The sequence below is a fragment of the Pelecanus crispus genome, chromosome 2, assembly GCF_030463565.1.
Source record: "Pelecanus crispus isolate bPelCri1 chromosome 2, bPelCri1.pri, whole genome shotgun sequence".
NCBI lineage: Eukaryota > Metazoa > Chordata > Aves > Pelecaniformes > Pelecanidae > Pelecanus > Pelecanus crispus.
In genome coordinates, this window is record NC_134644.1 from 37,421,491 (window position 1) to 37,483,063 (window position 61,573).

Below are 61,573 nucleotides of genomic sequence, written 5' to 3' on the forward strand. Positions count from 1 at the left end.
GTCAAAGGCCTTTTGGAAATTGATTTATATTACTAACTGTAACTGCCTTGCTGCCATGCTTGGTGACTCTTTCAAGGAACTTAACTAGATTTGAAAAGCGTGACTTCCCTTTATGAAAGCATGTTGAAGCTTTCCCATGATCTATTTTGTCCAATCATCCTGTTTTTTATGGAAACATCTTCTAATTTGTTTAGTATCAACATCAGACTTACTGGTTTGCAGTTTCTTGATCCTTCCTTGGAACACAGTTCAAAAATTCATGTCATGATTATTGTATGCTATGAACAAGATTGCATGCTGCTTCCTTCACTATACTGTTGAGTGAGTCATGGGTATGTAAGAGAAATAAGCTATTTCTAGAGCTCCCTACTTCATTTGCTGCAAAACCTGGATGGTACAGAAAGAATTAGGTACAAAAGGAAGAGAAAAGACTGTTTGATGGTTAAGATAGTTAAATGCTGCCCTGGAGAACTAACCTACCCTTCACTCTGTCAGAATTGGAGTTCATTTAAAATAAAAAAAAAGTCTGAAGCAGCTTTAACTTGTATTTTTTTTATTTTCTAAGTGCCTCTTGTGAGGCTTTCAGTCTCATTTGCAGAAACAATGAGCAGGTTTGGCTTCTGCGTACAGGCAAAAAGCAGCTAGCTACTTACTTTTTAAAAGTACATCTGATGTGATTCAGTTTGGAAGCCTAAAATTAGGACATACTTTTTGGCCTTTAATTTTGTGCTTCCATTCCCCATCTGGAGGCAGGCAACAAAGACAACTGAGGCCAAAGTAGTATTATTTTGACTGTTTTTTATTTAACTGATATCGCAGTTAGGACCACTCTAGAAGACCTTCTAGGAAAATTTGAAGACCAAAATGTGGATAGAATATTCTTTCTAAGGCTTGGGGAGGCTATATATTTCAGAGAGAATCTCTGAACAGGAAACAGAAAATTAAGTAAATACTCAAGAAATAAGTGCTAATCTTTCTGCCTCATTTGGTGCAAGGAGGCATGTTCCAAATTCTGTAAGAAGGGACCTGTAAGGAAGAAAGGAAAAATAAAATGTCACTTGTAGTTACAGAAAATGTAATTTGCATCCTTTCTCCAGTTCAGTAAATGTGCAAACAAGCCACCTTGACTTGACTCTTTTAAAGTTTCATGGACACTATTGCGTAACTGTTTTAGAGGCTGATTCTGTGTTTTACAAATGAATTGTGGCACTTTATCACAGCGTCATCTTACCTTTGTAACCTACCTCGGCGTACAAGTATCAAATGTGGTATACAAGTGATCAGTGCAGTAGTTTATTTGAATGTATCATTTAGCACTGAAAATACCGAACATTTCTTTTACACATTTTTAGAGAAGATACATTGGGGAGGGACTGGCTTACGGAGTACAGGTGCATGCATGGTTACACTATTACGTTTGACTGTCTGTTCCCTCCCTTTTCTCTCTTCTCCTTTCATTCCTTTCTTTTTCTTCCCTTCCACTTTTTACCCCTTTTAGTTATAACTAAACTTTTCAGGGTTCAAAGTGTGGAAGTGTATTGGGTTTGCATGGCAAGGTGTTGGGAGCCGGGGGGCTACAGGGGTGTATTCTTGGCTTCTGTGAGAAGCTGCTAGAAACTTCCCCTGTGTGTGATAGAGCCAATGCCAGCTGGCTTCAAGACAGACCTGCCGCTGGCCAAGGCCAAGCCCATCAGCAACAGTGGTAGCGCCTCTGGGATAAAATATTTAAGAAGGGGAAAAAAAATCCTGCACAACTGCAGCTGGAGAGAGGAGTGAGAATATGTGAGAGGAGCAACTCTGCGGACACCAAGGTCAGTGAAGAAGGAGGGGGAGGAGGTGCCACAGGCACCGGAGCAGAGATTCCCCTGCAGCCCCTGGTGAAGACCATGGTGAGGCAGGCTGTGCCCCTGCAGCCCATGGAGGCCCACGGTGGAGCAGATATCCACCTGCAGCCTGGGGAGGACCCCATGCTGGAGTAGGTGGATGTCTGAAGGAGGCTGTGACCCCATGGGAAGCCCACACTGGAGCAGGCTCCTTGCAGGACCTGTGGCCCTGTGGAGAGGAGCCCAGGCTGGAGCAGGTTTGCTGGCAGGGCTTGTGACCCTGCAGGGGACCCATGCTGGAGCAGGCTGCTCCTGAAGGACTGCATCCTGTGGAAGGGACCCATGCTGGAGCAGTTTGTGAAGAACTGCAGCCCGTGGGAAGGACCCACATTGGAGAAGTTCATGGAGGACTGTCTCCCGTGGGAGGGACCCCACGCTGGAGCAGAGGAAGAGTGTGAGGAGTCTGAGGAGGAAGGAGTGGCAGAGGCAACGTGTGATGAACTGACCACAACCCCCATTCCCCGTCACCCTGTGCTGCTCCAGGGGAGGAGGTAGAGAAAATTGGGAGTGAAGTTGAGCCCAGGAAGAAGGGAGGGGTGGGGCGATGGTATTTTAAGATTTGGTTTTATTTCTCATTATCCTGCTCTGATTTGACTGTTAATAAATTAACTTATTTTCCGCAAGCTGAGTCTGTTTTGCCTGTGACGGTAATTGGTGAGTGATCTCTCCCTGTCCTTACCTCAACCCATGAGCTTTGTGTTACGTTTTCTCTCCCCTGTCCAGTTGAGAAGGGGAGCGATAGAGGGCTTTGGTGGGCACCTGGCATCCAGTCAGGGTCAACCCACCACAGGAAGATACTAAGTTCTTACGAGTTTCACAGTATTGATGGCTGGCCATCAGGCCAGTATGTATTGAAGAGCCAGCTGGCAGATGCAGTGCACAGAAAAGGCTATATAGCAAGTCTTGCCAGACAGTAGCTGGAGAGCAGAAGAGAGTGGTAAGAGAGGTTACCTTGAGGGAAGAGGGAGGAGCTGAAAGTATCGCACCATTGGAGTGGTTAAACATGCAGAAGAATCACTTCTGCTGCTTATGGAAGAACTTGTTCAGTTATTTTCACCTTCCCAAGATTTAGAATCTTTCCTCAGCACAAGAAGGACATGGAACTGTTGGAGCAAGTCCAGAGGAGGGCCACAAAAATGATCCGAGGGCTGGAGCACCTCTCCTACGAGGACAGGCTGAGGGAGTTGGGGTTGTTCAGCCTGGAGAAGAGAAGGCTGCGGGGAGACCTTATTGTGGCCTTCCAGTACTTGAAGGGGGCCTACAGGAAAGATGGGGAGAATCCTTTTAATAAGGCCTGTTGTGACAGGACAAGGAATAACGGATTTAAACTAAAGAAGAATAGATTTAGACTAGACATAAGAAAAATTTTTTACCATGAGGGTGGTGAAACACTGGAACAGGTTGCCCAGAGGGGTAGTGGAGGCCCCATCCCTGGCAACATTCAAGGTCAGGTTGGACGGGGCTCTGAGCAACCTGATCTGGTTAAAGCTGTCCCTGCTCACTGCAGGGGGGTTGGGCTAGATGACCTCTAAAGGTCCCTTCCAACCCAAAGCATTCTGTGATTCTATGAATTATGCAAGGCATTCATCCTAAATAGCAGATTCTGCTGGCAATAAAATACTTAATCTGAAAAGCAGCCAATATTTTTTTCTAATAGTTAGCTTTATAATGGCTAATCATACCTTTAAAATGTTTCCTTTAGAAAAGTGATCTTAAGTTGCCTTCTAGACAGATCTAATTTATAGGGTTATTCATGCCTCCTTACCAGCCCCCCTGATTTCTTTAAGATCTTAAATGATTTCCTCACTTTTCCAGAACAGCCTTTAAAAATCTCTTTTCAGATGTACATTAGGAGCCTGTTAGTCAATTTATTAAGTTCTAATTTTTAAACAGTGATATCAGAGAAGACTAGCACATATTTAGTGCATAAAAGAGGAACAGAAATATTTTAAATACTTCTGAGGCCTGAAGTGTTAGGAAAGGAGTCCTAAATTGAAGACCATAGAGTTGTTCTGCTCTTGTGTATACCCCCCAGCCCCCAATTTGTAGTTTAATTGTTCTATTCAGTCACAGTTGGGGAACTAATTACCATATAGGGCAGGCAATGCTTCATAACTTGTATGGATTGTGCTGAGAATTTTTTTTAGGAAAAGCAAATGTTGAATTTTGAGCTCTGAAGTTGCAGGAGCACAGGCTATCATTTTTTCTGATGCCATAAGAAAGAAACAAGTGAAGTTCATGCAACTGTATTGCTCAGCTCCCTCAACCATCTTACTGAAATAAGAAAGTAACTGTGAGCAACATAAAATGTTAGACAGTAGTCTGACAGTGGATATGGACACATGGTCCCTGTTGCCAAGTGGCTTTATTTAAGTGTTCTTCAGGACTGCCTGCCATCACCTGGCTGGCTGGAAACAGTCTCGTAAAACTGGTATAGATTCTTGAGTTTCAGAAGTGCGAGTTAGGTATGGGAAGGTAAATTAACTGTGGCTTGTCTTAAGAAAACCAATAAACTGCTTTTCTTAAAGGAACCATTTTACAATTGTGGGCAGCAATGTACAGTCCCTGATAGTCCTTCTGTGACTCAGCCATCATGTAAAGAGCAGGAAAAAGATTTTGTGATTGAGAGATGGTTAAGTGGTAGTTAAAAGAATTAATGCTTATCCGTGAAACTGAGTGAATAAATAGGATCAGAATGTGGATGATGGGATCAGATTTAAGAACTGAAGAATCTTACAGAGCATGTGAATTTGCAAAGGATGGCACAGACTGTTTGCTTAGTAGTCTTTTTTTGACTGTGGATCAGATTATAATCCATAAATTATGTGATGATTAAGGGCAGGGACCTGTACAAGCATGGTTATGTGTAAGGCTCCATGAGAAATCTAGTAGTTTGTGGCCAGAAAGTTTGGGAACAATTTGTTCTAGCATGTGACCAAAAGAGAAAACCGTAAGTACTCTACTGGTGCATCTACCTGGTTTTGTCAGTGGTAATGTGTAAAAATGTTGGTTTCATTTTGTAAATGCAGAAAGATCCGAAAATGTGGCTTGCAAACATTGGGAAACAGATCTGTTCTCCTGGTTTCTGGACTGGATGTGCCTTGGGTAATGAAGAATTAGAAATTGCTACCATCAGACAGCTGCTTGATTTAAATAAATGATTGTTTTTACAATTTAATTTGATTTGGTTTCTGTCCACAGTATCAGAGCAGCCACAATAAGCAGCTGTCTTTACAGTCTTAATGGCAGGGGCAGAATCGGTGAATTAGTACCTCCTTCTAACCTCAAGTTGAAATATCAGCAGGGTCATTGCGTAATGGGCAGATTAAAATGACTGTACAGGTTTGTGACACTTTAAGGGCTTGCATGTTGAGCTTAGCACTAAACTAATATAGTTGCACAACTTTTGGGTTAGAGGTGACTTACAGAAGGGTGGAGTAGACTGCATAGCAAAACTTAAATTTGCTTAAATGTCACGTGGTCACCAGCTCTACTTTCTAGTAGTTTGCTGTGCTCCTCTGGCATGTGCATTTCACTATCAATGATAGTCCCTGCGATGTCCTGTCCTTGGTGTCTTCTCTTCGGCTACTTCTTTGACACCAGTCAGTGATCTAACTTAAGACCATATCTCATTAGGTCACTGTCTGAAACAAAGCTATGTTGTTTGAGGCCTCATAGGCATCTCCTCTACTTGCTTCTTTTCCTCATCTTGTATGTGTCAGTGAGACTCTGCTACAGGATGCTTTATCTTGAACTACAATATGTGGTGGTTATAGGGTGTCCCTTTTCCTCTTCAAGACAGAAAGTCTCCGCTGTCTAATTTCAAAAGTTTGATCTTGTTTTACCTATATGTATTGTCTTATAAATACTTTCTTTAAATCTTAAAGTATCTTTTATGAGAAAATCAAGTCTAAATTGCATTGTCTTCCAAAGATGATTATATTTATTTGGATCTCTTCCTTTTGGTTTGTACTTACATATGTGAACTGGTGAAAACACCATTAACTATAAGGTCTGAGCTCTTGTCTTCCAAAAAGTGAATTCTGTCAACTTGGATTCATTTGGTGCTAGGATTCTGCCTTGGGTTTATGCAAGCAGAAAGCACTCATTCTGCAGATTGCTAGAAATCCTTGCATACCTGTAATTAACTTTAATTTATGATTACTTCCAAATTACTGTGGAGGAAAATTTTATTACATTAGACACAAGTATCTGATGATGAGTTATCTTCTTTTTTTTTGCAGTGGGATGTTTGTTTACTTTAAACATTTGCTCAGATACTGTCTCATTAGGTGAAAGACTATTTTAGGTACTCCTTTTTCCATCTTCTTCCCTGCAGGTTCACATGTTCCTCCCAAATTCATTACATTTCTCCTATACTTCCTTAAGAAGAAGCATTTGTATTTACAAAAGAGAGCATATTTGCCAAGACAGTAGGCTTATCAGGCCATGTGAGTACTTGTATTTCATACAAACATGAAAGTGAATTTTTGCTCCATTCCGTGTGAAGTAAGAGTTTTAAGATCTGGTCCCAAAAGGGCAATTTCAGTAGTTATTGAGCGCTAAATCCTTTTGCAAATGGTTATTTCATGATTTTAAAGAGGCTTTTTCTGTTTCTTTACAGTCACTCTTGGAAGCACATGATATTGTGGCTTCAAAATGTTACGATTCCCCTCCTTCTAGTCCAGAAGTCAATAATTCTTCAGTGAACAACCAGATTGTTCCAGTAGATGCTATTCGTATTCTTGGAATTCACAAAAGAGCAGGAGAACCACTGGTAAGTAATTGAAGATGAGTGTGTCTTTAATTTAAAGTGCGAGTGAAAGCATTTGCATGTGCCTAATTTCTTGCATTATGTTTTAATTTTTTCTATTATTATATTGTGTAATTTAATGGGTGATAGGATCAGTATTGAGAGGTTGAAATAAGAATATATTTGTGTGTTCTCCATCCTGTTCTCTTTAAGAAATTATGGGATAGTGAATAGGCAGTCACTAGCCTGAATGACTTGCTAGCATAACTAACTAACACAACATCTGTTTGGTTATGATCTGATACAAAATGACAGGATTGCATGCAATCAAGAACAATACAGTCATTGTTCAGTCATATGAAAACGTTGTCTGAAAGCACTTTTGTGTCACCTGACACTTACCTGTGTATTAGGAACTCTTACACTGTAGTAACTATTACTGTCTCTCTTCATTGGGGTAGAAAGAATGTTCCATAGCTGTATATTTTTGCTTGAGATAATGGTAAAATGAAATTGAAATTCAAAGAATGGTAAACTAGGTGTCACATACCTCTTTCAGGGTGTTACATTTAGAGTTGAGAACAATGATCTGGTAATAGCACGGATTCTTCACGGCGGAATGATAGATCGACAAGGTCTTCTGCATGTAGGTGACATTATTAAAGAGGTGAATGGCCATGAGGTTGGGAACAATCCAAAAGAATTGCAGGAACTGCTGAAAAATATTAGTGGCAGTGTCACTCTGAAGATTCTCCCCAGCTACAGAGATGCTGTTATTCCTCAACAGGTCAGTAGCACATTTGTAACAATTCTGTCAAAAGAACTTCTGCTTGATACCGTATCACATAATCTTATTTTAAGATTTTGGATTAGACATATTTTGATTATTTTGTGTATTTAATGCTAGCAGGAAGGCTAAAATGTAGATACCTGTATTCACCTGTAAGTACATTCTGGAAATTGGTTTATTCAGTAGATTAATACCACGCCTGATATGCCTGCCTAAAAAATTCTAATTAGTATCTGAGGTTGATAAGCATTTGTATACTACGTATAAAGCATGTTGCTTTGACATCCAGTGACCTCTGATGACCTAGCCACAATCACACTAAACTGCGGTGAACTGCATGTGTTTGTAACACGATCAGTGTCCAAGCAATCTGTTTCATAGGATTCAGAAACTTTTTCAGTTCAACAGATGAGCTTGAACTCGCTGACTTATGTAGGAACTTGGATGGTGGCTATTCCTTATCCTTTGGTTGGTGCTGTAGGCTGTCGATTTCTCCACTGCAGAAATAACTTGTTGCTCTAAATCAGTGCATTTGAAATATCTTGTAAGACACTCCTTCAGGTAGTGGGTCTTAATGCCTGTGACTGTAATAGACTATGCTTACACTGAGTACATGCGGAGGGAATGTGCTGTATTTGAGGCAGGTGCACTGCTGCCTTTGCTCCCCAACCTGATAGAAAAGAGTCAAAGATATTTCCAGTCTACTGATGCAACGTACTGTTTCTTCCCCTGCATCAAGTTTGATTCTTAAGCAGTCGTGTATCTTGTTCGTTTTAGAACATTGCATTCATGGCAAAATTAATTCTTGAGATTCCACAAGCCTTGAACACAGTGATCGCATTCTGAGAATTTTTTATATTTTTAAGTAATTTGAAGTCAGAATACTAATTGAGTTGTATATACTGAAATGCAAAAATGAGTGTTTTGTAATACATTGTCCAAATAGAACAGTTGGCTTTTTATTTTTATCATGAAGCGCCTTCAGCCAAGGTTTGCACTGCTGATTATTTCTACTCTCTCAGCTGCTATATGTCAGTTTTTTCCATAGATTGTATTTTACTTGCCAAATGTAACTTGTCAAACTTTTCCTGTCAAACTTTTTATGCTGTAGGTATAAAGACATTACTTTTTTATAATATAATGTATTTTATAATGTTTAAGCTTTTTATAATGTTTAAGCTTTGTAAATTTTTACACATTTCAGGTTTTTGTGAAGTGTCATTTTGATTATAATCCATATAACGACAACCTCATCCCATGCAAAGAAGCAGGTCTGAAATTTTCTAAAGGAGAAATTCTTCAGATTGTAAACCGGGAAGATCCAAATTGGTGGCAGGTTGGTAAAAAGATTTAAAAAGAAAAAAACCCAAACGAAAAGCTTCACTGGTTGCCTTAATAATAAACTCTTTAAATTATGATCTACTTCCATTTAACAGTAGACATAAGAAAAACTATTTACACTGCAATCCAATCTCAAGCTAATATCAAAGTATTAACAATTGAAATATTAGAGAAAATGGAATGGTGTAAGTTGCATATGTAACACTCATTTTGCTGTTACTACTATTTATTTGTCTTTGTTCTTGTATCATAAGCTTAGACATTACAAAACCAGTTTAAGTGGAGAATTTTTAGCAGAAGGTCTTAGGTTGACTATGTTAACTGTGGTAAGCCTTCCCTGACAGTGACTGGGGAAGAAGTGGACCCCTTCCTGAGTGCCCAGAGTTGAGGAGAGAAAGGGAAATTAACCCTGTGTATTTGAAGAGGGGTGAGAATAGCTATTTGGAGAAGCCTTTGTAAGCTTTACAAAGCTTATATCTTTTATTTCCACAGTGGTGGTCAATGTCTGTGAGCTGTAACATGCATGTTCATAATCAAAGTGTTTGGCACTATTTCAAATATTAACAGTTCATCCTGCTTTAAGGTTGTATTTCTACATTCAGTCCTTCAGTAGGAATGTAATCCAGTGCTTATGCTATTTTTTCAAGACAGTATACACACAATTAAACATCATCAGTGCCTTTTAAAGTGGGATGAGTGAGCCTTTAAGACGCTTTTCTCAACCGAGATACTCAACATGGCAAGTGGCAGTGGCGATCTAGGCAAAGAGTTGAGCATTGTTAATTTCTCTTTCCACCCCTAAATTGCTCACCCTTTAACAAGCAATAGTGAGCCAAATGTTACTTGAGAGCAATATATGTATAACTTCTTTAAAAGCAACAAAAATACTTGAATATACATCAACAACTGTTGCTGAATTCTGTTGCTTGTCAGTGACTGTAATAACAGAAAGAGAATAAAAAAAGTGTGAGGGAAGGCAGAAAATTTATTACTGCCAAGTTAATTAGTTTCAGAAGTTAGACACTCCAAAACTCTGGAGTAGTTTGACATTTAGCTTACATGCTGTCTTCTGTATTGCTTTTCAAATTCTCCAGCTTGTAAGTTGTGGGATTCCAGGAGAGATAAATCTTAAATCTTAAACACCCAATCAGTGGCAAAAATGAAATGCATTAAACCAGCATAGTGTGTTGCAAGTATTGCTATGCAGATCATGCCACTGGGAAAAAAAGTTAGTTTTTCCTTGTGCTTTCTAGAAATGCTAGACTGCTACTGAAAACTTGCTAACTGCAAAAAATCAGTTAGTCGTAGGTAGAAGCATACAAGTTGAAAAGCAAACAGTTCCTGTTAGCAAGAGACGGGTCAACCAGTTATGGAGAAGAAAAGTGTAACGTTTTGTAACTGTGTGTTTCTGTGTGTTAAACTTGCTGAGAATTGAGCTTGCCATGAAATTATTTTATAGAGAATATTAGCCAAACTTTCATTACCAGGAATACGTAAGTTACTAAGACTTTAAATCTGTAGTTACTTAGTGCAAAAAACTTGAAGGCATGATTAGGCATGTGTTAATGGCATTCACCGTTTGCGAAATGAGAGTTAATAAGCTGCACTGGAACCTGTTTGGAGCAGCTCAAGAATACAATGTAAGTGTACTTGTGTACTAGAAAGTCTTGAGTTTTGTCACTTGAGAATTCAATGTCTGGAGCCATACAATTCCATTTAGGATTTTGATGCCAAAAGTTTATGGCTGTAGGAACTTACTAACTTAATGGGAACCAGTAATGAAACTTCTGTGTATTTTATTTAAGTTTCTTGAATGGCAAGGCACTTTTACTGTGAGACACAATTTTAATAGCCGCATCTGAATTTGAATTTCCAAGTCTCAGTAGTAAATGTATCGATACTCACCATTGAGAAACTGGTAGTGTGAAAGTCAGTCAATACCATGTCGATAAGAAAAATGCTTCTCACAAGTTACCTATGATTTTTATTTTTTATTTTTCCAGGCTAGTCATGTCAAAGAAGGAGGAAGTGCAGGGCTTATTCCTAGCCAGTTCCTGGAAGAGAAGAGAAAGGCCTTTGTTAGGAGGGACTGGGACAACTCAGGTGAGATTTAATTAATTTCAGGAATAGATTTTGCTCTGACTCCATTTGTTTTGCTTTTCCTGCCTTCATAGATGCTAGAAAACTGCTGTGTGAGAATACACAGAATACTGTGAAATGCCAATTATTATATTTTGGCTTTGACTGAAGGACAAAGGCTGAAGTCTATCTTTAGTCTTCATAGATACATGAATCAGTTTTTCCACCTGCTGAGGAAAAGCTAAATGAGGTGGGAAAGATATAAGAATTAGCTTTTTTTTAAAAAATTATGTTTTTATAGTATGCACTGAAAGTTAATAATTTAAACATATTTGATGGATTTTTCTGCTGCTTTATACAAAACTTTCTAGGAAAATTAATTTTTTCTCTATGTTCGGTTCTTACTATACCATTTGATGTGTATGAAAATAGATGTGATCTGCCCTAAAATATATATAAAATTCTAAAATGGTCCTTGTAAATTTAATTAATCTAAACTCACATATGTTCAATTAAATAAGCTTTGGAAAAACACATTTAACAAAAATGATGAGTTTGTCTCAATTTTTATTTCTAGGGCCTTTCTGCGGAACAATAAGCAGCAAAAAAAAGAAAAAGATGATGTATCTCACTACAAGAAATGCAGGTACCTCTCAATATTACATACGAATCAAAGTTCTCTAGGCTTCTAAACTTGCAGAGTCTAGTGTATCCAAGGCTGAAAGATTTGCAGTAAAATATTTGATTATAAATTTGATAGATCAGGTAGTTTTTGTGGTTTAAAAGCAATAGTGACCAGTGGAGGTATGGTGGTGCTGAGTACATCTTTTGGTAGGTGGAAGTCAGAGAAGAACTTTGTGTTAAAAGAGAAAAAAAAGTGAAAGCTTTGTTGCCAGCAGGTTGAGGGATGTGATCCTTGCCCTCTACTCAGCACTGGTGGGGCCACACCTGAAGCGTACTGGGCTCCTCCTCAGTGCAAGAGAGATACGGACATACGAAGGTGATGAAGCGGCTGGAGCACCTCACATTTGAAGAAAGGCTGAGAGAGCTGGGACTGTTCAGCCTGGAGAAGAGAAGGCTCAGGGGGGATCTTATCAATGTGTATAAACCCCTGAAGGGAGGGTGCAAAGAGGACAGAGCCAGGCTCTTTTCATAGGAGCCCAGTGACAGGACAGGAGGCAACAAGCAACACCACAGGAGGTTCCCTCTGAACATCAGGGAACACTTTTTCTACTGTGAGGGTGACTGAGCGCTGGTGCAGTTTGCCCAGAGAGGTTGTGGGGTCTCCTTCCGTGAAGATATTCAACAGCTGTCTGCACGTGCTCCTGAGCAACCATCTCCAGGTGGCCCTGCTTGAGCAGCGGGCTAGACTAGATGATCTCCAGACCTCAACCATTCTGTGATTCAGTGAAAACTCACTAATTTTTAATCACCATTTGCCCATTCTGATCAATCCCAAATTTTCTGCTTGGAAGTAAAGGTAATAATCTGACTTTATGCTGTCCATGAAGGGGTAACTATTTTATTCCCATACCCATTTAAAGCAAGAAAGCTTGTATCAGACTTAATGCCCCTTGACTACTATTTATATTCACATGTGGTCTATTGATATATAGCAGGACTGCTTATTTTTTTTTCTTACAGTACTGACTGTGTATTAACTATTTGTTGTACACTTCTCAATGTAGAATTTGATCGTCATGAAATCCAGATCTATGAGGAAGTAGCCAAAATGCCTCCTTTTCAGAGGAAAACGCTGGTCTTAATTGGGGCCCAAGGAGTGGGGCGAAGAAGTTTGAAGAACAGGTTTATAGTACTGAATCCTACTAGGTTTGGAACTACAGTGCCATGTAAGTTGTCAGCATTCCTATTGTAATATCATCCTCTGAGTCTCTGATTATCTAGAAAATACCTGATGTTTATCCCAGTGATTCAGGGTAGGAGTAATTTTGTCACAGTACAAAAATTGTATAGAGTGGGAAAACAAAAGGTTCTTTATCTTCTCAGGCAACTGGACTAACATATGATGATAGTGAAAATATTTGTAACTAGCAGTTAAATGTTACTAGTGCTGCAGAAAACCAATTTTTGTATGTGCAGTATTGCAGTCTGTTAGGTTGCTTCAGAGTCAGTCACCATCAGTTACTGAGGGGATTCTAGAATTTCCTAGTAGTATTTTGTAATGAATGGCCAGTGGAGTTTCTCAGGTCTGCTGTTTATGTTTCCCTCTGTAGAAGCACCGTAGGCATTATAAATTGTTACTTCAGTATTAGAAATGTAGGGAAAAGCAATAAACCTCCAATAAAACGGAAGTGTTTGTGATCTCCAAGATTTGTATGATAATCCAATGTTTTAATACATCTAGCCTCAAGCCTGTGATCTTTCTTTTTTCCTCCCTATCAACTTCAGAAAAAACCCTCCTCCCTTACTGAAGCATTGTTCTCTTGCCTTCCTTCCAGATAGTTTTTATTTTTTTATTTTTTTAACTGCCCCCTCCTGTTTGACTGCTGACCAGAGACGTCCACCCTAGCTACATTCTTCTCCTCACCAAGTGGTGATATGGCACCAAGTGGTGATACAAGTGTTACCAAAGGGATCCATTCACTGTTATGTTTAATATATTCTAGAGTTCAAATCTAATTAAATGCAAGCAGTGGGCAGGTAATATGGTGACAGAACAGCAAAGTCAGTAATAATCTGATATTTTATTTTATTTTATTTTATTTTGTTTTGTTTTATTTTATTTTATTTTATTTTCGCTTCTTTGCTTAAATAATGTCTGTACTGCACAGTGTAGCCAATACCCAAGATGGCTGCTAATGTTTTACTCAAATATTGGCTTTAATCTCTCTGCAGTGAATTTACCTTGCTTTAAAGGGTAAGTTGTCCTGGAAAGCAGCATTAGCTGGCTTCCGCTAAGATTCTGCTACGGTGGCTGAGCTGCTACTGATATTTAAGTTAACTTTCTTTATAGCTAGCGCAGGTAATTCTACCCTGAATAACAGGACAAATACAGTGAGCAAAGTATGTGCTAAGGTTTGAGAGGCAGGGCAGATTTTGATGTGTGCTCAGTTATTTTCAGAAGTACATTCGGCATTTGAGAGTTAAATTTCCATTTGATTTCCAAGTCACTTAAGTAATCATTTTATTAAGTCAGTAATTAAAAAGATGACATGAATGAGTATTGTATATGATGTGAAGGAGCAATACAAAGGAAATAAGCAAATGGGTGGGTAAGCAACATTAGAAAAGAATAGCAATAAAGGGAACAGGAGGGCCTGTGCTCAGTTTTGGAACTTACTTACATTAGAATAATGAATTAATCTGTAGGTGGAACAATTATAATTATATATTAATGTGTATTATATTCTCCCTAACTTGATAGGCAGTCCAGTCTCATATTTGCATTCCAAATATAAATAGAAAACATTCCATTTATATTTTAAATTTTTGTTTAGTCACTTCACGAAAGCCAAGGGATGATGAAAAGGATGGGCAAGCGTACAGATTTGTGTCACGAGCTGAAATGGAGATGGATATTAAAGCTGGCAGATATTTAGAGCATGGAGAATATGAAGGAAATCTTTATGGCACCAAAATTGATTCCATCCTTGAAGTTGTTCAGACAGGAAGGACCTGCATCTTGGATGTGAATCCACAGGTATATCATTTATAATGTTACACTACAAGTGTAGGAGTATGATGTTGAAAGAGGTATGCCTTTAAATTTGAAGGCTTCCTATCTGGTTTAGAGGTTACAATATCAACTGGATTCTTGCATTTGTAGCACTTAATTGGAATGAGTTAGAAAGGTGGAAAAAAACAACTTAGATTCTGCATGGAAGAGGAGTCTTGCAGAGTAGTAAATACTCTTCTTAGCCAAGGAGAGAATGATGTTAATCATTTCAAAAGGCAGTGCAGGAGTTTCTAAAATAGAAATAAAAATCTTCACTTCTGTGTTTCTGCCTGTTGTAACAGACTAGTTTTGCAGTGCCCCTTAAGCAATGGGGACATGTGGCAAGTCATTCTCAAACTTGGGGTTTTTGTTTTTTTTTTTTTTTTTTTCTTTTTCTTTGCTTCTAGGCCCTGAAAATACTGAGGACTTCAGAATTCATGCCCTATGTAGTGTTTATTGCTGCTCCAGAGCTGGAGACTTTGCGTGCTATGCACAAGGCTGTGGTAGATGCTGGAATTACAACCAAACTTCTCACTGTAAGCAGATTATTTTGTACTTAGTTTGCTTTGAACAGGATGTTCTTAGATTTTTTTTTTTTAACCTTTCATTTTAGATGGAATTTGTTCTGAAAGTAATGTCTCTAAGAAGTTAGGCAAGACTTTTGCTGATTACTTAGTAGAAGTGAATCAAATACTATGTATAAGGTAGATTGCTTCTTTCCTAATAATAGACCTCTTACAGAGCAGTGTTGATTACAAAAATTACTTGTAATGTGTTCTTTGGGAAGTGTCTGCTTTGATTATTTGCAGCAAATGGTAGATATCTGATAGTGGGAATTGTTCTTTTATGTAAATGTCTTTCCTTCACTTTCCCCATCTCTCCCCCCAAAAGTTTTGTTCAGGTTTGTCTTATAATACAGGTGTGCTTTAAAAATGGAATCTGTAATCCTTGGGAAAGATATTGCAGCCTGCTGAAAAAAATGCCCAGCCAACCACAGAATGCAACTAGGCCTTGTTTCCACTGCTACAGCAGCACATGCTGCACTGAGAATGGCTGGGAGCTGCCAGAATAAGAAGTGTTGAATAGCTTCTCTTCCCCTTAAGTTCCTTGGATTTGTCACGTAAAGCGAAGTGGCACATTTTATTCATTACTTCTTTCCCCTTTTCTGAGACACAGTGTGTAGCAGAGGGAAATGAGACATGCTTCTTCCAGTGCAGCAAATTATAAATATTCTGTATGGGCATGAACTTTCCCAGCTGCAGGACCAAAGCAAAAAAAGCCAGATTGAGCAGTTAAGAAAACTGTCCTCTGTGCTCAGCAGTACAACTTCCCATCTGGGAAAAGCCGTGGCTTGCTGACAACTCACGACGATAGTGCTGCAGCTTAGATAGTAGCAGTATGTTATATAATGCTGACGGGGCATTCAGAGCAATAAAATGGGAGATGGGTTAATTTCCACTAAATGAATATGGGGTTTTTAGTCTTTCTTTTTTTTCTTCTTCTTTTCCTTTTCCAAATTGTGAGATCTCATTCTCTTAACATGAGAGACTGTCCAGTCCTAGTCATGGATTCTGGTTATTATAGATTGTAGTGTCTCTCTGGATGCTCTGCCTTTCGTCCTCCCTGCCCCAAATGAACCCTGAATTTTGTGATGCATAGACAAGAAGAAAGGTTAAAACTGCCCAGACAAGTATAAAAATATTTTTCTGCACTTCCTAATATTTGGTTCCCTAAGGGAACCTCTGTTTTACTTGTCATTATGAATATACATTTATATATCTTTACAGATTCTAAATTGTATCTGTGCACATGTATATAAAGAGTATGATTTCCCATTTCATATTCTTGTACTTCCTGAAAAAAATGAAAAACAAATGTCATTTAAAGTATTATGCTCTGCTTGCTAGTGGGTCTGTCTACATTATTTCTAGCATCCCAAGCCATTCCATTGCAAAAATTCTGGCTCTTGTAGTGCTACATTTGCTTGTCTCCTTCATTTACTGTGAAGGAAAGGCTATTCACAAACTTACCTTTTCATTTTGGCTTTTGTATTTAATTACAACTGTATCAGGACTTGAAAATATTAAAATAAATATTGTCAAGGGGACAAATCTTGTAACTGCTAACCAAAAAATTGTTTTTGTGCAAAAGTGCAGAGGACTTCTCTAAGAATGTAGGACTAATGGAACATAAAAAATGCTCAGTGGCAGCACTTCATGAAGGCTTCATAATGTAGGAATACAAATTTCCTGCATATTTTGCAGCTCATGTCAGAAGTAAAATAATGCAGCAGTAGTTTACAAATGAGGAACTGATGTCAGGTGAGCAAGGCTGAAATGGAGCCTCTAAAAGCAGTAAGGTATTCTAGAACTTTATTCTACTAGAAATGCATCTTTCATTGTCTTTCATTTCATATTAATGTGAATTCTTGGATTTGTTGGTACTTTCTGTGAAAATAAAAAAAGAGCATAAATATACTTACGTAACTGATTGACTCAGCCATTCCTAAAGCATTAATTTTATTCTGATTGGATTGTCAGTTGCACATACAAAATGATTAATTGCCTGTTCTGCATCCCAGCCCAGGTTCATGTGCTTCTCTTGTCTTTCTTAAAAACTGCAAATTTGCAAACATTTGGTTGCCATATTTAACATTATTGGCACAGCTCATAACATTTTCAGCCCTTTCAATGCATTTTAGCTTAAGTTCTCTGTGGATTTACTATAAATGAAAACTTTAATTATTTTTAAAATATACTCAGTATATAGCTTTAGATAGTCAGCTGCAGTATGTAATGAAGGGCTACTCCTTCTGTATTTAAAAGGATTTGTCAAGTCTTATGTTCTTAGTAATCTTTAAAATCTCTTTAACAGGACACCGATTTGAAGAAAACAGTGGATGAAAGTGCACGGATCCAGAGAGCATACAACCACTATTTTGATCTGACCATCATAAATGACAACCTAGACAAAGCCTTCGAGAAGCTACAGACAGCTATTGAGAGACTGAGACTGGAACCACAGTGGGTCCCAATTAGCTGGGTATATTGAGATTTCTCAAGAAGAGCTTAAGTAACAAATAAAATCAACTGCAGCAAATATGCTAATGTGACGTTGTGTAGATACCGACGATAACCTACGGCACCTGTGCATTTTTACTCTGTGTATATTCAAAAGTACACTATTCTGAATTTTTATAGAAATGTTGAAGGGAAAGTGTACTTAAATATGTAATTTATTTTAATTTTTCTAACTTTTTACAGATAACCTTTCTATTCATATCACATGAAGGAAATGCGTTTAAGCATTTTTATATGTTTTGATTTCGTACCTTTGCCTTTTTCATCTGAGAAACTTTCAGTCATTCACTTCAACATTTACATCTTGGTCTTACATTTTCACTGTGATTAAAAAAAGGATACTTGAAACAATTTTTGTAAAACTTGTTAACGTCAGTGTTTAACTGGTCAAAAGTCTATAGCTCTTATTAGGAAAGAACACTAATTTCTTTGGGGTTTTTTTCTTCCTTAAAAAACCAGTAATTTCATGGGAGCAGAATTTTAAATATTAAAAGCAGCAACCAACACACAGCTCCATTGCTCCAGCTTCTTTCGGCTTAACGTTGGTGCATTCTTGATGTTTCACAAATTCTTGATGTCTTTTGATTTAGACAACTGTTGTGTCTGTTTCCTTATATGTGTCTCTTAAAATAATGTAAAGCAAAACCTTGCAAGCTGCTTATTAGGCTGTTCTTGGGAGCCAACCCGTTAGCCCATTATGGTTGAAGTACTGACGTTAGAAAGCTTGTACGCAAGGTAATTCAGTGCAATTTGAATAACGGTGAAGTAGCCTGAGAGAGAATCTGATAATGTGGAGCCTTGCAGAGTGACGCTTAATGTTTAGGACTATTTATTCACACTTGTGAAAACACATTGGTTTAAAAAAAAAAACACGGGGGGGGGCAGGGCATTTTCTTTTCTTAGGACACTGTTCGGTATTTGTATAGTGATCTGTGGCTTAATTTCCTGTGATATCTAGCTGGGTTCTATATTATCTTTTTGAATATTTGTGTGTGATCAACTGCTGTATTTTTATGAGTGTGTTGTAATGGAATTTCTGTGCTTTTTGTTATATTGTTTTTAATTGCATTTTCCGTTAGATAGCTTGTGAATTGGAAGCTCACTGCTAAAAAGCAATGTTGTTTATACCTTTTTGTTTTACAACGTATTTCCTTTTGTTTAGTGACAGTTCTCCCCTTAGTAGGCTCATTGATATAATTTGTATTAGGTTCAAGTTCATCAATCAAAACTTACGCTGATGTAAATTTATGCTTAACAAGAACAAAACAAAAATATAGCTTGTCGCTAAGACTAGCTCTTTTTGTGACCATATTTTATATTACAATGTCAGCTGTTGTATATAGTAACATTCACCATCACTTAGCAGGTTGGGTGTCTAAGCTGAAGTCATCTATCTGTTTAATTTCTCTTCCATCTGGTGACAGGCACCTGGCTGCTGAATTCATCTTCAACACCAAAGTGTGACACAGAATGCTATCAAAAGGCAAATTCCTCAGAACTATTTCTGAAGGAAAAGAGGTTTAGACATTGTAAAACAGTATTGCTTCCTGGGGCTCTTAAAGACTTTTATGTGCGCAAAGAAAAGAAAAATGGAGTTGATGCAGCATAGGAAAAGTGTAAGTCTCAAAAAACCCTCAAAACACCAGTATACTACAGATGATTTAAAAAGCCTATAAAGTTGGTTGTTGTGGGGGGGAAGGGGTGGGGGGGCTTAAGAGCCCAGTGTATGTGGAAAACATCAGTCGAAACTGTATAGCACAGGTAATCTTTGTGGCTCTCAGTACTGAGATTTCAGTCTTTTAGAGGGAATCTGAAATTCTCTAAGGAAGATTTGTACCACTGCTTTGTTTCATTGTTACACTTTTCAGGATGTGTTTTCTCTGGTTTTGTTTTCAGTTTGGCGGAGCTTTTAAATGTGGCACCAGCATGAGCCTTTTATTTTCCTTTCCCAGGAGACATGTTCTGTGATCCTATCGCTCAGAGGCTGCTTTGAGAAACGGATCGAGTGTTGTACGTAGCAGCAATGATAGCAGAGCCATTGCTTGGCTCTTTTAATGATTTGCTATTGACACTATATGCTGAACATGACTAAATTGTGTTTGTATACTGTGTAATAGGAGACGTACATATGCTGTAAATAAGATGTGCTATCTGGACAGATATGATGCCTTTTCATTATGAGTTAGAAAATACTCTGTTTGTGATGCCAAAAGTGGGCTGAGCTCACTCTTCCCCAGTGAACGGAATGAAAAGATTCTTTGGTTTCCACACCATAGTACTTTATATTGCAAATATAACTTCTTTTCATCTTTTTTTTTTTTTTCCCCCATAAATTTACTTAACCAAATGAAACGCCTGAAACACGGGCACCATGGTTTAGTCAGGAAAATCCCTCTGCTCCTTCTCTTTCCATCCCAGAGAGAATACTGTCAAGAGCCTCCCTTGTTAGCAATCTCCAAATAGCCATGGATTTGCTAAAGCCTAAAGCTTTAGCTTTCGCTACAGGGTCACATAGTGTTTTTAAATCAAGCAGGTAGCACGGTGGAGCCTAGCGGCTGACCATTTGGTGGTGTTAACGTAGATGCTAGTGGCAAGTACAATTCTGAAGCAGTAAGAGAAGATGGCTTCCTTAGGTTGCATGCAAAGATCGTATCAAAGTGTCTGCGGATTGTAATTGGATTTCCACATGCAGGTTCTAAGGGGGGGGTGGGGGTGGGGGAACCAAACCCAAACACCACACTCCTTGCGTCTGTTCATTAAATCTTGAAAACTGAGAGTTCAGATTGGCATGTATATAATGTTGGGGGTGGGGGGGCAAGGGATTGGTTTGGTTTTGTGGTGGTGGGTTTTGTTTTGTTGTTTAGCAAAGTCAGATTTTCATCAGACATTCTGCTCAGTTTGTCACTACCTGGTAGGATGACTAGAATGACAGTCACTTTTTTTTTAAAAAGAGCATTCTTGGCAGTTCTTAGAATGATGGTGCTGTTTCGGCCATAGACACAGCGGTGATAGTCTCTACCTGTCAGGGTGTGCCAGAGCAGATGTTCGATAGAGACCCGTACATTGTGCAATCAGGGGAGAGACACTATGAAAGGCTTGTATTGAGCAAGTGAAAATATGTAACAGCTGTTTGAAGTATTTTGGGGGAGTTAAAATAACTAGGATTTCATGCATCTCATTCTGTACTGAGCATTCATTTTCCAGATACTAACAGGAAAACTTTTTACGTTGACTGTTAATGATAACAATGGGTGTGTCTGAGCAAGGTGAAGATGCTGCTAAATGTTTAAGATATGTGGTATGTATCACAAGATAAATATTTAAGTAGTTTAGAAAAGTAAATTATCAAATAGTTGTCTGTGTATATGTATGTATGTGGATGGTAAAACAAAAAAAATGCTCACGTCTGCTATCACATTACTAAGCTACCATGACTTAATCCAGAAATGTACCTGCATGTGAGACTTCAGAACTGGTACACTTCTCTACCTGGTTTATTGTGTTTACTAATGTATATTTTTCTAAATATACAGATATTTCAATCTAAAAATTCTATATTTATCTGTAATTTCTATCTGTTTTGGACAGTGCATGAGGTGCTGTAAAATTCTGTACATATAGAGACTTATAGAAGAAACACTGTAGTTGCCCTGTGAATGAGAAGTTATACATAAAAGTACAGTCAATATGCCAAGACCTATAAGTTATTTCCTTAAATGCACCAAAAATTCCCTTGTGTGTGCACCAATCTCAACTTTAATGTAAATACTTTGGTGCACATGTACCCAAGTGATTACCTTGCTGTCTCTAAATGTTACACTAGCAGGTCTACTTTAGGTTCTACATCATGTGACCAGATGCAGTCAATTAAAGTTTAGTGGGATAATTCTAATGGGATATGTCATCTTGCATAGATTTATAAAGGTCTTTGAAAATATTCTGCAAATATAAAATGAAGGTAAAATTGGAGCGGAATCACAGACTGACATAGGCAAGGGAAATCAAATTCCTAACCAATGCAGTATCCTGCGCTTGTGCTGCCTTCTCAGATCAGTGCGGCTCTGTGTACGTAGCCCTACAAAGCTTTGTGGAGCTGGACAGCAGACCAGCTCATGGCTTTCCGTGTTTATATAAACTGCCACATCTGTGGATAGGCTCAAAACATGGCGCTTCTTTCCCAATCCTCTGTACAATTCTCACTCATTGCGTCTTCTAAAATCATACCTAAATGACTTGCAGTACAAATTGCCTGCAGCTCAGTGTTCAGGAAGTCATCTGGGTTTTGTTTGTTTTGAAGAGGGTGATTCAGATAAGAACTACGAAACTCTCGTAAACACAGAAAATTCCTGGCTAGGTACCCTTTGGAGCCAAGCTTGCCTCTCTGCTATGCTTAGGGACCAGCGGAGAAGCATCAAGCAGAGCACCACTCCAGAAATCAGGAGATGTGGGTTATTCCCTGTCTTTACACGTGAGCTATTAGGGTAAACATGAACAAATTCAAACTTTCTTTACCTGTTCCTTGGTTTCCCATCCAGTCTTCATCGATCTTGCTTCTTCATTCAGACGGAACATCGAGGCAGATGCTGTTTCTCAACACATCTATAGTGCCTACTGCAGTAGATCGATTCCCTGTCACTCATCGTGCCTGTAGGTACAGCTTTAAGACAAACTGCAGGTGGAGGTCTGTTGCATCCATTGTGCAAATGTATATGGACTGTTTGCTTCATGCAGGGTTTCCTGCCTCACCTAAATTTGGAAGAGTTAAAGTACCGTATTGTTATTGCCAAACTTCATGATACTACTTTTGCAAAAGTGGTGAGAGATCAATTTATTGATGTCTTGGTAGTGGTTATTGGATACAAAGATGTAGTCTGCTAGACCTCTTGCCTTAAATACCCCTCCAGCTGTCAGTCCCTATGCAAAACCTCTCCTGGGCCACTAAAGATTTCTGTAGCTAAAGGCACTTGCATTTGCTGTCACTGGTGGACTGTCATTACAGAAGGTGGTGAAGTGAAGTCCTGGCCCAATTTTTTTTTTTTTTTTCCCCCTGGGTTCCTTTTTTTAGCCTACCCTGCTTGGTTTTCATGTCTTTTTAACAAGGTTACCGATGGGAATTGGCTGGGATTCTCAACTTGTGTCTTGTAGAGGAACTAGTGGTCAATATAAACACCGGTAAAGACTGGTATAACTTACTGTTTTCAGTCCCAAGACAGATAGTTTAAAAAAAAAAAAAGAAGTGAAAACACTTGTAAAATAACCAATTCTCAGAGGCAGCTTTAGCTTCCAAATATATTAAAATTGTCCTCGTGTGTGCACACAAACACACATATAAATATATAAATAAAACTTAGGGGTAAGTACCGCAAGTACTTCAGACAGTATCTACTAATTTACCTGACTTCTTCATGGTGGGATACTATTCCCCAAACAGTCACATGTGAAACCGCTGAATTCTCAGTTCACTTGCTGGTACTGCAGCTGGAATTTACCTGTACTGGCTTAAAAGCAAACTCCAGCTTGGTGAAGGCTGTTAAGCAGTTTCACCTGCAAATAACACTTTTTTTTTTAAGCAGGGTCTCAGCAATATTTCTCTTTTATAGAATAAATTACACTTAAAGTAAATGTGAATTTTGTTTGCAATACTTTTAACCCTTTCTCATGCTAGTTGGGTATGGAGTTCCTGCTGCTGTCCAGGCAGTGGTTGGATGTGGAATACTTACTGACCGACCTGCCAGTTTACATAGTTAAAGTAGTCCTGGAAACACTTTATCCCATTTAGCCTTTTCCTTTTAATGTCATTAGCTCCGTGCTAATGCTTGTCCATGCAAGTTTGGCTGTCCTCACCGCTGATCCAAGTATTACTCCATACGTAGCCAACGTTTACCTAGAATACAGTAAAACCTCTTCCAAAAACCCACGTAAGTTCTCTGTTATTGACCTCGTACACAGAATCACAGTGTAGAGCAAAACGAACGGCACGGCTTTGTACAGTTCTAGGGGTAGCAGCAAAATCGTTGGCTGCAAAAGAAATTTTTTTGGACTGATTTTTGTTGGTTTAGGTCTTGCACACAACTATATATGGAGATAACTGTTGAAATGTATTTTTCCCCCTTTAAAAAGGCACGTTGAGCATTCCTTCTCCTCTCCCACTCCCTCCTCATATATTGCCTGGGTGCAGCATTTGTGTACTGTGGTGGAAGAAGGCAAGGCCGCTTCCTTAGCTTTTAAAATACAAGAAAGTTTGCCGCTCTCCCACTTCAGCCTGGGCTAAGAACTGTAAAATCTTGATATTACAAGTCTGTCACTGTGCATTTCCTTACCTTGCTTGTTCTCACAACTGGCTTTGCCTGTTGGAAGCTCTTGTGGTTTTTGGGTTTTGGGTTTTTTTTTTTTTTTTTTTTCCCCTTGTACAGCATATTAAATGGGACCGGATCTGACATTTGTAAAACTTTAAAAACTGCTCTCCTGTAAAAAAATACTCTTTCTTTAGCTGAAAACATCCTACCAAAAAAACCCCCAACTTAACTATTAGCTAAACTTTCTCACGTAAACCTGAAGATGATTTAGTACCTAATTGTCGTTTGAATACAATACTGTAGAGCAGGCCTAGGAAAAGGGACTTGTTAGCATTCTGATTTCATACTGATACAGTCAGCTAACACATAGGACATTTTTAAATTGTGACTTGTTTTCTAAAACCCCCATTGTCTTTTTCACAGCTAATATTTTCACAATAAAGACAGCCAAACGTAAAAATGTTAATGTACAAATTGTGAAATTCTGTTAATTCCCAACAAAATATTTTTGTATATAATAAAGATTTAATATTGAAAAAAATGTCATCAGCTTTTTTCTGGGTTTTTTGGGTCATACTCTGAATTTAGCCAAATAAGGAAGCTATCAAGCAGCAATCTGGGCACATCTGCCTTTTATCTATACCTAATCCTTTACTGCTGCACATTGGCTCCACATTAATACACTAAGTATTTCCTGCTAGTACACCATGCATTAGTGTGCTAGTACCAAACATGACCCTGACCACCTCGTCGGCACAGCTTGGGCTTTGCCTGCTGTGCGCAGCTGCGGTTCGGTAAGCGTAGCAGGCTTGGCGGGCACCCATGCGCTGCTGGTACAGTGCCTTCGGGCTGAACTTAGCGCTTGCAGTTCAGAAAAGCAGCGTTTCAGCTGGTCTTGTTCAGCTTGATGGTCTTGAATGCGCTGACTCCCTAGTCAATGTACAGCGCTCTGGGGGCCTCTTCAACCATCCTATAAATGTCATTGCTGAATTTGGGCTCCTTATTTTCTGAGCACTGCAGCATTAAGGGAGTCATTCTCCTGGGCCCACGCTGTAGTTATCCAGTGTACAAAAGCCCAAGGGACTCAGGACTGCAGCTTGACTTAGGTGAGCACTGGCTACTGCCGGCAAGGCTGAGCCCGCTGCCCTCTGGGGACAGCGCACGCGCTTTGAAAAGAGGCTGCTGACCTTGCTTTCCCAGTCCCAATCTGATTCTGAATTGCAAAGGTGTCGTTCCCCCCTCTTCCTCCTGGGGAACGCAGAAGTACAGCAAAGCGAAGCAATGTTCTGGGGAGGGAAGTCAGGGAGTGAAATCAAACCTTTTATGAGACAAGCTCCAACCTTTGCTGAAGAACCCTACAGCCCTTTTACCACCTCCATTTGCTAGGGGAGACCCCACCTAACCTTGCAAAAGCATTTTCTGTATGAGGCCAGCCTATCACCAGAAATTGCTGTTTTACCTAAGATGCAGTGGATGCACATCCAGCTCTTCTAAAGTCGATTCTGAATTCATTTGGATCAGCGCAGCTTAGGCTGGGTCCCTGCAGAGGCTATCCTCATTTAGCTTAGGGAGGGGCAGGACAAGAGTTATTTGGTGAGAGACATACTGCTTCTGCTGTTCCCTTGGATCTTTGCATCCCCAGTCTGAGCTATTTTTAATATTAATGTGCACAAGGATCCTGCTTTCAAGAGTGTGGAAGAAGGAACTGGAGGGAGAATGATGAACATATAAACTGCCTTTGTGTTTCTTCCTTTCCCTGGCTGTGCTGCTCACTCGGTTCTAGAAAGGCCATCCTAGGCTACCTGCCGGTCTAGGGGTGGTCACAGAAGTGCCACCAAAGGGAGGAAAGCTAGGAACCCCCCCGCCAAAGAGCACATAAAAGGACAAAGCCACGACCAACGTGCAACAAATGGCTGCTGCAGACAAACTGATCAATCCCGAAAGTATGACAGCAGATGAGGTGAGGAGCCAGAGACCCAAGCAACCTTAATGACTGGCAGGAAGCGGCAGGAAGCCTGGGCTCCCCGGGGCACACCACTGTTTGCCCAAGCGTCTCTTGTGTTGTGAGAGCCCGAGGCTGCCCTGGCTCCTGCCTCTGTCCCCCTGAGCAGAGGCCCTGCTGCTGCTGCTCCCATGACCCCTCCTTTCCGGGCGTCTGCCCCCTCCCCTGCTCCCACCTCAAGCGCGGGGCACGGGCGCTAGGCCTGCACGGGAGGCGGGGCGTCGCACATAAACGCAGCCCGCAATGGCGGTGCCTCGTGCAACATTTCCCGGAGTTCCCATCTGTCCGAGGGTTACGAGCAGCCGGCCTCTGCGTTACAGAGCACCGTGCCTTCATCATCCTCGGCTGTAGTTACTGGCAGTCAAGCTGTGAAGCTGCTAGGGCTCCCCAGTACCATCAGCACTGCGAGCCCCTCAGGTGCCCTCACCTTGGCTTTGTCAGCAACCTTCATACTCCTCAGCCTGAGCCTGTCCAGTGGATTGAGCTGAAACAAAAGACTGATCTACATCTGAAAGCAAAATAGCAGGGAACAAACAAAACCTCCTAATTTTTCCATGATGTTTCTGTAGAACACCTAGGGTTTGTTGGTTCCCCCCCCCAAACAAATCCCCTCTCCTACATATATGACACAGCATGCACAGCCCGAAAGCAGTTCTGCAATGCAGAGCACAGAAGGCTTACACCGAAACTCTACAAGGAAGATGAGAGCACACGGACAGTGGCACTACATGGATGCCCCCACATATCCACTTGCCATCTGTGTGCGCCATCTTTCAAGAACAAGGGAATGACTGGAATCCCTAAAAAAAGAACAATGGAAATTACATGCATGAGGTTGTAAGTTTTTCTATTGTTCTGACATAACATTTAATAGAAAGTGTTGATAAATTAGTTAGTTACAGAGGCAACTTTGAGTAGTGATTGGCAAAAGACGACTTTCCCGCTTACAAACACACGTCACCCCCAGAAGCAGAGTCACATGCTTCCATCCTCCTGAAGGACATTTCCATATACAACCAGTGCAAGGTTCAGGCAACACCATCAGCTTCATTTAACAGATGAGACACAGAAACGCCAACAGCTCAGCATGCAAGGCTATCCTGCACTCTCAGAGTACGGAAAGGTACCACAGTGCTATTCCCCAAAGTCCACTTCCTCAGGAAAAGCTTAACTGACGTGAGTTTTTAAAGACAATCTGCTCAAGACTATGTGGGAACAGAGCAGAAAACTGAACCCACGACTCCTACCCGCTAGCTAAGCCTCAGGGCCTGGTTACTGATCACCCACAAACACACACACGCAGAGGTGTGAAGCTTGTTTGTCTGTCAGCCATCTCACAATCTCATCTGAAAGCACCGATATCCCACTTACCTGGAACATCATCTTCCCAAACCCATATTTACAGTCATCCTTGCTGCTTTCTGTCCCATCCACATGATTACAAAAAATTATGATGAAAAGAAGGCAAAATAGTTCAAACCACAAAGTGCTTTACTAACATTTTGCTGTGAGTCAAAGAAACGAACAAAACATCTGCACTTAAAATGTCATATGGGTAAAATGATCATTTTTGTGGAGTGCAGCAGGGACCTTTCATGTACACGCACCAAAAGGCATCACTGTACCTCAAAGAGAAAATTCAGAATGCAATTTAAACAGTTGAAACTTCCTAAGGTGAGTAAAAACTTATTAGCAAACAGAAATGCTGTACAGAGGCATAAATACCTAAGGTGGTCTTAGTTTTTGAAAAAAGAGGGGGTTTTATTTCCTGCAGTGTGCAGTTCACATCCGTAAAGCCAAACTACACTTAATAAATGAAAACCTACTGAAGTACCTCTTTGAGAGCCCTCCGTTCCACTTGCTCCAGAGTGAAGGCATTCTGCACATCAAGTCTTAAACGAGCAAAACATTCATTGCGTTGCAGAACCCTGGATTTCCACAGCCTGCTTGTTTGCTTGCTTACAAAAAGCAGTTTGTACTTTGCAGTTTTCTCCCACGCATATTAACGCAAGCACTCAGGCTTCTACCGCTATGTTCAATTTCTGTTCCAGGCTTGTCTTTTTTTTCTTCCTCCCCTTCATCCCTTATTAATGTATTTTCCATTGCAGACGCACCTTAGTAAGACTGCCGAGCAGCAGCACACCTGATGGCAGCGCAGAGTGCTCACCCCACCCCAGGCATGGAGACCTCCCTGACCTCCTAACCCCTGGCTGGATTGCCACAAGCACTCAGCTGAGCGGTTCTACTGCTAGCTCAAACACACCAACACGACACTGCGGAGCTACAGAAGAAAGAAAAGGCTAGAGTAATAACTGGATACTCAGCAAGGCTCCTATATGTTCCCACCTAAAGCATAAAATCCATACAATGCAACATACAGAACAAGTGGGAAGAATCTAGGTTCTTTCATAGTTACAGCTTTTACAGCAGACTCTGTCATTTCCAAATTAATGTTTGATGAAGCAAACAGCCTCTGCACGAGATCAAATCTTCCTCTGTCAGTGAGAGTAGCCACCAAAGGACTGCTCAGCGCCAAGGTGCCATCAGCTGAAGCGATGTCAGGCTGTGTTTATGAGAGACAGCAAAAGACAGACATTTAAAAGGTTTTCCAAGCAGTGCTGTTCCTGCCATTGCATAGCTCAGCTGCTTCTTACAAAACTACCAGAGAGCTTACAAGACAGCAGCAAAAGGGTGAGATTCCCTTTACTATTAGCCTTGACAAGTACAAACTGCTCACCCAGAACCAAAGCTCTGTGGCACCCTTTAAGGAGAAACATCTCTTCTACCGCATCCTTTGGCCCAGTCCAACTTCTCTCACTGCAAATCACACTTAGCTCTCTCTCTTACTCTGAGCAAACAGTGGCGTTCTCCTTGCCCCTACGTATTTTAAAAAAATTTACTATTATTTTTGTCAGCGAGCTTAAAAAAAGTTCACAGAGAATGGCAGCCCTACCCCATTCTTCAGCAGTTTTAATGAACAGCCTCAGAGTTTTGGAACTTCAGAATTTGCCAAGGCCCAAAATTTGCTGCTATCAAAGTGAAATTTTCATTTCCCAAGGGCAGGTGATTACCGTTACTAAGACTTTGAAATGGGCTAGTGAGACTATTAGTAAATTAAAATTCGAGCTTAAGTTATAATTTTCTCTTGCTCACAGCCCATGGAACCTCCCAAATACAGAAACATTTTAGAAGTTAGGTGTCTGCCTGCAGTAAATTACCCGCATAGCTTGCCACTGTCAGACCCTGACCTTGCCGAAGCAATGCCTACAGCTGAAATTCGCACTGGAGCTTGACATCTTCTTTATTGGGTGAGAAACACAGTAAGGCAGAGAACACAGTCATTACTGCTGCTGGGGCCCACATGCTACACAGTCACATTTTGATTACTTACCAAACAACACAATGCCGGAACAACCTGAAGATCACAGCAGGCACGCAGCAGGACAAGAGTGTAATCAGACAGCTCTGTGAAGGAAACATTAAAAGGCAAGGATTGTTTCCAGTGAACACTGCACGAGGCTGGCTGCTGGAAAGGGGACTTTCTTAACAGCGAGCTCTGTTATGGGGTTCTCCTACTGAGCAAAGACAGACGAGCTGCATTTTTGAGGCCTACCTGCAGGCACAGCACCTCATGAAACGGATACTGGAGACCAAAGCGATTCAGTGCTGAAGGACAGTTGTCACAAGTGCTCTGTTGTGTGTTTGGAATAGGCTGATCCAGCCCCTTCCTGCCTGCTTTCCAGAGTTTAGAATAAAATGGGATGGGCAATGGGTACAAGCCCACAATGACTGCCCTGCCCTTGAGAAAAAGGCAGCTTGTAGGAAAGGGGATTTCCTCCCCATCACTTGTCTCCTCCGTAAGTATCTCCCCAGCAGTTCACTCTGAGTCTGCAGGCTGGATGAACGATTTAGGCCTTGAATAAAACAAGACCCTCTGCTCTCAAAATCTATATGAGATGCTGACTTCAGCAAAACACAATTTGAGAGGAATGACATGGCTGAGACTGCCTTGGAGCAGGGAGATGGACTAAATGGTTCCTGTGGCACCCTTCAACTCTGTAACTCAAAGGCTGTAATTCCTAACAGAAGCAACAGGCATAAACCAACTTTTGATTCTTGATCCAGCTACATCTACACCTGGATGTTAGCAGCAGACATTATGTCCAAAGCCAGGTGATAATACAACACACTCAATTAACTGCGCCCTGCTGTTAATAGCCTCTGACAAGTGTTACCACATCAGCGGGTTTCTGTTTTCTATTTCTTTTCTGTCTCCACAAATGAGTTAAGCTTTCCTACCTGGGTACTGTGCGTATATGGATGCACGCTGACATTTTGCTGCACAGTGCCACATCTAACTAATACCACACTGGACTTCCCTTCGTTATCTTAATGTCAGGAAATTCTTCATATATGAAAGAGTGGAGAAAAAGCCAGGCAAGTCTGTCTTGGGCTTTGCAGGTAGCTTTAATTAACACTGTGGTACCAACTAGATTGTGAGGATGACATTTGTTTGACATTTATGTTTAATCTCCTTTTTCAGCAGCTGCAAAGCAACCCTCTAATTGCAGTGCCTCTATGTTAAATTCATTTTTGCTAAATATAGTTTGCACCTCAACAATATATGCTGTTACACAGAAGACAACACCTAATTTGTAATTCTCAACATTTAGGCGGGAAGAACTCTGGTATGCAATAAGAAGAGAAATTACCTTGCCGAACTGGAAATTCCCACACTCAGCAGAAAGTAGAGTTGAGAAATCTTGGGGGGAATGTGTATTTTACAAGCGAAATCTGTCAGTGATTGAGGGCTGAATTTAATTCACAGCCAGGAATGCGAAATACGGTATACCGAACTCATAAAAAGGAACAGAACAAATTATGTTCACTAAGCTCACCAACTGCTCAAAAAGAGCCATAAATGCTTTAACACAGAGGGAGCTTCTAAAAGGAAAATTTAAAAAAAGGGCTTTTCTCTTCATTCACAACATACCAGAGATAGCACTGATGAAGAGGTGAGTGGCTGAGAAGAGTTCTTCATCCCGAGGCTGGTATTTCCGCAACAACAGCTCACTCTGTAAACTGCACCCTAAGAGCTGCAAGAAGTCAACGAGGTCTTGTTGTTGTGCAGGTGTTAACTCCTTCAGATCCGGCTTGTCTCCTCTACAGATATCATCTAACTGGAGGCAAAAGAATAAGTAAAACTTGTTGAAAAGTGAAAAGTTCAAGCAAAAGAGAATGCTAGCTCTATTCTGAAATTACTTTTAGGAAGCAAGCAGAAGTTTCTTCATCTTACCACGTCCTCCAGGGCAGTTAGCATTTCTTCATGGAGCAAGAGTTCACAAAAGGTTTTATATAAAGCTCTTTGCTTGTCTTCCGGCAGCTTCACAAAGGGCTGGAACTGAGTCTTCAACCATGACAGATCTTTCCCAAGAAAGCAGTAAAAAGTAGAATTAAGTGTTTCTACACAAACGCTAGTAAAAACGGTTAACATTTTTGCTATGCATTTTATGAGCTCGTTTATCACCACATCTTGACATCCTGATTTCCATCAGCACAAGTTATAATGCAAGGCTGAAACACATCTGATGTGCCTAATGAGCCAACAAAGCATCAAGGAAAATTCTAAGAAAGAAGAACAGCTATCAAGGATCAACATTCAGCGTTTTGTATTTTTAATATTTTAGAAGTCAGTATTTTAATGTTAACTGAACTAACCATATATTAAGTTTCTCACTTGAAAGTTCATCTCCAGAGAATGTTTATTTATAAGGCTGAATGAAGAGTTCTGCTCATAACTTTACTTCTTAATCTGTGGGTTAATATGAATTACAAAGTCAATGGTATGAGTCCACACACAGAATTAAAAGTTCCTATTGTGATCCTAAATTGTTATTGTCCTCATATTTCACCAGGTGCACCAAAGAATTACAACCCTTCTCCCCTGACCTAATTATTAAAAAAATCAGGACAAAAAAATCTCTTCTTGATTGAAATATTGAATCCATTACAATATATACAACAGAAGCACAAGAGAGTTCACTGCACTTCTTTCCCCACAATTCAACTATGACACTAAAACAAAATGGTTTTTGGTATCAAATTACCACTTTGCTAAAAGAATGTAAGTTTTCAAGCCAATAATGCCAACTGGAAGGTTAGAATGTGTTTCTCCACATTCCAAAAATATGGGCATGCAAGCATTCTTAACCTTGTTTAAAAGAAATTTCCCTTCATGCCACTCTGGTCAAGCAACATGCTCTCTTTAAAGATGCCTTTTGTATCTAAAAATTACTTAATTGGGGAAAAAAATAAAAGTCCAGCTGCAGGCAGATATTTTTTGTACCTGACGCAATCATATGACTGTCTGTACAAGTAACAGAAGAGGAAACCTACTTTAAATTGCTTTAGTAGAAACAATTTTTTTAGTTTTTTTCCAAGAGACAGTTCGGGTTAATTAACAGAAACCTCCAAGCCTTTTAAGCAAGAAAGGCACAAAGGTATGTCAAGCTAAAGCAAAAAACAAAACAGTGACATACCATTCTTTCACAAATAAGTGGTTTTTATATACACACGGAGACACAGTTATTCCTTTCAAACAAGTCTACATCCGAGAATGACAAGTTTTTTCAGGACAACAAGTATCTATTTTGGTCACAGTTAGTCTATTGAACAGCCATGAACAAAGGGTGAAATTTAGAGATAACAAAAGTGATGTTCATCATTAGAACCAGCTGTAAGAACTCTACCAGGAACTGATGAAAAGTGTGCTCTGAGGCCTTGATTCATTTTCTCCTTTTTCATTCCTCTGGTGACAATCCTGCCCCTTCCTTCCACAACCCTATAATAAACAGGTTGTGCCTGGCTCATTATACCAATTTGCAAACTTCCATTTAAATCACATTTTAATTTCATCAGCCTTAGTTGATACCGAAGATTTCTATAAAGCTTCACAGAAAATAATGAGTCTAAGTGAAGGCGGGGGAGATGTCTTTGTAATTTTTGAGACTTAAAATAACTGAGAAGCTTTACTGAGACTATTTTCCAAATCATGAAAAAATATTTTCAGTGACCCTTTCTGAATGAAAGCATAGATCATCACTAATCTCATAGAGCTTATCTGGAATGTAACAGAACTGGCATAAAAACCTGATTTTGTAAGACCATATTTATGACAAAGGGATTCAGGATGTTCCTAGGGAACAGTCTACTGCATATACCTATTGCAGAAGTAGATTTTTCTATTCTTTCAGTCCATTCCCCCAGGAGTTCCTGACAAGGGCTATTAAAATGAACTAACATAATTTCTTATGTACTATCGTACCAGATTATTTCCTCCTATCACGTTGCTTAACTCATCGTAATGTAATCATGTAAAGCATTTCTTGTAATACCTTGTTTCAATACACTTAAAGAAGCATCACTGGGAACGAGGTTTTTAGCCCCAAAGTACATCTCATTATCAACAGCATCTGGCTGATAGAGAAACAAGGCATCTCTGAATAGTGCTGAATGGGAATAAGTTGAGCCTTCTGTGCTTTCTTTTTCAAAACCTCCTTGCTGTTCATCTAGCAGACAGAATTCTGTAATTAGAAATCAATTAAAAAAATTAATAAAATACACAAGCAATTACCGAATGAGATGCTAACTTATATTATCTAGTGTTCTCGCATGTGATTTCTCCACGTCTCATCTCTTCTAGGTGGGAAGAATGCCAACAGTTGCTATCCATGTGTACCGAGCGTTACTGCAGCCCTGATGTTTGGCACAGTGTGCGCAAAGGTCCTGTGGTGCAGCTACCAACTACAAAATGTGACACCAGCTCCTGTGAATTAAAGTAATGCAGACAGCAAATAACATGAAAGCTTCTCACTGACACTGTAAACCTGAATGCTGCATACAAGAGATGCAGGTATGAATTCTTCGTATTTTCTACCAATTAAGAGATGTGCTGTAATGCGGGCTACAGGATCCACTCATGATGGAGACACATGAAAGCACTTTCTGAGATTCATAAGAACTCTGAGAGTCACTCACAGAACTTCTTCTGGTCATTGCACTGATAGACTCCTCTTTCTGAGCCAAGCCACAGGTCCATCCTCAAGTTCTCCAGATGAGTGGAAAATAGGGTGCTTTTCAGAGCCTCTAAAGGACTTCACTCAGGCGTGTTCACTAACAGAATCACTCTGCAATACACAGTCTCTTTGAAATAACTTCACAAAGAAAATAAGACACCCTGACTGAATTACCCTTTCTGACTCATCTTCATGATGAGCACTGGCCTACCTCACCCAAACAGGACTGCAGATTCCCTGCCACCCCAATGCCCCCAACTTGATGAAGCTAAGGGACTCCTGGAAGGTACACAGGGAACCTTTGTAAAAGTTATGCTAAGAAATCTGGAATATCAAGTTCTAACACTGTGCTCATGCGTCCAATACTGTGCCCCGAAGATGCAGAATATAATCAAAGCCCTGTGTATTATTTTGATCGTCTTATTTGCTCAAATGCAAGATTTGAAACTGTACCCCTGGCACTCTGCAGCAGGTCTGAGGAGAACACAGGCAGGCTAGTAAGAGGAACTCAATTTTAAAGTAATACCTGACAGCAAAGGAGGGGAAAAAAAAAAATGTAACTAATCAAGCACAGTACTCACATGTACCAGGCACAAAACCTAAATATAACCTTCCTCCAGTTGTAAGAGTCTGTCTCACCAAATTAAGGACATTCAAAGCAGATGAGAAAGCATGGAGAGCACTCCATCAGCAAAAAGCTTTTTCAAAGGGAGAGCAGACAAAGCAATCTCTGCCACAGAGAAAGACAGACGACAGAAACCTTTATGCCTGCATAACCCTTAACAGAGAGGAGCGAGCTACAGAGGAGCAGAACGCGATTAACACAAATTAAAGAACTTCCCAAAGCAACAAGACTCCAGACAGCAGCTAAGGCACCGTAAGGCAACATGCTCGTTATTTTCATTGATAATAACAAGACTTTCACATGAACCCTGAAGGAAGAAGATAGTGCTAATAAACTACCTGCCCTCCTAAGGCAGAACGATGCTAATAAGGGAGATCAATACACAGCATGACGTGAAAAGTTTTAAGAGATACAAATCCTGCTATTAAATCTTGTAACAGGACTCGATTCAGAGGAAAAAACAGGACTCTGAAGTTTTGTATTAATAGGAATGTTAATTATTTTTGTATCTCATTAATTTTCTCACACTCAAAAAAAAGGAAGAGAAAATAAATTAATTAAAGAATATACATGATACTGTGATATTTTCTCTATTGAATTCTATTATATCCATCAATGACAAACCTCCACTGGTGCAGTTAATTCTTGTTAATTATTCATAAACATTAACAAAAATGGAAGAAAACCAGAGATGATCAATGAAAACAATCAAAAGTAAAGAGACTCCTTTGCAGGGAGAAATTGAAAAGATTAGGACTGTTTACAGACATTTAAGAGGAAGCAAGTCACATACATATAGCAATGAACTGAACAAAGCAAATCAGCTGGGTGCTACTATACCTCCTGTTTTGTAAAGCAAGAACAGGAGGACTTGCAGTGAAACTTGAGAGACAGACACAAAACTGCAAAGGCTTTAACAGGAACAGCTTTTACATGTAGTAGAAAATTAGCCTGTAGAAATCAAAACAGAATGATTACAGGAAAACATTATGGTAAAGGGATCAGAAAAAGATTAGACATTTTGTCTTTCTTATTTTTTCTATAAAAATGTCCAAGCATGTCCAGTCCCATTAGCCAGAACGTTTTAAAGAAAGTTTATATACCATTCTTCCTTATGGAATAAGTCAAGCACTATCAGTGTCAAAGAAAACAAACAAACAAAAACCTACATGCACCTTATTCCCTGATTATCTGTGAAGAGAATCCCATTATGTTACACCTGCTACTGGCCATTTTCAGTCTCGTGTGAAAGGACTACATTAGTCTCTGGATTTAACTTCAAAGGCTGTTTTTATTTCCTTAAACAGACACTGATCACTGCTCAGACATTAAGAAGCGGAAGGTTAGGCTCCACCATACTTATTCTTGCTGGCAAATCCCTAATTTTGTTGTTAGTTCCTCCACTTTACCGTCTCCATGACAGTGAGACAAGGGAAGATAGCACAAACTAAAATAAAAAAAGAGGCAAGACATAGGTTGTTTGAGATAAAACATGAAACAAGCTGTGCTGGTTTTGAAGCTTAAAAGACTTAACATTAAATATGAAAAAAAAAAAAAGTGGAAAAAGAAAGAGAAGTGGAAAAAGAGCAGACATACAGATCATTAACAAGACCCATGTATTATCAGCTAGCAAGACATAGGAATGTCCATCTAGAAATCACATAAGCAGGCTATCAGCTACACACCTATGTAGTCAGATAGCCTCAATTGCACCTGATTACTCTGAATTACAGTTCATGACATGAAGCCAATGCCCGCTGGTATATCTCCATGTTCAGTCTATGTCAGAGCAATTCCACATTTCAGAAGTTTTTTTTTTAAAGGTTACATGATATTTACTTATATTCCTGAATCTACTGACTTCCTTAATATCAGAAGTCAGTTGAAGAAGAATGATGGAGAGTATCTATCTTCTGCATTTCTTATCCAAATAAAGTGCATCCTGGATTCAAATCTCAACTGCACTTCAATTATTTCTTCAATGTATCTCCTGTTTGTCTCCACATCAGTCCTTTCCAACTTCCAGCCCTACACAGTTCATCTGATTTCCTTCCTTCTTGCATAACACCCCCTGAAACCTCCTTTAGGTCAGGGAGTTTAGCTGAGGATACACAAGAAAGAAAAACCGAGGTGATTCTGCAGAGCAGAGTTACTACTCTCCCCCAAAGCCAATTTCAACATTTTTTTCAGCTTGACACCTGCAAGTATTTGACCTGAAGTAAGTAAAGCATAACCAGAAAACATGACAAGGACATTTCTGCAACCATTCTGAGAACAATCTATATATGAAAGTGTAAAATAGACAGAAAAGTTTAAATTCCAGTCCTATACTTCATGAATAATTATTTTCTTAGCATGACTGCTGTCTAAACATTCCTGGTTGACCATCAATTTATATTCAGTTCACTCTCCCTTCCAATAGGTGAAGGCAACAGCACAGGCTCCGGGCGAGCTAGCTTGAAATAAAATTGCAGAAAAAGACCTGGACAACAAATTCGAGAGGATCATCAGCGTGCCCTTGCAGCTATTGAAGTTGGCTGCATACTGGGCTGTACTGGCAAGACTGAAGCTAGCAGATCAATGAAAGTGATTTTCTATTTGGGAGACTGCATTCAGAGTGCTGCGTCCAGTTTTGGACTCCCCAGTACAAGACAGACATTCACATACTGGAGCAATCTAGCAAAGAGCCACCAAGATCCCTGAGGGCTGGAGAACATCATGTATGAGAAGAGGCTGAGAGACTGGGTTTGTCCAGCTTGGAGAAAATATTGCTAAGGGAGAACCTTATTGCTATCTACAGCCACCCAATGGAAGCATGGAGAGAAGACAGAGCCAGACTCTTCTGTATGATGACAGGACAAAAAGCAAGAGACAAAGTTAAAGAAAGGGAAATTCTCATTAGATATCGAGAAAGAAAGAAAGAAAAGTTCACCACAATGGTAGACAAACATGAGAACAGGCTGCCCAGAGGGTGACGGAACCTCTGGCTCTGGAGATATTAAATATTTGAATAGACGAGGATACAAGCAATATGATCTAACTCTGAACTTAGATCAAACTTCAAAAGTTGGCCCTGCCTTGAGCTGGGGCTTGAGCTAGATGACCTCCTGTAGTGCCCTGAAACCTAAATTATTCTAAGTTTATGATTTATGCAAACAAGTGAAAAAGCATTACTAAATCAGAAGAGCGGCATTTCACAGCACAAATAACTATCCAGGCAATGAAGAACATACAACATCACCACCTTCACACACAGGGAAATGCAAAAATCATTGCCCAACAGACAGCTCCATCCACAGTTGAACTGTGTGCCACAGAAAACAAGCTTTGTACTTACCAAACTGGCCACTGTGCTTTATAAACAGTTCAATTACACCATAGGCAATAGCGGTTGCAGGAGGAATTTCAAGGATCACACTAGAATCCTTCATCATACTTCCATTTTCACTCACGGAAACCTAGAGGACAGATTTATTCACTGTTTATCTGGTTCAGCTATTGCATAGCTTAAACACAGAATTAAGAGGAAAAAATACAGAGAAAGAGTGTGCTTTATTCTCCATGATGTCTAACTAAAGCATGTTACATCTGACATCTATGAAAGGAACAAGATGAGCAGCAAGGTAGAAGCACAATGCCAAGAGCAGCTCTCAAACTCCTAGCCGCCCTGTCCTAGTACAAATTTGAGCTCCAGGTGCAGCTGTTGCCACACATGAACCACTGTGTCACTAGGAAATGCGCACCCACTTCAGTACCCTGCCCTGCCCTCTTCGATCCTGACACCCCTTTTGCCCAGCTGGAGACTGGTACCAGGAAGGTGGCACTTGCACAGAGGGTTGTTGAGCTGCAACTCCCAGATTTCTGCTACTGGAGACACCCTGTACACAGAAGCGATTCATCTGCAGCTTTAAAAAAAAAAAAACTTACAATGAATGAGCATATGTTTTGACTTTGGTAATTCCTTCTCAATTCATAGGCAATTTTTCAGATATCCTCATAATGCAGTTAACTTCTACTCCCAAGATTGAAAACAAATAGCTTCTCAATAAATATTAAAACTAAGTAGACACTGCAAACAGTTTTGATGAATGATTACTTGGCTTTTCAAATAAATTTGCTTCAGCAATGCTTTCTGCTCTTCAGCTTTCACTGAATTGTTATATGCTTGTTTTATGTTCTGCTGTAGGCAGGAATCTACATAGAAACTGAATCACAATTTGACAGTATGGATGGAAATGACATTCCAGGCTCACACTAAAAGATGGCATCTTTTGCCAGGAAGCAATGGAAAAAACATTTCACCTTTCTGAAGTTTCACAACTAAGCAGTGCAGCGAGTTCAACATGTTAAGGAAGCTTGAAAAATACTCTGAAGTCTATCTGGAGAAATCCTAATTTCTTCTCAGATAATCTGCAAATGTTCTATTCCTTGCAGATTTTTAATAACTTTTACCTTTACTATTTTTGTACTGCATCCGATCACACCGCTGATTTTTTCTTCTGTCTGGATATGTTCAGATATCGTACACTTCTGAGTTGTTATTATCTTCTCTCTCAAGATGCACAGCACTTCACGTTTTCTTTCCATTACTTGTTGCAGTAAACTACTGTTTAGATTTATTGTTCTGAAAAAGAAAAGACGCCATTAGCAACATAAATACTAGAACTGAGAAAAAAAATTTTCTTAATTGCTTGAAGAAGCTTTCATTGTAAAAACAACAATGGTTTCTGTACAAGCAGTCTCCTCAAAATTATTATGTACTCTTTTGTTATCTGGTAGCAGTAAATATATGTATTACACAGTAAGTCCCAACACACATATTGAATTCTTCATTGCTTACTCTGAGCAAAAATGGCAGTCGCCTGGCTACTTTCTAAGCAAAAAAAAGCAAAGGAGAACTAAAGCCAACTTCAAGCTTCCAGCGTAATATGAAAACAACCAGCCAGACTCCTGGACACTGGACTGAATCCTCTGCTACCATGAATTCACACTGACATTAACTTGACCCTGGCAGGGAATGCTGACAAACCATTGTCTTCAGAGTCTCATACTAGCACAAACAGTCTCAGTGAGTCAATGGGTCACATCCTGCAGTCTTTACTCAAAAGAATTATTTCAACCAAAAAAGTTACCAGGGAGTACAAACAAAAGACCTGTGCTCATGGTGCTATCACGAACTCCCTGCAGCCTAGCACACTACTGCATCCATTATGCATGCACACACACAATAAAAATGCATGTAATAGCATAACACATAATAAGCATGTAATGTAAAGGTATTATCCACACATAACAAAGCTCTGCTTAGAAAGAGTGAAGTTGCAGTAAAGCTAATGGAAGTTAGGAAATATATAGCAAGCAGTCTTCCAGTCTGGTTAGTTTCTCCCTTTGTAATCAAGCCCCACTATTCCTTACAATAGTTCTTGGTTTTCTCTCTCTTACTTGACCAGATCAAGTCCCATTTCTTCCTACTCCTTCTCATTCATCTCAGCTTTGCTCCACAGCCAGCCAGCTCATCCATCCCACTTCACCTCTCTGCTATCTTCTACCCTCAGATGACAGCAGCTGCTCACGGCTCCCAGCCTTAGTCTCCCCTCCTTCTCACAGTTCATTGCTACCGCTCTCCAGCCCTGTCTGGCCAAACTTGGTCTCGTTTATCTCCTTGTCATTCAGTCCTGTCACTCCTGTCTTTGTACGTCCTTCTATCTGCTGCAGATGTGTCAGCAGTTGCTTCTCGACAGGGGAGGTGATGTGGGCTCCTTTGCACCCAAGTGCTGATGTCCAAACTCACCCTGGATAGGACAGCTTGGGGCAACCATCACTAGGAATGCTGGTTTGGACTCTGAAGGTGCACATGCAGGCAAAGGAGCACCCTGACATGTTGCTGACAGGTTTTTAAGTTCTTACTCCAAGTTCTGAGTCACCAGAATTTCTCCTGGAGGGATGAACACCAAAGAGAGCAACACCTCAACGTCAACCCTCACAGCTTGCTATGGATCTGTTTCAGCCTTCACTTAAACCCTGAACTGGCTGAGTGGGATCAGCACTGACCAAGTACTTCAAAGGGCTGGATGAGAAAAGATAGAAAAGATATCATGGATTTTGGATTGGAAAAGATTACTAAAGAATCACTCGCTCTAAACTCCTGTGTTACTCATCTGTATAACCTCATAATTTACAATTAATGACCAGGACTGTTACAGTCAAAAGAATAATTAACTGTGGGAGGGACCTCAAATCTCTAGCCCATGCCTCCAACTTAACAAGTTATCCCTACTCCACAACATAATTCAGCATGTGTTTAAATGCTGCTGGAGTTGTATCTACAGTTAGGTACTTCTTAGAATGAGCAGAAGTAAGAAACTGAATGCCCAGAAACAACAAGAGAGGATTATTTTCCAAGAAAAGATGACAAAATTCACTACCCTGTCTTCTAGGGTGGTAACAGTCTTTCTGGTAACAGTTAAAGCAACTTCTTAACTGTATTTGATTGATTAAAATGTGTCAACTATATTATACTTTTGCAAAATACCCATTGGAGGTCCTCAGATGAGATGTCGTATTTTCTATGAACAGATAACTCTAGCAAGACAGTTGGAAGATTAAAAGATTGCTATCCCTGGCTCAACTTACTCAGTCTTTTCTCCTCCCTTTTACTGTAAATGGCTATTCATGGGGCTAAATGCCAATTCCCCAAAAATATGACAGAAAGACATGTCTGACTCCGCTTTATTTAAATCAAGATATCTCCACTTTTAATTAAAAAGTTTCAGATTTATTAGATTCTGGAGTTTTGGATTTATGCAGTATGTACAAGTCTGAAGTCAGCTGGGTTCTTTATTAAATTAAAAATATCTTGAGGCAATTTTTGATCTTTGGAGAGTTACATGCTTATATGAAAGTTCAATCAGTTGGAATGAACTGTCGGAAAACCTTAAAGTTGATTCTTTAAACAAGGGAAAAAAAAACCCTCTCAAGTAATGCAGCAGCCACTAGAAAAGCATCCCCAAACATTCCTAAGATTATTAATATAAGTTTTTTTCTTTTAGTGCCAAGCCATGCTTTATGCTTGGAATGCAATGAATCTTTGGATTAAGCAAAAATTGAAGAAATGTCAAGCAATCACAAACACTGCCACTCTTAGAAGTGTCTGCCAAACCAGAGCTATTAGTTATCACAATAACAGACCATCAAGCCTATCATATACTTCACAGTAATTATTTATGATTCTGAAGAGGTATCCTAACCATCTTCAAAATACAAATTAAGGCACTAAGAACCTGCAATTTTAACATTCGACCTAAGAAGCCACAGGGGAAGAAATACAATGAAGAAGCACAAAAGCAATTTGTCATTTCCTTTCATATGATGCATTTTTTGCCTGCTTTAGAAGATGACAAACTCTCTGGATATCCCCAAAAGTTAGAGCAAAAGAAACAAACCGATCAAAGGTGGAAAAATACAGATTAAATACAGATTTGCTGTTTCTGAATGAGTGTTAACATAAGAAGCATACAGGATATGATTTAACTCTATACACATGAATGACCAAAATAATCCAAGAGACGTTTTCTTCCATCTACTTCTACAGTATGCTGCCTGAGGTGGGACTGGCTCAGACCCCCTCATGCTCCTGGCTTTGAGGTTCAGATGCAGAACTAACAGCAGAGTGGCAGAGCGAAAGGGTCAGAAGACACAGGCAAACTAGCAACGAGGTGCAGTGAAGAAATTTCTGCTGCAGTGCTGGATAAGCCGCCACAGCACTGGAGGCTATGCAGCAACACCAACACCACAGGGGCCCAGAGCTACCTGCTTCGGTCCCTGATGCAGCGCTGCCACAGACACTGCGTCTTGGAGGTAACTTGGGGTCCTCTGCACAGAGCTGCGTTGCGTGGCAGAGACACGGCCACTGCCTCAGCCCCAAGATTCAAGTGACTTCAGTGGGATGTGTTCAACTGTAAAGCCAGCAGAAATGCTTTCCTCTTCCCACTAAGCTCAGTGAGTACTGGATTCAGAGCATTGAAACACATAACCCTTACCAACACAAATACCTTTTCTTTTAGGACAGCACAGTTAAATGTTCTCCTCTAGACTCCTGGTACTGAACTTTCTATCATAAAACCCCTTAGACTCTAGGGTTGTGTGTGAGCACATCCCAGGTTATCATTGGGGCACAGTCTGTGGGAGGCAGAACATTCCACTCTTCTCAGCGACTCAGGACACAACATGAGGTAAGCAAATACCCAGCTTATTTAAATTATCATTGAAAATAGCTATCAAGAGCAAAATGCAACTGGGTTAAAGTTTGACAATCAGAGCAGGGCTTAAAGTATTGCAGGGCAACGGCTGCTGTGAGTCTATTTTTGCAAGAGCTGAACTCATTTGCTAGCGTAACACTCTGAATATCAAGAAGATATCTGAGTAACAAGAGATGGTCAAGTTAAACCCCTGACAATAACACGCATATAGGCACACGAATTGCATTGCATTTTTTTATTTTACAGGTCACGTTTCAGAGCTGTTACTTCTGTTGTATAACCATCACTCTTACCATCTCTTTCACCATCTACTGTACAGGAGCCCTCACCGATCTTGTGTGACCTGTACTACATCACTGTACTCCTTCCCACCTTGAGAATCTGAGCTGAAGTACTCAAAACTAACACTATATAAAATACAATGAGATGCTGGTTTGCTAAGTCCCATTATCAACACACAGGGTATAAGCCTGTATAAATAAAGGTCATTTAGAAGATAAGGATTATGGTTTTTTGTTTGATTGTTTGTTCTGCTTAAATAACCTTCCTGAGGTCAATGATTTACTAAGCTGGAAACTCTACAGGTCAAACACGAACAGAAAAGAATTTCTTTGAGTTTTGGTCTCACTCTCTCCAAATTTAATTGGATTAAACACTTCCACTCTCCTATAATGCAAAGGCTTCCTTCACTTTTATTCAACCTTTTTCTTCTTGCATGAGGAAAGCAGTGGAGAATAGAGGCACAAAGGCAAGTTGCTGCAGACTGGAAGCAGAAAAGAAGGGAGAAAGGCAGAAACTAATGGAAGGCAAGAGAAAACAGACAACAGCTGGCAATAGAACATGCTCTCACAGTTAAAGGAGAGAGCAGGAGCCTGCTCTACACTCTGCGGCTGAGACCGAGGGTCTTTCCTTCAGGTGCAGAATCTCTGACCAGACCGTCCACAAAGGAGGGGGGCTAAGACCATTTTTGCATCAAATTTGTCTAGTCTTTTCAGTAATCCACCCCACAAATTCTCAAAGTGAGGTGCTTGCCAATTTACTATGGACACCAAAAAGAATAGTTACCGCTGTGAATACTCTCCATCCTCACGTTGAAGTCAGCACTGTTGCCTGCCTGCACAAATTTTCACTAGTCCAAACTACCCACATGAATGAAAAACCTTTTCAGTTCTGCACTGGGCAATGTCAGTTCAACACAGAGACATGGGTGCAGAGACATGGGTGGCCCGCTCTCACAGCCTCGCCCAAATGCAACTTCTTCCATAACATCCACATGACTAATTTCAAAACCTCTCTCACTGCTTTCCTCAGCTTGTTCAGTCCTCTCCACTTCATATTTAATACACAATAGTCTGATGTCTTTCCATATAAATGCTGCTTGCTGCACAGTAAGAGCCTTCAACCAGCTTTGCTCCTTCTCTATTAGAGACCTCTAGAAGAGTGCCATGGAGTAAAATCCACCAGACGTCACTCTGCCACTTTTCACCAAGCACAGACACATATTTCTTTTGTTAATCTGTTTCAAATATAACCTCTCTGACCTACTTCTTACAGTCATACTGGAACACGGTATCTCTGTAGTCAGCTCATTGATAGCATTTCACAATTTTCCCTACAGAATACCCTGACTACCTCATAGAACATCTTCCCCAAGAATGCCAAAGACTTTTGAGAATGCAAATGACAGATAGTGCCTCTATTTTCTATTCAGCACCCTCCTTATTTTTTAAATCACAGATACACAGAATTCCTTTTATTCAATCCTGTCTCATAACATTCTGTGACCTCCTATTACCCATGCAGCACCTTTGGTAGAAAACTGAATGGTTTTCTCATCACACAGATAAACGCTCAAGAAGTTTTAAAGAATAAATAACAAAATGGGCTGAATTTCCACTCAGATTAGGAACAGACACCTATTTTGGTCTCAGCTTAGACAACAATTGAACCAATGAAAGTGCATATTAAAATGCAATATGCTATAGTGTAAAAATATCTTTCAATCACATCAGAGTATACAACTAATAACACCCTGTTTTTCTAATACATTAACCATGGAGTTAGGAATCTTTCACATGAAATGATGGAAGTGTGGCACACAAACCTTTCTGCAGCTGATGTGGACTGACTGACTGCTGCCACATGGTCCTGTTTGTTTCTCTCTGCTGTCACTGTCCTCTCAGAACTTCTATTTCTATCACCCAACACAACTTAGTGAAATCGCAAAAACAAATGAACAAATTTGTTAATCCATGAGAACTACAGAGATTATAAGCTCTCCATAATCCTTTTCACTGGAAGGGAGAATACAGAATGGCTGAAGTTGGAAGGTCATCTGGTCCAACCCCCATGCTCATGCAGGGCCACCTAAAGCAGGCTGCGTAGGAGCATGTCTCCAAGGAGGGCGACTCCACAACCTCCCTGGGCAACATGCACCAGTCCTCAGTCACCCTCACAGTGAGAAGTATTTCCTGATGTTCAGACAGAGCCTCCTGTGTTTCAGCTGGTGCCCATTGCCTCCTGTTCTGTCACTGGGCACCACTGAAAATAGCCTAGCTCCATGCTCTTTGCATCCATTCTTCAGGTATTTATATATATTAATAAGATCCCCCCTGAGCCTTCTCCAGGCTGAATGGTCCCACCGCTTTTAGCCTTTCCTCCAATATGAGGTGCTCCAATCCCTTCATCACCTTCATGGCCTTTCACTGGACTCTCTCCAGTATGTCCATCTCTCCCTTGTACTGGGGAGCCCAGAACAGGACACAGTATTCCAGGTGTGGCCTCACCAGTGCTGAGGGGAAGGATCACCTCCCCCAACCTGCTGGCAATACTCCTCCTCATGCAGTCCAGGCTACCATTGGCCTTCTTTGCGGTGAGGGCATGTTCTCGGCTCATGTCCCACTTGGTGTCCATCAAGACCACCAGGTCCTTTTCTGCAAAGCTGCTTTCCAGCCGGTCAGCCCCCAGCTGCCTGGGGTTATTCCACATGCAGAACTTTGCACTTCCCTTCACTGAACTACATGAGGTTCCCACCAGCCCAGCCTGTTGAGGTCCCTCTGGATGGCGGCACGACCCTCTGGGTGTATCAGTCACTCCTGCCAGTTTTGTGTCATCAGCAAACTTGCTGAGGGCACGCTCATCAACCCCATCACACAGATGACTAATGAAGATGTTAAACAGGACTGGTCCCAGTACTGTTCCCTGAGGTACACCATTAGTCACTGGCCTCCAACCAGACTTTGTAGCACTGATCAATACCCTCTGGGCCCAGCCATTCAGCCAGTTTTCAATCCACCTCACTGTCTGCTCATCCAGCCCATACTTCATCAGCTTCTCTATGAGGATCTTACGGCAGACAGTATTGAAAGCCTTAAAATAGAAGATGGAATAAACTCTTAAATCCACAGCAATCTCACCAAGTTAAAGGCATAGGACTCTGACCTAAAATCAGTACGTTACAGTGCTCTGTGAATTAGCAAGCACAATGTAACGCAAAAAGCAAGAATAATGTAAAATAAAATATGCCCAGTTTATATACCTAAAAGTACCATTTAACTTTATTTTTATATTGCATATTATGTTAAGTGTGTTCTGCATTTAAAATGTCATTGCTTCTGCAAATCAGGAAGGATCTCATTCCACATCCTTCAGCTGTCATCCCTTTTCAGAAAAGGAGAGACAATGTGGCATCTGGAACCTAATTAAAAGGTCAGTAGGATTCTCCTTCAGAAGGTTCACATAAGAAGTAACAGGAAACCGATTTGCTGCCACTCAGCTCTTCCAGCTTGCTGAACTTCAAAGACTTAGTTTAGAAGCCATATCCACTTTGACTTTTTTTTTTAGTTTTCTGCTATTTATCTGCAACTTTGACTTAAACAGTCTAATACAAGAACAACATTTTAAAATGCAACTTAATTACGCTATGTATATAGAAAGAATAAAGGAAACAACAATTGATCTAACAAGCACAAGCAATGTATGTCATCAGATGAAATCAAGAACACTGAGCTGACTCTCATCTCACAAGAACTGATGGGTAAACATCCTCTTAGTACCATAATGCTTTGCATCCCAAAATCACTACCTTCTAGGCACCAGCACTCCCAAATGCTGAATTCCACACAATGTTCCACGAATGAGATGTAAGCTAGAAGCTTGGACACAATCCACCATAAATCATAGAATATTTATGAATGAGCAACTGGAATTTAATTTGTAAGGCACTGCCACAATTTCCGGTAAGCCTCGGCGTTATGCTGAAGAAGAAAAGAAAAATTATGCTATCCTTATCATTTTCAGTGACCTGGCAGAAGCCACTGACTGGGTATCAATTATACACTTTGCATCATAAGCCTTAATAAGCTATGAGCATCTAAGAACTAGCTCCTTGTATAAAGGGGCACACACATTAACCTCATTTACAGTTATATTCAGATCAGTGTAGAGCTACTGGTTTTCCACACTCAAAAGAAGATAATATATTTGTAAGTATTTAGTTACATTCAGGATTATAACCTGTGCTGAAGTAAATTTGATTTGCTATGGGAGGAATGTTTATTTGAATTGACTAGTTAACTTACTGCAGAAAACTAAGTAAAAGCTTACTGATCTAAGAAGTTACTCTAGTTTGGTTTTCTGTAGGACCCTATCTAGTGTTAGAAACAAGATTCTAAATCTTGACTGACACTATTTTTCTGATACTAGATGCATACTAATTTTACAGGCCTGGTGTACACATTTAGCCCAGTATTTTCTGCTTTTTGTAAGGCATTTAGTACAAAGATAGCAAGCTGCCTTATTAGAATATGTTTGTTGACTTGTGAATGCTCGTGATGAAAAGAACAGCAGCCATTTGTTCCTGTGAAAATGGAGAATTGATTATTTCTAGAACATCAGTGTATCTAAAGCAAATTTACACTGCTTCTGACAACTTTTGCACTGATAACAAAAACCTATCATCTTTATCTTCAGAGCATCAGCAAAGGCTATTAAAATGTATTACACCACCTCCTACAGATCTTGGGTACAATGCTGTCACAAACGAACTACCCTCATCTCCTGTTGAGTCAGGACTTGCAATACAGAGTAGACCCCTGACTTGTCAGCTGGTTGCCAAGTAGGCTTTGGTCCATGACTGCCTTGTTTCAAGATAAACCAATCTAATTTTAGAGTAGGACAGGAAGTGTTGCATATCTTGTAAAATTGAAGATTATAGTTCAGAAAATCTGGGGTTTTCCCCTCAGTACAGTGTATAACACTGAGCAACAGACTGTATTTTCGTCAACTACTAGAACAGGCACTGACCATGCTTACTCACCTTTACTACTCCTTCAGCTTCAACTAATCCAATTTTCTAGCACAGTCGCTCACACACACACACAAAATTATAAAGCATGCTTACAAGAATATCAGTAGTTCTGCATTCAGTTTCCATAGCATTTGCCCCAGTAACATGAAGAAACCAATCCATTTTACCTCAGTACAGTCCCCCAAAGAAGGATTTGACCCTTGTTCCACACGGCAATTCATGCAAATACGTAAGATGAAACAGCAGAGAGATAGTTTTAAAATGAAAGGGAAAGGTTTGACCATCAAGCTCTCAAAATCTGGAAATTTTCATTTTGGTATATATGATTTATCACCTGAAAATGAGAGCTTACAATAAAAATAATTCTCAAACTATGGCAACACTAGAGAATCAATTGTTCAGTGATCACAGCTGGCCCAAGTCTTTTCAGCTCAGTAATCCTTCCTGGCCATTACAATGCCCACGTTAAAAACATACCTGTCCTTGACGTCTTTCATAAGCTGCTGCAAGTCAACCTCCTGCTTCCTCAGGTTTCCAAATGAGGACTGGTTTTCCACATAGCCCTTCCCTCCAGCTCCCAGGCTGATCTTTCCAAATGAAGTTTCAATACTTCCTTGAATAAAATCTTCAAACTTCCCCGTATATTTTGCAAAGTCAGACTCCACAATTACTAGGAAAGCAATAAAAGTAATTTCTACCTGTGAAGAGAAGTGCTGAAAGTCCTGAAGTGATTGGAAAAACAGAAACTTACAGAAAATATGACAAGTTAGTGAGGGCAAGGAACAGTATCAAGCAGGTAAATAATGAAATATACAGCTCTTCAACTTCTCTTACTTCTGCTTCCTCCATATTTTCATCATCCTCGCTCCACCATCTTTTATATTTTGCCGTTTTAGGCAAACATAAAGTGATTGAAATGCTGAGCTCAGATGCTATAGAAGATTTATGAAGAATGAAACTTATTTCAGCTACAAAGAAAAACTACAAAGCAGACCTGCTTGTACAACAGGGTTAATATTTTGCCATTATCTTGACATATCTCATTATAGGGCTGTCCCAAATCTCACTGAAAACCAATGGAAGCATCTAACTGGCTTAAACAACTCTGAATCTTATACACCTATAAACTAAAGAACTGACTCTGAATCAGCTAATCTTCCGATCCAGATACAATTAACATCTAAACTTAGGGACTTATCTATTTTGCTGTATGGAATTGTGACATGCCCAGAAATATGGGATTTCAGATAGTTAATCCTAAAACCTGGTTAGGACTGCTGCAGCTGGATGAAGAAAGTACAAGGGTCAACCATTTTTAACAGCCTGTGCAAGAAGAAAGGAGGCAGTGGTAAAACTTGCTTGGCCTTGCCTGTGCAAGCATTCCCTGGGCTACCATTACCAACAAGACACTGTTTATCCAGTGCTTTTTGACCTGGAGCGCAGTATAGTTTCACATTACTATCGCGTACCTGAATCCCCCCAAAATATTCTAGGGCAGCTCCTGTGGCTGCAGACAGCTCTGTTATTAAACAGTAGGACTGCAGAGCTTGACAACCTTCAGCACTCAATTTCAGTAGTCTATCTAGGCAAAGCATTTTTTTTTTAAACAAATATTTATTATTACTGGTTTTAGTTAAATGAATAGTCAAGCGAGAAAAGATCCAGTCATCTCATTTCCACGGATGGAGAATACTTCAGAGCGTTCCTCTGAAAGAAGCCCTCTAGCAACACAACTGAGAATAATAACAAAAAAGATTAGGCTTTGCATTCTTTTTATCTGCAATAATAGTGCTGCCCGAGTATGGCTTTACCTGGTTTTATCGGTTTGTCTTCAGTAAGCACATCACTCAGGGTGACTGTCAAGAAATGATACTTGGGCTTCTGCCAGCACCAGAATTTCTTCCTCTTTGTAACTAAGCTCAGAAGCTGCAGCTTTTCTGAGGCGTTCAACTGTGAGACAGGGATCAAGTCACCTCCACTGTCAGTTTCTCTCACGAAATTCTTTGTTGCTTTTGCAAACATCTTGGGGAATCAACTGAAGTCTGAAAAAATACATTTGTTTTTCAACAACTACCGTTGGAAAGCATAAATATTTACATTGTTACTTTAAGAAGTTCTTCATAGTATTAGTATTAATGTGGGAACAGGTGGTGTTTTCACACTACCTTCTCCAATCTGAGCTGGAAGTCATGACAGTTTAAACCACTTATCCCAAAGTAAAAAGGTTCTCACAGTAACAGACAAAAGAATTTTAGTTAAAATTTTAAATAAGCAACAGAACAATGCACTGCAAACATGATATGCGAGGCTTTAACATTACAGTAATAATGCATGAAATCTATGATCATGCAGATAATGAAAGAAAATAAATGTGTGAGAAACAAATATTCCAATCTACAGCTGAAAAGTTCCTTGAAGGAATGCTCACAGGTAATTAATCTGTTAGGGAGGAAAAAACTTACACAGCTTACGTGAAGTTCTAAGAAAAAGCATCTACTAATGAGCACCCCGCAGAGACCAGCTTGGATGACAAGAACACCAGTGCAATGGCAGAGGATTTCTGCCTCCCCGCAGAATCCTTCTTGTATTACCCAACACAAAATTATCTTACTCCATATAAGGTAATTGGGTATTACTCACACGAATTATCTTGATCTTTTTAATACTGAGTAAACATACAGGGATAATATAAATTATTCTATAAAAAGCAACAAATATTTGTGCTGGTATCTTTGTGACTAAGTTTTGTTTCTGAACTATGCCCCTGGAAAGTCCCAATTAATGTTTTTTTCTTTCTGAACCTTTTTACGTTCAGTGTTTTCCAATTTTCTATTTCCCATTAGTATAACTACATGAATAGTTAGTAGTATAACTGAATAGTTATACTGTAACTAGTATAACTGAACATGCTATTTGCAACTGTTATTCATATGTGCTAAACATAATCTTATTCTAGCTTTTAAATGTCTTAAATTAAAAAATATCGGCATCTCTTATTGTGTAAGGTTTCCTTTATCCCAAGCAATGCACTTTGCTGTATTTACAAGGAATTTTTTCAATATGGGAAAACTGGCTAAACTCACAGGAGAAATGGTAAAAATGACCATTCACAAGTGCTAAAGACACAATTCTAATAAAGTAATTTTTGTTCTTTTTAAAAAAATCTAATCTTTTTTAGTTTTTCAACTCTGGTAATGGTATTTCCAGAATTAAATCAGTTTTTTAAAGCTGGCAGCATTCCTTTGAATCCTCCAGCTGGCACTGACTGGGAAGTTCAACTAAGATGATGTCTTAGCTGGGTATCCACACGTTCATGATCAATTACCTGTCTTGCTCCGCAGAGATGTTAGATTTGTCATTTACAAATACAGGCCAGATTAAGTTAGAGCAGACTTCAAACAAAAACTGATATTGCAGTGGGCACTCAGGATTATTGAACGAAAATTGAAAATGGAATAAAGATATTAGTGGTTGGACCACAGGCTCCATGTTTTAGTATCAGCTGGAGGACAGAGGAAAAAAAAGACTTTTTGCAGATCGGAACTTACCTTTCCATTAGCTTTTCCCAAATCCCATTTCAGATATTATTTCACACAGTATTTACCAATTCATGTTGAGGTATCTACTTCCTCATGAAACCCCCATGGCCTACTCTTAGTTCTCTGTGTAAGCAAGTAACGGGTGTTTCCCAACAACAGCTGCATGGAAAGGATTTGAACAATGTCAGTCACCTAACATTTTACTGAAGAGTCTTGCGGGACTTTCATTGTAATTGTGGCTGCAACAAACTTCCAACACAGTGCCAGCTATATGCACTGGGAATATTTCCACTGACTTTCTTCTTCTCTGACCTCTCCCTAAACTCTGAACTGAGACTGAGTTTTTGGCATTCTTACATTTCTCCTCCTTAATTTCCTTGGTTTTAATCTCAGTGAGAACACTTTAGCAGAATAAGCAATGCAGCTCCACTGCAGCAGAAAAAAAACCCCCAAACGAACAAACCTACCCCCCAGCAGCCCCCCAAAATAGTTTTCTTTTTCCCTGGGACTTCTTAAAGGTCTTTTCCAACCTAAATGATTCTATGATTCTATTCTATGATTCTTTTGCATGACTCTATTTCACAATCAACCACATGACTGATTTGTAATGGAGGGGACCATCAAGAAAGTTCTCATTGCCTGCATTAGCTGCTCTTCCCCAGCATAACCTTCTTCAAACATTTCTGTGCTTTACATGACTGTTCACTCATTCTGATCCCATTCCTACATAACCAACTCACATTGGCATAGTCTCTGAAAAGAAAAAGGCCGACCAATTTCTGAGGAGCTTATGATAAAACAAATTGCAAAAACCAGGTCCTATGATTCAGCATTGTTACACACTGTCGTGGTTTAACCCCAGCCAGCAACTAAGCACCATGCAGCTGCTCCCTCACTCCCCCTGCCCCGGTGGGATGGGGGAGAGAATCGGAGGAGTAAGAGTGAGAAACACTCCTGGGTTGAGATAAGAACAGTTTAATAATTGAAATAAAGTAAAATAGTAATGATAATAATAACAATATAATAATGATTATAACAATAATAATATACAAAGCAAGTGATGCACAATGCAATTGCTCACCACCCGCCGACCGATACCCAGACAGTTCCCAAGCAGCAATTGCTGCCCCCCCAACCAACTCCCCCCAGCTTATATACTGAGCATGACGTCATATGGTATGGAATAGCCCTTTGGTCAGTTTGGATCAGCTGTCCTGGCTGTGCCCCCTCCCAGTTTCTTGTGCATCTGGCAGAGCATGGGAAGCTGAAAAGTCCTTGACTAGCATAAGCAGTACTTAGCAAAAACTAAAACATCAGTGTGTTATCAACATTATTCTCATACTAAATCCAAAACACAGCACTATGCCAGTTACTAGGAAGAAAATGTAACTCTATCCCAGCCAAAACCAGGACACACACTCACTAAATCTTACGAGAAGAACCATTAACACCTTTCTATAAACCTTCCAATTCATGGTGGTTTGCCTTCACTCCCAGTTACCACACTTTTGACTAGCAAAAACGACATCTGGGAAAGACCACAGAGTGCTTATGAGGACTGCTGAGACTCACCAGGCAGGAGAGATGGGACTGTCTTCAGCCTCAGAGTAACAACATCAGCGTCTCCCACACTCTGCTGTGCTGGGAACGTCTTTGCAGGGAGCATATTTGCTGGTGCGGCTGTACCTGCAAAGCAAGAATATTCTATCCAAATTCCTGTTTATGTCTCTTTGGATACAGTGCCTGTAACAAAAATTCTAAAATGCACCCAAATACTCGTTTCACTAGTTCACAAAACAAAGACATAGAGCAATTGAATATGCCCTTATCCAACATCAGGGAGTCAATACAGCTACCAGGATTGACGGCACCCTGACTGAATGGACATGGAGCAGTTACGGACACAGCATTAAGAAAACTCTGCCTTTGGAGTTTCTTCCTCTGGAAATTTTGTTAGAGCTCTGCTTGGTTTGGTAGAATTAAAATGGAAGGTATCAAAGCTGGTAGGAAAAGCCTGTCAGAGTGAATTCACTCTTGCAGATTGATAGCTAGGTGTGAAAGCAGAAAAGGAAGGAGTACCACCTTCCTTGCCTACTGAGAAATTTAAAATTAGCCTGAACCTGGGCTACAGAAGGATTAGTCAAAAAAGAGGATGAGATCAAGTGAAGATATTTACAGCAACTTCATTGTTTACTTAAAGAAACAAATGTTACCCTGCTTCTTTCCTTTATCACAGCTCCCTAACTCAGTATAGTGGGACATTAGATCCAAAGAAACATTTTATGAATAGTCAGTGTTTACCCTTGTCAGGACAAAAGCAAGTTCTCAACAGGTGCCCGATATTTCTTACATTCTACATGCACGTACGCTGACCTTTACAAAAAACACAAAGCTTTTTTTTTTCAGTTTTAACATAAGATTACCCGGCACACTGGGCACAGTACACATGGAATTTGGGAAGAGGGTGACAACTGAATCACCAAATGTCAGTACATCCCTTGCCAATCCAAGTTGTAAGGAAATACAGCCCCCAAAGGCCACAGATGACCATGCAGCAGCCGCGGTGTCAGAAGAGCTGTTAGGCATTACCTCTACTGTGCATCAGCGGTAGCGGCCTTTGAATCCTAATGAAATTGGAGTTTACGCCGAAAGGCAACTAAAGCGTGGAATTGATGTCAAGCAGGACGTGTGTTTATTACAAAACCTTATAGTTGTTTTCACCTCCTTTTCTAGAGAATTTAAATGAAAAAACAGCCATAAAAGCTAATACGCAAAGCCTAGCATGGACATCCACACAACGAATTTCGGTCCTTGAATGCACGTGGTCCCTGAAAACACATTCAATAAATTTTAGCCCTGGGCGTAGCCCTCTTTTGCGCCTCGAGGAATTTATAGGACACGCCTCCAAAGACCTGACGCCTCACAAAACCACAGCGGCTCGATACACGCAACATGGCCTGGCCACGGCACCCTTACCCGGGGCTGGCGGGTGCCATCTTGTGAGGCGGAGGCACCGAGGGCCCATGGCTGGAACGGGCCCGAGGCATGACAGGGGACAAGCTGCCCTCGTCCTCGGTGGACAAAACCGGTCACCTCACCAAGACTCGCGCTGAGGCGCCTCAGGCGGGCGTCGGAGCACAGGGATCCCCTTCAAATGCTGCGGCGGCCCCCCACTGCGCTCAAACCCCACTCGGAACCACCACGCGTGGACTGCAGCCATTCAGCCTCGTCCTCCCCCTCGCGAAGCCGGAGGGCGCACAGAGGCTGACAGGGAAGGGAAGCAAAGCAGGGCTCCGGTACTCAGCGAGGCGGCCGCGGCGGCTCCTCCCGAGCGTGTGACAGCGGCGGCGAGGGGCACACGGCGCGCCGAGGCCCCGCTCCGCCTGCCCCGGCCGGCCGGCGGGACGCGGGGGGCTCAGCCCGCCGGGAAGGGAGGAGCGGCGGCGGCCGCGGACCCTCAATGGGCGCTGGGGAGGCAGGCGGGCACGGCCAGCCCCCACCGCCTCCCCGGGCCCGCTCCCGTACTCACGGCTCTCCCGGTGATCCCCGCCGCCGCGGCCGGAGGATGCGGCGAGCTCCGCCCGCGGGGTGTGCCGCGCCGCGCCGCGCCCCGAGGCGAGGTGCCGAGGGCGAAGCTCAGCGAGGAGCCGGCGGGAAGCCCCGGACAGGGAGGACGGGGAGCTTCTCGCCGGCGCTGTGGCGCGGCGGGGGGCGAGGCGGGGGGAGCGCAAGCCCCGCCCGGGTGCTGGGGCCGTGCGGAGAGGGCGCGGTGGCGGCGCCCCGGGGCGCCGGCCGAGGCGGGAGGAGGCGCCGCCGCCATGTTGGCGCGCAGGGCCGCCGCCCCGGCACATGGCGGCTGGGCCGGGCTGCGGCTGGCGGAGGCCGGGGCGCTGCCGTTGTCCCCCTGCCAAACCCCGGGGCAGCTTCTGCCCCCGTCGCCATCCCTCCCGCCTGCCTGCCTGCACCGGGCCTGCCTCATCTCCCCCGGGGGTTGGAAATCCTGCCCTGAGGTGGCTGCTGCTGCCCGGCACACGCACCCAGCTGGAGGTCTCCGTGTGGGGCTACCCTGCGTGGTGCTGCGGCCCTGCGAGGGCCTGAGATGGAGGGGCTCGATTGTCGCCAGCAGCTCAGCCAGGGGATGGGACAGCTGGTTTTGCCTGCTTACTTGCCGTCAGATAACACAGGCAGCTGCTTTTCCCTACTGGTGATTGCCTGACAGTGATATTTTATGACACAATTAAAAAGGGAATCTTTGTGACATCCTCTGAAAGCTGGCTTGGATCACCCATGGTCAGAAATGCAGAGGGTCAGCAGCCTGCGCGCAAAGTCTGCTGAAGCGACAGCCCCGCCACGTTTTTGGCTGCGGGTTTGCGGCTTCAGGGTTGGCACTGTTGGCCTTGCGTAGTCGCAGTGGCCCAAATGGGAGCCTCCAGGGCCCCCAGTCCAGGGACCTTGAACAGCAGTGCTGCAGAAAACGAGAAATAGGTTTAGTGGTGGACTTGGTAGTGTTAGGTTAATGGTTGGACTGGGTGATCTTAAAGGTCTTTTCCAACCTAAATGATTCTATGATTCTAAACGTGGTCAGTGGAGCACAGGGCGCAGGTGCATGGACTGCAGTATGAAATACTGAGCTCCATCACTCTATCTTAGCCCTTTGAAAACAATGCAACACCAGAACTAAACAACTTGGTTGTTTATGATAAACCAAAGGACTGATCCGGTGAGAAACAGGTGAGTCTGCAGAAACCCAAGGAGTAGTTTTTCAAGATAATAAACATCAAAGAAATGTTTTTCAAGTGAGCCATGCCACAGGGCAGATAAGTATCTTGTGGTTTGAAGAGAGAGCATTTGAGACTGTGGGGTACAGTCACAGGTCTCACATCACCAGATCTTAATGGAGTAACACGTGGACTTTGGAACAAAGGGAAGTTGGAAGTTGCATATCCTTAAATGAACAGTCCCAGGTGACAGGTAACAGTTAATGCATGTAACTCAAGTATCATCCATTTCTTCCATTCTGTTTAACTGTGCATTATGCAAAACTGCCGATTAATTTCAGCAGGTTTTAATCCATCACCTCTTTCTGATTCCACCAGGTGACATCCTTTGTGAATCAGTGATAAATAGATTTCCCTTCTGGGGCTGCACCTGCTTACAGAAATTTGAGCAAATAGTCTGAATGGAACGAAGTAAGTATCTGCATTTGTGATAATTTACTTTTTATGGACCAATTAAAAAAAAAAAAAGCTCCGTTCTTAGAGCCTCATCCTGAGAAAAAGCACCCACATATCCTCAGGAGGTCTCTTTTTAGGATCAGCACCAAGCTGCAGAATCGCTAGCTCCAGTCATAATCTCCCACAATGGCCAGTAATAGCACACGTTTCATCACCTATCGTGTGTTTTTCCAGGGAGTGGCAATGTGTGATTCATTTCAAATGCAAGCGTCTGCTAAAGCATATTTTGAGAAATCAAGGCAGGAAGTTGCACTGAACCACATTACCACGGAAATATCCACTGGGGAGAGAGGACACAAAAACAGTGAAACTTGCTAGTCATTTTAAGGACACTGGCAGTGGCTGCGTGCACACCAAATAAAGGGGGCCCACACCAGGAGTATTTCCATCTTACCAGGAGTATTTCCATCTTTTCAAGAATAAACTTTGGGCAGAAATCTTCTACCTACTTGAAAGACACAAGCCAATGAATGATAGTTTTCAGATGCTTCTCATTAATTAGCAGAGACAGAAACATAGGTCTGGGTGTTAGCAAACAGTTTTGGGGCTATGCAGCAATTAAAGGCTTCTAAGGCTGTTATCAAAAGTGGCTGCAAACAGGAGACATTTAGGATTGAACACCCACCTTGAGCGTTCAGTCTTGTGGAAATGCTCTTCAGGTGTACTGCACAGTCAAAACTCACAGCACGCGGTTACTTCATGACTGACTGGGATGCCAGCAGGGACAATGTCGTATTAGAGAAATACACATTGTGAGTGTGGTCTGCGTTGGGATCTGTCTGCCACGCATTCCGTCTCCTGAGCTGAAGCATGAAGTGCATCACTTCTGCATTAGAAGATCCTTCTGCATTACCACTGCACAAGAAGGTCCTCTTGCAGAAACAGCAAAAGGAGAAAACCAGAAACTTTTGCCTCTGAGACAAACTGCTTTTGGTATGGGACGAGATTTGTCTACCTCATTTAAATGAGTAAGTAAAGTGAGACAATCAACACGAGAACTTCACAGCCATAACTTAAAAAATGAGTAATGCACATAATAAGTGAGTAATAACACAAAAGATAGTAGTCTGAAAGGAAAAAAAAACCCCAGCATAATAGTTGTATGCTCTTTGAACACCTCTGTGTGAAATTCCTCAGGCCTGATATTAAGATGAGAAATCATTGAGCAGGCCACCACAAGATGTCAGCATTGCAGAATGGTTATCCCTACCAGGTACAGAAAAGGTCTTTATATCCTATAAGTGTTTGGCATTAGGTTTTGTTTTGGGTTTTTTTGGTATGATGGCATAATCTGGCCTTATGTTTTTCAACCATTGACCTTAGGATGTAAGTCCAAAATTGGCCGCAAAGGGGAATTTCTTAATTTTTTTTTTTTTTTCTTTGTTTTGGTCTCTATCTTAAAAACTTTTCTCAGTGCTTTTACGGGGTCAGTATTAGCAGCAGTACTAATGGTATATAATGCCTTGTAGCCATCAATGAGTTGTTTCAGGCTGCATCCAGCCTGGCTAGAAACCGCGCACTGAAATTCAGCCTGTATATTGGCGTATCAGGAGGTTGTCCAGAGCTCTCTGTTGCTGCATGCTAGGCTTTTTTTAAACCCTCACACTGGCTGGAGAAGGGTCTGCTGGCTTCAGTTCTGTGGAGGAAATGGGAAGAAAGGGTGAAACTATTTTGGGTTTCTATTTAGAAAAGAAGGACACTTGGGGTAGCAAATCTTTTTAAAGGTGTCCAGCAACATAAGCCAAATCACCAGCTAAAGAATGAACTTCTTTTTTTCCCCCATTTCCTTTCACAAGAATAAAAGATCTGAGCAGGCTTTTTGTTTCTTTCTTTCTTTCAAATCAACTAACCAGCCTTATTTGTATTTCACATTAAAATTCATCTCCTGTTTTGGTGGGATGCTCTGTAGTTTTCGCCTGTACCATTCAGTCCTCCAGAACGTTTCCTGTTGCAAAGAACAGCGCTCTCGCTCTCCTGCTGGTACGGCTGTCATCAGCCCTGCCACAGTGCCGGCAGCTAGTGACAGGTTTGCAAACAGCAAGTTACTGTGTCCCGCTTAGGGGACACCAGTGGGAGGGTGCAGTAAGCCAGGAGGGACCCTGTGAGTTCAAAGGAGCCAGAAAGCCATTCTGCTGCATTTCCCTACCCGTTTGTGTGAGCTTCTGTCCATTCGGCTCTTGATGGTGGCGATGGGAAAGTGGCATCTTTAACCGTCTGAAGATTTTGCTTGTGAGATGAGTTTGGCAACTATTTAGAGGCTATCTTTTATTGTCAGGTTCATCTCTGCTACCTTTAGGGACCAATATGAGGAAAAAAAAGAGTTCACTTCTGGATCCTTTAGTCCCTTGGAAGGACAACTGGAGAGTGCCACGCTGAAGTGCAGAAGGAGGCAGATGTGTTCGGTATAACTCAGTACAGCCTGTTTGCTGTAACTCAGCCCGATCTTGGTGTCTCGAGTATTGATGTTGGCGTGGGGGGGAAATGGTGCTGTATCTGCCTTTCTGTAGTACACGTGTTGTGGCACAGGGCTCCCCTCTGTCACTGTAAAAGCTCTCTCATCCCTGCCGTAACTGTGTTTTAGGGTAGCTGTAACTTTCTAAAGATCTACCTATGAAAACCTTGTGACTATTTGATGATTTTCCCATGATTTTAAGAAAATTGTCAGGAAGAGTAGGCTAAGATCATGCCTAATGGATTGTGGTTACCTAAGGAGTCATCTAGTGATGTCTCTAACATTAATATGGAGGACAGCTTGCATGAAGCTGCATTGAACTAAGTGCTTCTAACTTTAAATTGTAGATTAGATGGCAGCCACAGAACTTTATTTCTTTTACAATAATGATAAATGAAGACTTAGGAATAGGTAACGTTTCTTGCATGTCTCCAAAGTGTTTTTCCATAATAGTTATTATGAACCATCTGGTCTCATTAATGTTTTATCAAAAACCATCTGGCTGCTATATTGTTCAAGCTATTCAGTAGTAGGACTTCCTCATAAATTCGCCAAAAGGAATGGCTATCGAACTATTGTGTAGGAGCCCCAAACATTTATGTAGGTCCTATATAAACAGTTATTTTAAAAGGACATTATTCCACATTAAACTACAAAAGTCTAAAAAATATATCAGTAATAAAATCGGAAATGAAGCTTATTCCCTCTGCTTCTTAATTTTTCTTCTTTTTTTACATCTTTGGTTCTCAGCCAGTTGGAACAGGACCTACAAAGTCAAATGATGAACTGCATTAAAATAACAAATATTAGGATTGTTTTTTTTCAATAAAACATTGCAAACAGAGGATGCCTGTCACTGAGCCTCAAAAAAAATGAGGCCCTTCATCTTTGTATCTCTGCACACATACACCTTTGAGACTGTAAGCACTCTGGCAGGGTTCTTTAAAATATACAGGACATGGCACTATTTAAAGTATAGTTGTACGGTGCCTCGTACTATGGGCAGCGAGGCACAAGGGGATGTAAATGATTACATGGTATGCATTGATTTAATAAACTGTACTTCCACTCATAATTGTTCTACTGTTACATTTTCAGATCAATAAAAAATGTGATCCTGAGATTAGTGCAGTGCATGTTGATTTTGTTATTTGCAGACAGCCTTAAAGTTACAGTGAATGGAAGAACCAAAGAAAGCACATCTCAAGAATACATAGAAAGTTTAGGACAAACTTGGCAAAACAAGAGGAGTTAAACGATCCATGGGGAAGAGCCTGTGACTGAAGCTGCCTGTAGGGAGGAAACCTGACTGTAAGGAACAGTTTTCTTTGATCAGCTCCCCAGGTTTATTCTGGTTCACACAATTCCTCTTGCATCCTCTCTGAATGGATGCGTATGCACAAGCACCCTCAAAACCCCTCACTATCCAACTGCTGGAGCAAATGATTTGGGCAGAATTTTCCAAAGAATCCACAGTGTGTGATTGCAGTTCCTCACGAGGCAGCCAGCTGGATGCTGTTTGTATTACACTGACACAGAACTGGAGCACGGCCATAGTCAAACCTTGTAAAATGTTCAGAAGCTAACATTAATGTTTCATTGAATAACACCAGATGCATGTTTTCATCTACTGCAACATTTGTAGCAATAGCTTTATTGTGATTTAAAACAGATTTTATCTCTCCCCTTTGGTTTTTGTGCCTCCTTTGTTTTATTTCCCAGTTATTTTGCAACTCCTTAACCCCCATTCTCATTACCTGTTAAGTGTCAGCTCAATCTCTCTTTCGGAACTGAACAACTGGAATTTCTGTTCCAGGGCAATCTGAAAGGGGTTTCTCCAGGAGAACAAAGTAAATGCATTTTTAAAGCACCCACAAGACAGAAATTGAGAATTTTGTTTAGAGATCTTTGAAGCAGGCCCTGGCCCACATAAGCAGCAGATACACTGAGGAGACGACCACAAATGGCAAAGAAGCCGGTGACCCCAGAGGGTCCTGAGGAGCTGTGAGCTGCATTGCCACTACAGGGTGAGCCAGGGCTCCTGGGGCTCCCCAGGGTCTCTACAGCAGGAGCTGCCAGCAGCCGTCTGCACCTTCTGCTGTGGAAATGCACACCGCAGGGGAGGACGAAAGGAAAAAACCCACTGCATTTTGCACAGGGCTGAATTATCAGTTGGGTACCA

At 40.9% G+C, this 61,573-nt stretch overlaps 2 protein-coding genes across 2 annotated transcripts in view; one reads left to right on the forward strand and one right to left on the reverse strand.

Annotated features, from left to right (window-relative positions):
- The window catches only part of PALS2 (protein associated with LIN7 2, MAGUK p55 family member), a 25,176-nt gene extending 7,603 nt beyond the window's left edge, over window positions 1-17,573 (forward strand). The window contains exons 3-11 of the mRNA XM_075705336.1: window positions 6,508-6,660; window positions 7,196-7,423; window positions 8,631-8,762; window positions 10,771-10,870; window positions 11,424-11,492; window positions 12,535-12,696; window positions 14,305-14,507; window positions 14,930-15,058; window positions 17,397-17,573. Coding sequence (XP_075561451.1) covers window positions 6,508-6,660; window positions 7,196-7,423; window positions 8,631-8,762; window positions 10,771-10,870; window positions 11,424-11,492; window positions 12,535-12,696; window positions 14,305-14,507; window positions 14,930-15,058; window positions 17,397-17,573 — 1,353 coding nt within the window. The remainder of the gene's footprint in view (window positions 1-6,507; window positions 6,661-7,195; window positions 7,424-8,630; window positions 8,763-10,770; window positions 10,871-11,423; window positions 11,493-12,534; window positions 12,697-14,304; window positions 14,508-14,929; window positions 15,059-17,396) is intronic.
- Window positions 17,574-28,232: 10,659 nt separating this feature from the next.
- GSDME (gasdermin E) lies at window positions 28,233-53,371 on the reverse strand. The gene is made up of 10 exons (XM_075706187.1): window positions 53,278-53,371; window positions 49,978-50,175; window positions 48,644-48,836; window positions 39,053-39,224; window positions 37,938-38,058; window positions 33,295-33,483; window positions 31,197-31,324; window positions 30,894-31,080; window positions 29,292-29,365; window positions 28,233-28,463 (listed from the first exon to the last, which is right to left on the reverse strand). The coding sequence occupies exons 1-10, from the start codon at window positions 53,369-53,371 to the stop codon at window positions 28,233-28,235; spliced, it is 1,587 nt and encodes a 528-aa protein (XP_075562302.1).
- Window positions 53,372-61,573: the final 8,202 nt, after the last annotated feature.

Bases quoted from the DNA above. Each gene is read 5' to 3' on its own strand.
- GSDME (XM_075706187.1), bottom strand. From the start codon at position 53,371: ATGCTCCCTGCAAAGACGTTCCCAGCACAGCAGAGTGTGGGAGACGCT. The intron at 38,059-39,052 runs GTAAAAGTTATT...TCTGTCCTCTAG, and splicing joins GCAGTACAAAAATAGTAAAG to GTTTCCGTGAGTGAAAATGG. The intron at 28,464-29,291 runs GTAAGTAATCAA...TCATAAACACAG, and splicing joins TTCCGGCATTGTGTTGTTTG to CCTGACATCGCTTCAGCTGA.